Genomic DNA, 50,501 nt, shown 5'->3' on the forward strand with positions numbered 1-50,501 from the left:
AAATTTTTGATCAATGATGCTTTATATTCACCACAATCGAAAAGAAATTTGTTGAGTTTTAATGATATATATTCCCATGGGTATGATACTCAAACAATGAATGAAGGGAATGAGAAATATATGTGTCTTACCACATATAAATCAGGAAAGAAATATGTGATTGAAAAACTACCAATGCTCCCTACTGGATTGCATTATACACATATACGTCCCATTGAATCAAACATGGTAATTGATAATTCTTCAATATTAACCAATTGGCATGATCGATTAGGACATCCTGGTTCAACAATGATGCGAAGAATTATAGAAAATACACATGGTCATCCATTGAAAGACCAGAAGATCTTTCAGAATAATAAGTTTCAATGTAAAGCATGTTCTCTTGGAAAACTTATTATAAGACCATCACCAGCCAAAATCCAAACTGAATCACCAATGTTTCTTGAACGTATTCAGGGTGATATTTGTGGACCAATCCATCCACCATGTGGACCATTCAGATACTTTATGGTATTGATTGATGCCTCCAGCAGATGGTCACATGTATGTTTATTGTCAACTCGAAATGTTGCATTTGCAAGATTACTTGCTCAAATAATAAAATTGAGGAATCAATTTCCCGATTATACAATCAAGAAAATTAGACTTGATAATGCTGGTGAATTTACTTCCCAGACTTTCAATGATTATTGTATGTCTATGGGAATCATTGTTGAGCATCCTGTTGCTCATGTACATACACAGAATGGATTGGCTGAATCATTGATTAAACGTCTGCAAATGATTGCTAGACCAATGATTATGAAAACAAAGCTCCCTATTTCTATATGGGGACATGCAATTTTACATGCCGCTGCATTAATTCGCATCAGACCAAGTGCATATCATAAATACTCCCCATTGCAGCTTGCATTTGGTAAAGAACCAGACATTTCTCATCTGAGAATTTTTGGATGTATGGTGTATGTGCCTATTGCACCACCTCAACGAAAGAAAATGGGACCTCAAAGAAAGATTGGTATTTATATCGGTTATGATAGTCCATCAATCATTCGATATCTTGAACCTCAGACAGGCGACGTGTTCACAGCACGTTTTGCTGATTGTCATTTTAATGAGGAAATCTTCCCAATGTTAGGGGGAGACAAGAAACATACCGAAAAAGAAATTACATGGTATGTATCATCATTGTTACATCTGGATCCAAGAACACAACAATGTGAAAAAGATGTACAGCAAATTGTGCACTTGCAAAGAATAGCAAATCAAATACCAGATGCATTTACAGATACAAAAGGGGTAACTAAATCATATATACATGCTGTAAATGCTCCTGCTCGAATTGAAATTCCAAAGAAACAAATTGAACAAAGTCATGATGTCGTAAAACGCCTGAAGCGTGGAAGGCCAGTCGGTTTCAAGGATAAAAATCCTCGAAAAAGAAAATTCATAGAGAAACACAATGATCACAAAATAGAGAATGATGTTCCTGAAGAAACACATGATGATCACAAAATAGAGAATTTTGTTCTTGAAGAAACACATGATGATGAAAATGTTCTGTCAGAACCACAAACTGACGAGAATCATGAAATCTCTATCAATTATATTAATACTGGAAAAATATGGAATCGAAAAGATATAGAAGAAATTGATGATATATTTTCTTATAATGTGGCAATCGACATCATAAATGATAATAAAGATCATGAACCAAAATCTTTTGGTGAATGTAAAAATCGGCAGGATTGGATAAAATGGAAAGATGTCATCCAGGTTGAATTGGATTCGTTAAATAAACGTAATGTTTTTGGACCTATAGTCCTTACACCTGAAGGTAGACATGTCAAAACGGGCTGGCGGAGCGGGCCAGCCCGCCACCCGCTGCAACCCACCATTAGGCGGGGCGGGGCGGGCCAGCCCGCCATTTTCGCGGGCCTCTAAATGGCCAACCCACTTATTTTTAACCCGTTTATTTTTTTTAAGAAAAAAATACNGATGTTTTTAAGTATTTTATGAAACTATTTGACTAAAATATATTTTTCTTCTATATTTACTGCTATATTGTTTAGTATTTTTTTCTTAAAAAAAATAAACGGGTTAAAAATNTTTCTTAAACTAAACATGAAGATTGAGACATGGAAGAGAACAGAAAGTCGAGAAAAGAGAAGGTTGTAAATTTTAGAAAATATTATGTGTTCAACAATACACATAATTATCAAACCTCCGCCGGATCCACAAAATTTCACTACAACTCGTCGGACTTCAAACAAAATCGCTCTTGAGTTCGCAAACAACTGTTATGTTTAAAAATTATTTTAAGATTCATGAATAAAATTTACAGAAATTTCTTCCCTTTAAGATTCATTAATAAAATTTACAGAGATTTAGATTTTACCAAAGTGAGTGATGGAGGCGAGGCCAAGGAGAAAAATAAGAAAAAAATAAGATAAGAGAGTGATGGAGGCGCATGAGACTTATTCCAATTTGTATATAAAATTAAAACTTAAAAATATAAAAAAAAAATATAAAATTATACCCTAATTTGGCGGGCCAATCCGCCCCGTTTGAGCCCGATCCATCTAGGCCCGCAACCCAAACGGGCTCAGCCCATTTGGCCCGCATCCAAACGGGCTGCTATTTTATCAACCCAACTCGCTCAATTTTTATAGCGGGGCGGGGCGGGCCGGCCCGACGGGCCTGACCCAATTTGACAAGTCTACCTGAAGGTGTAAAACCTGTTGGATACAAATAGGTTTTTATTCGAAAGCGAAATGAGAAAAATGAAATAGTAAGATATAAAGCTCGACTTGTTGCACAAGGTTTTTCTCAAAGGCCTGGAATTGATTATGAAGAAACGTATTCTCCCGTGATGGATGCAATTACGTTTCGGTATTTGATTAGCTTGGCAGTATCTGAAAATTTAGAAATGCGTCTTATGGATGTTGTTACAGATTACTTATATGGATCACTTGATAGTAATATATATATATGAAAATCCCTGAAGGATTTAAGATGTTTGAAGCACAAAGTTCAAAATCCAGAGAATGTTATTCTGTGAAATTACAAAGATCATTATATGGGTTAAAGCAATCCGACCGAATGTGGTATAATCGGCTAAGTGATCACTTGATGAAAAAGGGATATGTAAATAATTCAATATACCCTTGTGTTTTCATTAAGAAAACAACATCCGGATGCGTAATTATTGTTGTATATGTTGATGATTTAAACATCATTGGAACGAATAATGAAATTCATGAAGTTGTGTCATACTTGAAGGAAGAATTTGAAATGAAGGATCTTGGAAAAATCAAGTATTGTCTGGGTTTACAAATTGAACAAAAAGAATGTGAAATATTTGTTCACCAGAAAAATTATACAGAAAAGATCCTTAAACGTTTTAATATGGATAAATCAAATCCTTTAAGTACTCCAATGGTTGTTAAATCATTAAACATAGAAAAAGATTCATTCCGTCCATGTGAAGATGATGAAAATATTCTTGGTCCAGAAGTACAATATTTAAGTGCTATCGGTGTTTTTATGTATCTTACAAATTGTACAAGGCCTGATATATCTTTCGCCGTAACTTTATTGGCAAGATTTAGCACATATCCAACAAAGAAACACTGGAACGGAATTAAACATATATTCCGTTATCTATGAGGAACGACAGACTTGGGACTTTTGTATTCAAAATATGCTAATCCAAGTATAATTGGTTATGCCGATGCTGGATACTTATCTGATTCACACAAGGCACGTTCCAAAACTTGATATGTATTTACTCGTGGAGGCACTGCAATTTCTTGGCGTTCACAGAAACAAACGCTCGTAACAACTTCATCAAATCATGCCGAGATTATCGCACTACATGAAGCAAGCCGTGAATATGTGTGGTTAAAATCAATGACCCAACATATCCAAATCTCATGCGGATTATCATTCGACGAGAAGCCTGTGATACTATATGAAGATAATGCTGCATGTGTTGCTCAAATGAAAGAAGGATACATAAAAGCGACAGAACTAAACATATTCCTCCTAAATTCTTCACATTCACCAAGGAGCTTGAGAAGAATAAATGTATTGATGTTCGTCACATTCAATCAAGTGAAAACTCATCAGATCTCTTCACAAAGGCACTTCCTACGACAATATTCAGAAAGCATATATATATAATATTGGGATGCGCAATCTACGAAATCTTTGAAGAATTGTTTGTGTCAACATGAGGGGGAGTTTACGTGACTGCACTCTTTTTCCCTTACTATGATTTTTATCCCAATGAGTTTTTCCTAGTAAGGTTTTTAACGAGCCAGTATAAAAACACGTAATGAAGACAATCATTATGATCATCATCACAAGGAGGAGTGTTGAAATTTAATATTTTAATATTGAATATTTCAATATTGAATGTTGAATATTTGAATGTCGAAAATTAGGTAAAATTAGGTGTTGAATATTGAAATTTGTGTGTGATGATGAATGTAATGATGTAATTTATTTTTGGATTATTTGTAAAGATTTTCTATAAATAGATCTCTCATTTGTGAAGAAAATCACAATTGAGTTGAGAGAAAAATATTATAAAGTGTGTAGTGTGATAATTTTGAGAGTTTGAGATTTTTATTTTTTACCGTAAATTTTTACTTTTTCACAACAAATTTATTTATTTACATGTATTTTGAGGGGGGAAAATGAAAAAGAGTATATATAAAAATTATGGTGGGAAGCAAGAATCAAGATGGATGATGTCTGTCGGCATGGATTGCCAATACGTGACTACTTACCAAACTTGACAAGAAAAGCCTTTTCCATTGTACGGTGTTGCTATATGGCTCTCTTTTTTCATATTTTTTTTAAATAATAATAGTAATTTATCATTATTATTAGGGCAACTTTGAAAAAAATACATATGTCCATCTTTGATTTAAAATTCAGTACCTAGATGTTTTTTTTTACAAATTAATACCTGACAACACTACAATCTTAGTTTTAACTACCTACAAAGATAAATTTACATTTTTGCCCTTTTATTATTTAAATAAAGATATAATTCTATCCACCAAATTAATTGTGTTTTTTCCATCTATCAAAGTATTAGTACCTATTATGGTGTTTCAAATACTTGATTTTGTTATTTGAATACTCCAAATGTGTGCAAAAATACTATATTTTCGAACAATCATCATAAATTCAATCATTGTTGGTTTTTCATTAAAAATGCATTATGATGACTTATTCATGTCATTTTATTTTTTAAAAAATATAGTTCATCACTCATCATGAAATAAGATTAAATACTTATTTTGACATATAAAGTATCTATTTTGAAGTTTCATATATTTGATTTGGCTCTTTAAATACTCCAAATGTGTAAGAAATTACTGGATCTTCGAACGATCCCTATAAATTCAGTCATTGTTTGTCTTTTCATGAAAGGTGTATTTTGATAACATATTCATCTCATTTAATTATTTTTTGTAACAAAATCAAATTCCAAACTAAGCATGTAAATTCAAAAGTACTTACTTTTACTTGAGAAATACCTATTTTGAGTTTGCAAATACTTGATTTTGTAAATGAGATACTCACAATATGTATTAAAATACTGGATATTCGAATAGACAACGTAAATTCACTAAATATTGGTATTTCAATGGAAAATGCATTTGGATGACATATTCATCTCATTTAATATTTTTTTTGTAAAAAAAATGAACAAATTCTCAAATAAGAATGAAAATTTTAAAGTAATTAGTTTTACTTGAGAAGTACTTAATTTGAGTTGGCAAACACTTGATTTCGTAAATGAGATACCCACAATATGTATTACAATATTGGATATTCGAATAGGCAACGTTAGTTCTCCAATAGTCCAAGTATTGATCTTTCCATGAAATATGCATTTGGATGAGAAGTACCTAATTTGAGTTTGTAAATACTTGATTTGATATAGGAGATACTCATAATATGTAATAGAATACATGATATTCAAATATGCAACGTAAGTTAACTAAGTGTTGGCTTTTCATGGAAGATACATTTGGATGACATATTCATCTCATTTAATATATTTTTTGTAAAAAAAAAACAAATTCTCGAAAAAGAATGAAAATTTTAAAGTACTTAGTTTTACTTGATAAGTACCTAATTTGAGTTGGAAAATACTTGATTTCGTAAATGAGATCCTCACAATATGTATTCAATATTGGATATTCGAATAGACAACGTAAATTCTCCAAGTGTTGGTATTTCCATGGAATATGCATTTGGATGAAAAGTACCTAATTTGAGTTTGCAAATACTCGATTTGGTACAGGAGATACTCATATTATGTAATAGAATACTGGATATTCGAATGTGAGTTCACCAAGTGTTGGCTTTCCATGGAAGATTCGTTTGGATGACATATTTATCTAATTTAATATATTTTTGTAAAAAAAATATTATCAAATTAGCATGAAAATTTTAAAGTACTTAGTTTTACTTGATAAGTATTCATATTGCAAAGACTTGATTCGGTACATGATATACTCATAATATGTAATAGAATACTGGATATTCGAATATGCAACGTAAGTTCACCAAGTGTTTGTCTTTCTATGGAAGATGCATTTGGATGACATATTCATCTCATTTAATATTTTTTTGTAAAAGAAAACAAATTCTCAAATAAACATGAATATTTAAAAGTACTTGATTTTACTTAAAAAAATACCTAATTTCATATTGCAAATACTTGATTTGGTACACGAGATACTCATAATATGTAATAGACTACTGGATATTCGAATATGCAACGTAAATTCACCAAGTATTGGTCTTTCCATGAAAGATGCATTTGGATTACATATTCATCTTATTTAATATTTTTTTGGTAAAAAAATTCTCAAATAGGCATGAAAATTTTAAAATACTTCGTTTTACTTGAGAAGTACCTAATCCGAGTTTGCAAATACTTGATTTCGTAAATGAGATACTCACAATATGCATTAAAATACTGGATATTTCGAATAGGCAATATTTCCATGGAAAATTCATTAGGATACTAATTCATGTCATTTAAATAAATAAACATAGTTCATTATTAATCATGGACTAATTGGTAGATACATTATGAACATAGTTCGTAAATGAGCTTGAAATTTGCACTTTAAGCATATCTATCGATTCTTGGATTAATGATTTAAAATATTCATCAATATTAATTGACAATACTTTTTGATATTCATTGAATGACTTATTTGACAATTATACTTATTTGACATAATACTTATTGGTAATTATTCATTATACTTATTAGTGTTTTTTTCTTTATACTTATGAGTATTAATTTATAATATCATTAATATTCATTCACAATACTTGTTGGTATTCATTAAATGACAAGGCAATACTTTATTTGATATTATCCTCATCAGTATTCTTTCATAATATTTATTGGTAATCTTTCATTATATGTATCAATATTATTTCATTATACTTATTATCAAATTTGAGTTTTTAAAGGGTAAAATCAATTATCAGTTGAATCTAATTATGTAATACTTGTAACAATTTATGTATCACATTTTTATTTCACGGATCTCATCATCAAAGGCCACTCAATATTGACTTCAAATTATACATTTTGACATCATCAAATAATCGAATTTGAGTACTTAAATGGTAAAATCAAGTATTTGTGAACTCGTATTATGTATTATTTGTATTAATTTAGGTATCGCATTTTTACTTCACGAATGTCATCATCAAAGACCACTCAATATTAACTTCAAATTATATAATTTAACATCCCCAAATACTTGGATATAAATATTTTGGGAGTAAAATCAAATATTTGCGAACTCGCATTAGATACTCTTTCTATCAGTTTAGCTATAATATTTTAACTTCACCAATTTAGATACTTTTCATATCAATGCATCTTCCATGAAAAAATCAATACTTTATGAACTTACGTTGCCTATTCGAATATCCAGTATTTTAATACATATTGTGAGTATCTCATTCAAGATATCAAGTATTTGCAAACTCAAATTAGATACTCCTCAAGTAAAACTAAGTATTTTAAAATTTCAATACTTAGTTAGGAATTTTTTTTTGGGTTTTTTTTTTGTTTTTACAAAAAAATATTAAATGGGATGAATATGTCATCCGAATGCATCTTCCAAGAAAAGATAAACATTTGGTGAGCTTACATTGCATATTCGAATGTCCAGTATTCAATTACATATTATAAGTATCTCATGTACCAAATCAAATATTTGCAATATCAAATTAGGTATTTCTCAAATAAAAATAAGTACTTTAAAATTTCTTTGCTTAGTTAGGAATTTGTTTTTTCTTTTACATAAAAAATATTAAATGAGATGAATATGTCATCTAAATGCTTATTCCATGGAAATATCAATAGTTGGTGAACTTAAGTTGCCTATTCGAATATCTAGTATTTTAATACATATTGTGAGTATCTAATTTACAAAATCAAGTATTTGCAAACTCGGATTAGGTACTTCTCAAGTAAAACTAATTACTTTAAAATTTTCATACTTAGTTAAGAATTTGTTTTTTTTTTTAAAAAATATTAAATGAGATGAATATGTTATCCAAATATATCTTCTATAAAAATACCAACACTTGGTGAACTTACGTTGCTTATTCGAATATCCAGTATTTTAGTACATATTGTGAGTATCTCATTCAAGATATCAAGTATTTGCAAACTCAAATTAAAGTACTTCTCATTTAAGGAGTAAAATTAAGTATTGGTAGACTCGAATTAGATATTTTTTTTACTAATTGAGGTATCAGATTTTAACCCCAAAAATGACACATCAAAAGCCACTCAATATTACTTGAAACTATTTTTTTTTGTATCCCAAAATAATCAAAATTGAGTCTTAAAAGGGTACAATCAAGTATATGTCAAATCAAATTAGGTACTATTTGTACCAATTTAAGTAACACGTTTTTTATTCACAAATCTCATCATCAAAGAACATTCAATATTATTTTCAAACTATATATTTTGACATACTCAATAGAATTTGAGTATTTAAAAGGTAAAATCAAGTGTTTGTGAACTCGAATTATGTATTATTTGTATTAATTTAGGTATCACATTTTTACTTCACGAATATTATCATTGGTGTCTCTTAATATTAACTTCAAATTATATTTTGGCATCCTCAAATAATTGGATATGAGTATTTACGGAGTAAAATCATGTATTTATAGACTCTAGCTAATTAGATATTTTTTGTACCAATTTAAGTATCATATTTTAATTTCACAAATGACACCATCAAAAGTCACTTAATATTACTTCAAACTTAAGTATTTTCTTACACATTTGAAGTATTCAAATAGCGAAATCAAATATTTGGAACCCCAAAATAGGTATCTTATCGATCAAAATAAGTATTTTTTCTAATTCAACAATGAGTGAGAAACTGTGTTTTTTCAAAAATTAGATGACATAAATAAGTCATCTTAATGCATTTTCAATGAAAAAACCAATAATTATTGAATTTATTGTGATAGCTCGAAGATTCAATATTTTCTTACACACTTGAACTATTCAAATAGTCAAATCAAGCATTTGGAACTCCAAAACAGGTATTTTGTAGGTCAAAATAAATATTTAATCTTATTTCATGATGAGTGATGACCTATGTTTTTTTTTAAAAAATAAAATGACATGAATAAGTCATCATAATACATTTTTCATGAAAAGACCAACAATGACTGAATTTATGACGAATGCTCGAAAATATAGTATTTTCTTATATATTTGGAGTATTTAAATAGCGAAATCAAGTATCTGAAACCCCATAATAGGTACTTTGTATGTCAAAATAAGTATTTACTTTTATTCCATGATAATTGACAAAAAATAATTTTTTTAAAATTATATTTTAAATGGAGAAGAGAGATATAATTTTTGTGGATAAAATAATATATTTATTTAAATAATAAAGGGTAAAAATATAAATTTTGTTTTATGAGGATTCAAAACTAAAAGTATGGATATGTCAGGTACTGAATCCTAAAAAATTATGGCTAGGTACTGAATCTTAATTGAAACATTGAATTAGGTATTTTTCTCAAATTTGCCGTTATTATTATACTAAAACAAAATACTCCTTTCTTTGAGAATCTCGACCTTTCGGTGCTCCTTCATAATTATTCTCACCACCTCCTGTAAAGAATTTGTGATTTAGGGTTAAAAAAATATATAGTTAGATTAAGGCTAAAATTCTTGCTAAGGAAAGCAATCCATCTTCCAAATTGTTTTTTAGAAAATTAAAAATATATTTTTTTAAAAAATAAATTAATTTCATCATCTCGAACTCTTTTGCTTAACAATGTCAAAACGGATTATGATTTTTGAATCGACTCATCTCATTCATAAAATAAGTGGATTGGATTGATAAAATTTCGGTCCACCCAAATGCTTTTGCTCCCCTTGCTACGGATTTTTGATCCGATCTTGTTATTGATATTTATTAATTTAAAGTCTTTTAAAGATACATGTATATTTATTTTTCAGTGCATGCCAAGTTTAATTATATTGACAAATTGCACTTATAGTTCACATGAAATATTTAAAAAAATAAAAAAAATTCCCTATTGTACGGATATTTAAAACTCGTGTATTTTTAAAAATCGGGCAAAGTTCTAAGTTTAAAAGATCACTAATTATACACGTGAGGTTATGTATATATATATATATTTTGGATTTTCTTAAAGTTTTTTAATATTGTCATTTGCCCGTAATTATATTTATATGTGATCGATAGTTTGCTGGTATAATATTATACCAAAATTTATAGTTTGTTGTTACAATATAACTTAAATATTTTAAATTATACTGCAGTCAAGAAAATGAACAATAACCAAATATGGTGTTTCAATGATCATCCCCCAACATTATCTTTAGTAATGAGTATAATATTTGCATATGTTGTTTTTGTACCTTCTACTCAAAAAGTGAGTAGGTCTCATGTGAGACCGTCTCACAAATCTTAATCTGTGAGACGGGTCAACCTTACCCATATTCACAATAAAAAGTAATACTCTTAGCATTAAAAGTAATACTTTTTCATGGATGACCCAAATAAAAGATCCGTCTCACAAATACGACCCGTGAGACCGTCTCACACAAGTTTTTGCCTCACAAAGTAGTGGCATTTATTTTGGATCGGTTTCTTATAGAAAATATTTGGGAAAGTACTCTTTCAAGACAGTTTCGATAATCCAAACATTAATTTATTTTTTTTATATAAAAAATATGATTATTATTTTATTTAGTGTCATAATTAAAACAAAATATGAGACCGGGCTTGTAGTCCAGTGGTCTCACCCGCCAGATTAACTGGCTTCCCTCTCTGGGTTTGATCCTCTCTCCGCGTTGTGTTGTAATAAAAAAAAATTTAAAACAATATATAATTTTTTAAAAGTAATTTCCCAAATACAACGATTATTGTTAAAATTTTGATACAAAATCAAATTTGATGCCACGAATATTATATAATCACAGTTATTGAAGAGGATGTAAAGATTCGATCATTAATAAACATACATACAATGTGCATATGCCTCTACTATATTTTTTCACTTTTGATAAAGGAGAAAATTATATATTTATCAAGTAATTTATATGTTTTTCATTTTTTGTTATGATATCAATCAATTCATAGTTTTAGTCTATTTTTATCGGAGTGTTGAAAAACGATGACATGACACTGAATATTGATGTGTCCACGGATGGAAAAATCACTAAAATCGAAAAAAATTTAATGTTTAGGTTAAATAAATCAATTTTATTAACAGTGTAAATTCGGATTTCATCGCCATCAAACGATAATAAACGTGCAAAAATGACCATAGAATTTTTATATCCAAAAAAATCAACAAGTTTTTGTTTAATCTGAAAAACCATTCTGTAAGTCATCATGACAAAACTTCGAATTGTCAAATTTTATGTTTGTTTGTTGTTGGAAAACTTTCTTCATGACTTTGTTTTTAAAATAATTAATTTTTTTAATTCATTGGCATGTTTTGAAATAATAACTAGATAAATAATCACATTTATATATATAATTTTGAAATTTATGTATATTCAATTAAATTAAAAATTTGTAAACCCAGAACCATTATATCATAATACAGAACGTGTTATAGAAGGATTTAATTTCGATAGAATATAACTTACCAAAACAAATTTATCTAATTTTATTAATTTCATGTAATTATTTTAAATTAACTCGAAATTAAATATAGGTTGTAAATTTAAAGCAAAGTTGTACGAATGAGTGTTTGTCGTTTTAACAAAAGTTATAGATTGTTAGTTCTACCTAACTATCAGTTTAAACGTCATAATTTAATCGTTCTATCTAACAAAAACAATTATTTTAGTTTAACATAACCTAATTTTATATTTGGTAGATATTTATAATCAAAGTGGCCTGTAAAACTCAATAACAAAAACGAATATAAACCATTTGATTGAAATTTTGCTAAGCACACCGCTAAATGACGCGACCGTAATCAATTCGATCCCCCGATTCAATCGGGGGCAAACGCCTACGAAAAGATCGCTTGGAAATTAATCCCACATCGAGCAATCATAAAGCAGATAAGCTTTTTATATATCTGGACGCCACGACGAATGTTCACGACCTTACTTGAACAGGATCTGTTCTATAGGTTCGTACCTTTGTGTCCTTGAGTTCTAAGGAGGCAGGAAACCGAGTCTGGTGGATGAGTTACGACCGCACGATCAGAGCGTGATTAACAATTCCAGTGGTTCCAGCCACTGGATCAGTAGAGGATCGTTCTCGACTCGACTCAGGGTCGAGGTGGTCTTGCGGTTGTCTGACAGACTATTTTTTCCCCCTTTTTTAATTTTCTGGTTTATGGGGTGTTCTATGCTGGGAAAAGTGGGTGTTTGGACGAGATTCAAGTATGCATACATGGTGTTCGATATTATGCCTTTGTCGAAGGAACTTAATTTCTTTGGAAACCCCTGTTTTTTATTCATGCATGTGAATCATAAATGATTCGAACATACTTATTTTTTTAAAAAAAAAAATTTGTATGGTGATTTAGGAATTAGGATCGTAAAATCTAATCAAACATCAATATTCAAAAGATGAATGAGAAATTTTTTTAAAAATAACAATATTTCTAGTGAACACGCAATTTGTTTGGTTAATGAACCTAATAAAAATAAATAAATTGTATACAAAATCATCCTATTTAACTTTAATATCGAAATACACGCATTCAAAACAAAACAAACCTCCAAAAGAAATTTTTATGACTGTCGTATCACATGTAAATTTTGTGATAAAAATAAATATTACTATTCAAACCATCAGATAGCGAGGTCAGAACCGAAACCGTATGCAAGAGGTTTAATTCCGAATTATCGATTTTAGGATCGATTATATTTGGAGCAGGCCTTTTTGGTGGCCCATTTTGTAATAGAAAAATTAGATTGTGTAAGTCCAGATAATATTGGGCCGCATAAGGCGATCTCGTTTCGCCTCATAATAAAACCCTAAAGCATTTGCGATTGTGGCGTTCTGTGTGTTCCAGAGGCAACTGAACTTTATTTAGTGAACGCATTGCAGCGTCGCCGTCGTCTCCTCCGCCACAATGGGTCGTATGCACAGTCGCGGGTATTCCTCTACCCGTATTCTCTCTTTTAATCTCGATCCACAAATACTAATCTGCTATTTTTGCATTTTTATCGGATTTCAGCAAGGGTATCTCCGCGTCAGCTCTTCCATATAAGAGAACTCCTCCAAGCTGGCTCAAAATCTCCTCTCAAGATGTGAGTTTGTCAAAAAAAGTTTAATTGTAATTTTGCATTCGTGCGCTATACAAGAGAGTTTATTTTGTGAATTAACTGGATGTGTTTGTTTTATCGGTTTAAAAGGTTGAAGATAACATCTGTAAGTTTGCAAAGAAAGGAATGACGCCTTCTCAGATCGGTGTGATTCTTCGTGATTCTAATGGTATTGCTCAGGTGAAGAGCGTCACTGGTAGCAAGATCCTTCGTATTCTCAAGGCCCACGGTATTATTTCGTTTCTGAATGTTTTCCTTCAGAATTTATCATCTTCTGAATAAAACTGTGGTTGATTTGCTGATGGGGTTGGTTAATGGATAATGTTTAGGTCTTGCTCCGGAGATTCCAGAGGATCTGTACCACTTGATAAAGAAGGCGGTGGCGATCAGGAAGCATTTGGAGAGGAACAGGAAAGATAAGGACTCCAAATTCAGGTTGATTTTGGTGGAGAGCAGGATTCATCGCCTTGCTCGATACTACAAGAAGACCAAGAAGCTACCGCCCGTCTGGAAATAGTAATATGCGCATACCCTTATCCATGTTTTGCTTTTCAATGCAGTTTACTAGAAATAATTGTGTATTTTACGCTTAACTCTGAAGTAATTGGAGGTTATTATTATGTTAAAATAATAATCTTTGAATCTATCATTTCTTTGCTCTTCCATATTATTGGAGTTTGTTGGTTAATTTCAAGATTATTGTGAAATTTTGAGCAGAATGTGTTATATATTTTAATGTGTTTTCGACTTGGTGTCACGGCTGTCCCTCATTCGAGGAATTTATTTTGTAGTTGACATTTTGTTTTCTGCATATTGTCGGCTGATTTGAATGCTATGAGCGATGTGGCAGCACCTTATATTAATTTTTTATGCAAGGCTTGTGTTGTGACTGTGGCTTACAAGCATTATTAAGCTGTTTTTTCAGATACAGGAAGGTGTTTTGCGTGGAGAGCTAGTTAATCTAAGCGAGTGTTAATGCTGTTAAAACGTTAGAGAAGTGAATTTGAAAGTATTCATTAATTCATTATGTAATAGAGAGAATATATTTGGTTGTTGTAAATATTAGCAAGCTGTGTCACCACTGTTGCATGTTGAAAACAAACTAGTGATGGACTAGAGATTTGTTCTGTTCTATTTGTGTGCAAGTATGTTTACCAACTTTGCCATTGCTATGTTGAAGGAGTATTAGTTCCAGAGTTTCCCGGTGTAGCCGTGCCTAAGATGATTGTTGAGTACTCGTGTTTTCTCGTTCTTCTCAACAATCTGCATTTACTACTTTGTCTTTTCACTGTGTAGTGTTTTATAATTTGATGCAAATTATTAATGAAACTCTATGATGCAGCGAGTCAACCACAGCGAGCACACTTGTCGCATAAATCAGTTCATCGCCTGGGGTAGCTTGGATGAAAATTCAAGATGGTTACAACTGCAGCCAGGCGATATACTAGGGCAATTGGCAGAATGTGTTCTTATAGGTCGAGTCATTTTGTTTGACAATGGTATTATGTTTACTTCAAAATGAATGTCAAATTTGAGTCTTTCCGTTTTTCTTGTTGTGTTGAAGTTTGGTACAATTCGGTGCGAAATCTTAGCCGTTGGATATGTACGAGTCAGTGCGCCGCCGAGTATTTACTATTTAACTTAAAAAACTTATTAAGTAGATCTTTAAAATGTTTTTTTTTTCCTAAATGAAAGATTTAAAGTGATATTTCTTTAAAAGATATAGTAACAAAATATATTGGTTTTTATAATAGATAATATTGCCTTTCAAACTTATTGCCATTAAACTGAGTTTTGGCTTTTGGGTCGTAACTCTACAAAGTCCTAATACACAACTTAGTTTTCGGTGCCAAACCATCTCCCAACCGGTGGTGTGCGATCAGCGGCCTATTTACAATCCTTACAGATTGGGACCAATTGCTGTTTCAAAAATATACCAATTGAATTGATTTGGACAAAAACTAAAATAATAAAAAAAATCTTAAAAAACATGTTAATCGAAACTAATGTTAGATAAATTTGCCGTTAAATTATTTCATTCATCACACATGTTTTGATTGTAAAACCAATTAGGTGTCCGTTCTTCTCAAAAGTGTGATTTATTTGACCAAAAATAACGAGTTCTGCCTGATAAAAAGAAATAAATATATTTCGTCATCGGCAAAACCCCCGAATAAACCCTAATTACTCGCAACCACTCCAAAACCAGCTAAGAGAAGCAGGCACCGGAAATTAGATGGCTGCCGGGCTCCGTTTTGTGACTGAAAGAGCCGGCGGAGACGCCGGTCAACCATTTTTTGACGAAGACAATGGTGAGGAACTGATGCACATGCAGCCGGGAGTCTCTATCGTTCTCGGCAACCGACCTCCTGAATTCCCCGGCACTCTCTACATCTCCACTAAGTATGTTTTATTTGTGTGTTTAATTCCCTTTTTATGTGTGATTCGGCAATTTTTGTTGCTGTTTGTGTGATTGTTTTTCGTTGCTTGGGCGAAGGCGAGTTGTTTGGTTGAGTGACACAGACAGGGCTAAAGGTTACGCTGTGGATATCGTGTCGGTGTCTCTTCATGCGGTATCGAGAGACCCTGAGACTTACCCTTCTCCTTGTATTTATGCTCAGGTGAACATGCTTTCACCAATCCAGCTCGCCATTTGTTGATTTTTTATTCATATGTTTCTGATCAAGAATTTATTGTCTCTATTACGTTTCTGTTTTTAGGAGTAGTGAATGTTTATGGATTAAACTTGCTTACCAGTGCATATATTTTTGAAAGAGAGGGACTTCTATCTGCACTCGCGACCTTGTGTCATTGGTTTAGTAGGTCAATGACGGTCTAAATTAACATTTTTGTCTTCAGTTCCCCCCCTCCCTCTCACTCTTGTTCTCGGATATTTGTACTTTAACTTTGCAAATTGAATTGGCCGTATGATATCAGCATAGAAGATACATTGCTATCCATTAGAGCTGTAAGTATCATAAAACCTTTATAGTTCAAATTCCAATTATTTTTTCCTCGTTTCCAAGAGCATGATTTTTTTTCAGTTATAAAGAGAAGCATCGAAGTCGGTAAGTGAGAGTTTGTGCATACAAGTTGGATTGTATTAAGTCTTCAGTTCGGGGTGTGGGCAAGTTTTGGTTTCGGGTGTCACTAAGTGATTCTATACTCGTGAACTTGAAATGAAGGAATTGAGTGTTTGAACAGCCTAACTTGGGTTGAGAGAATGCTATGATACAGCACATGGATATTGAATTGGGTGCTTATCATGTTTGAAAACTGACTAATTTAATAGTCATCTAGAATAAAAGTAATTTTATTTTTAGTATGCAAAATTCAAATAAACTGGTTGAATCAAGAGTGATGGTAAACACTATAGCAGATGTTATTTCTGTAACATTAGACCAAACATAAGTAATTTTAAGGCATCCTACTTTAGTATAATGTACAGATATACTATTTGTATAATTCTTGTTGGTAATTTTCTGTATGAATGCATCCTTGAAAGTAGGTCTTAAGCTTGTAATCTCCTGTGGATTACACATGGATATTTTTCCATGATAAAATTGTACCAGTTTGTGTTTTATGGACAAAATCATCACCAGTTAAAGCTATGTATGTTTCTTTTAATCAATAGGCTACGGTCTTGTACTGCATATTATTCCGAATCATATTCCATGTTTTCTCACCTTAATAAAATCACCAGCGTCGAACTGGAATTTAAGCCATGTTTTTGTTCCTCTGCATGCTTATACATTTAAGCTCTAATACTCGATTCACTCATTATGATGCATTATAATTTGCTATGACTTGTGAAGATTGAGAATGGAGTGGAGGATGATGAAATGGATGATTCAGATTCCGATAGCAACGATAATTTAGATTTATCAAAGATTGCTGAGATGAGACTCGTGCCTTCGGATCCTAACCAAGGTATGTTTGGCCAATTATTTTTCTTTTTTTAAGGACAAGTATGCAATCCTTTTTGATGTTGTGCACACATTTTTCTATCGGGTGGATAATAATCTTCTGTCAACATATTAAACAGTGAATACACTGTTCGCAATATTTTGTGAATGTGCTGAGCTTAATCCTGACCCCATTGAAGGTGATTTATCGTCTCTTGAACGAAGTTAAGAAAATATTATCTTTTGAAATTTTTCTAATTTTTTTTGTGCTTTCAGATGACGACGGCGAAGGACACAACTGGAATTTCGGTGCTGATCAGTTGGAAAATGAGGGTTCAGGTACCCATATATTTAAATGCCCATGCCCTTGTTCAATCAATCTTTTTGTGCTTTTAACCCTTTCTTGCTTAATGACTGCAGACGATGAGGATTCTGAATTCACTATCTCCCAAAATTCAACGCACACAATCGGAGCTAATGGAAATAACGACTTTTCCCATTCTGTCGTTCAGGTATATATATGTGTTGAGTTGATGCAGCAGCATCGAAAATAGTTTTAAATTTGGCATTACTAATTTACTACTTTCATAGTTATCACTATAAAAAGTAAAATGATATAGGGATAGCATGTAACTTTTTTTTGTTATTTGGCGTAATTACACCGCCAAATTAAATTACTGTCTGCTCACCTCATAGAAACTAAATGTGGATGATTTCTTTCGTAATCTCACACAATTGTCGAGAACTTGTGCAATTCATACTCATCTTGTAGGTGTGTGTTCTTCGAGAACCGTTGCCTGTGTGGTACATTGATGTATAATTCAATGTAACCTATTTCGTGCAGCTTCAGATAGATGATCAGCGGTTTGAGGATGCAGAGGAGTCAGAACGAAGTGATAAAAATGGCCATCATTGATCTCCTACCTTTCATCTTAGATCTTTTTTTCAGTGTCTTAACATTGTAAACAGAAACAATGGTGTATTACTATTTTTATAATTTAGATTATGAGAAAACCATTTGCGTTATTTCAGTTTTTCGAAGCTAATCCAACTTTAAAGTTGTCGATAACTTGGACAGATATTTCTATAAACCACTTTCTGCTAACGATTATGCCCTTCACAAGATGTGGTTTAATGCTTAGATGAACTTGGCTTGCTAGGGGCTTCAAATGCTATGCATATTATCTCGTTTCAATTCTTTTCCCACACTTGGCAACAAAAACTTCAAAAATGCAACTTTAAAATTTAAAACACACACACACGATTTAGCAATATTCAATTTATAATTTCTTTTGTTTTTACAGCGCTTATATATTATATTGTCTAGTAAAACATATATTTTTTTAAGTATATTTTCAAATTTAATCTTCTTAATGAAAAACCTCTACTAATCTTACTCTGATCTTTGTAACCCTCTATAACTTGCTTCCATTGATACCCCAACTTATTAAATTTTAATACAATTAAATATATTAATTACACTTAACCTGTAGCAGTATGCTTAAATTGCTGTTATCAATTTTCAAAAAAAAATATTTGCAGGAATCATTAAAATAAGAAAAATAATATGTCCAAATAATTGGAATGCAACGTGTCGGTTTCAATATGACAGTGAAATTGGGCTTGGCCCAACCCTCTACAATTAACACACGACTACTCCAAGGGGAATGGACTAGGCCCATTACCGCTCGGTCCATTTAAAATTCGGCTAAACCCTAGCTTTTATAAATGAACTAAAATTCTACCTGCTAAAACTCCACGGATTTCTCAGCTTCGCCGCCGTCTCGATCTTCGGTTTTCCTCATCAGGTGATGTCCGAGTTGTAATCGTTGCGGTACATTTGATTTATTCGATCATTGAGTTAATTTGTGATTTCGTTTTGTGATAATGTAAATTGATACGTCTTTTTCTCGTCTCTGTATCTGCACAGGTATTAACCGGCGAAAACATGGCGTACGCAGCTATGAAACCGACGAAGCCTGGGCTGGAAGAGCCTCTGGAGCAGATTCACAGGATCCGTATCACCCTGTCTTCCAAAAACGTGAAGAATCTGGAGAAAGGTATGCTGTGGATTCTCAAACGTTTTGTACTTAGTGTGTTGTAGTAATGACTTTTTTCCTTTGAACGGATTTGTTTTAATTGGTTATTCTTTTTTTTATAACGTGTGTAGTGGTTAAACTTCATTTGGCTTTTTATTAGTACCGGTAAAGAATTTTGGTAGTGTTTGGCAGTGTGTGTGTAGGTGTTTTTGGAGAATGTGTTGGAGAAAGCTATCTTTGGTTGCATTCTCTGAATGATATATTTTTAACTTTAGATTGGATATCTTATTTCGTGTTGTAAGGATTTGTTTGATCGATGATGTACCATGGTATTTACTAAGCTTTTGTTATGCCTATGATATTGTCGAAATGTAACGTAATCATAATTATTAAAAGCTAAAGTTTTTTTTAAAAGATAATATGATATGATCTAATAATTTTAAAAACTTTCACGCTTATAACTAAATAGTAAATATATACCTTTCAAAGTAGTAAATGATAGTAATAAAATACATACGTTTCATGGTGAAAATGAAGTACTCCAATGTTGCATTTCACCTTGGATTTATTATCTCTACAGTCTACATCTAAGGACAAGAAATGCACTCGAACTTTTAATGATAGAGGTACTGTGATGTATGTTCTATTTTGGGATAATGAAATTGTTCTTGATATATGCAGTTGATCCTATTAATGTTAGATGCTGTACTATCCTCTTGTTATTAGAATGATGATGGTTTATTATGTTTGTCTTATTGTGTTATTGTGTATGCTTCTTGTTAATCAAGAAAAAGATTCAGTTTTACACCAGCTGAGCAACCTGCATACGTAATCATTGTTTACAGAATGCTTTTGCCAGTAATTACCTGGTACTGTCACCGAAGTGCAAAACATTTTGTTTTCTCGCTGGGAATTTTATCATGTGATGATATGGAGTATTACTGATTTTAACCGGTTCTAGGAGGAAACAATTATACCCTCACAATTTCGTGTCTTTTGGTGTTAGTTTCAGTGTTGTTGACTTGAGTCTTGTTAACAGTTTGTGCTGATTTGGTGCGTGGTGCCAAGGACAAAAAGCTCCGGGTGAAGGGACCTGTTAGAATGCCGACCAAGGTTCTTAATATCACCACTAGGAAGTCTCCATGTGGTGAAGGTATTAAATTTTTCACAAGAGTTTAATGTTTTCAAATTTTTTTATGTGGGTATTTCCCTTTTGTATTCATGATAATTTGTTACGAAAATATTGCTAAGCTTAGTTCCAAGATTTTATTTCTAGAATACTTGGTGGGAAGGTTTTATTGTGGCAGTTTTTAGAGAGGAACGGAAGTTGATTTATTCATTTTTTGTGTATTCATGTAATGTAATGTCATCACTGGGACTATGCAGCCAAGAAATATTGAAGCATTTGTATGCTGTAGACCACTCGTTTGATATTTTACTCTTTGAATGCATTGCCATTTCAACATTTATTCCGGAAACTGATGCACTGTTTTGATATCTTTGCATATTCGTATATTTTTGCTTAGGTACTAATACATGGGATAGATTTGAGCTCCGGGTTCACAAGCGAGTAATCGATCTTTTCAGCTCCCCAGATGTTGTTAAGCAGATCACCTCAATAACCATCGAACCTGGTGTAGAGGTTGAGGTTACCATTGCTGATTCTTAAACCTTCCAATCGTTGTATTTTCCCAGTTTCTGTTTTTAATATATGCAATCAGAGGAGATTCAGGAGTGGTTTAAGATATCTAGCATTGTTTCTTTTTTGTTATTTAAATTTTGGATGTCGAACTATTAATGACATGGAATGTGGTTATTTTCCGATTTGTCTTGAATAGTTTCCAATTTTTGAGTGATGGACGTTGCATAAATTGTCGGGATGTCACATTACTCGCTTTGCAAGTTTGCTAAACTTGGGCGAAATATGCAAACTTTAGATCTAATATGGAAGATACGGTTGTATTGTTCTCTTTGAACACGTCTTAGGAACTTAGGAGTCATTCGTATGATTCAATATTTGATTCATGCTCCCTCGCATGTTACATCTATACTATTATATTAAGTATGAGACCCTAATAATAACCGCTCTATGAGGACACCAACTTTCTTTCCTGTTTTACTTTTTTTAATTTTTTATATTTACTATTTACTATTTTATTATAGTTGAGTCCCTAATAATAACCGCTCTATGAGAACATCAACTTTCTTTCTTATTTTACCCTTTCTTATTTTTTATATTATATTTTTTCTTAACAAATAATATCATATTCACCGTCATAAGGAAACTGTTCACGTGAAAAATAATATTATTTCTTCTCCAAATTAGCCACTGTGAAAAATAAACTCTCTTCTTTATGTTGTGACGTCATTATGTTGTAATATCATGAATATTTAATATATCAGCCATATGTATTCAGGAAACACGCAACGCGTGTGCCACAGTTACTAGTTGTAAGAATTGTGGATGTGAATACCATTCGCTAAAAACTTGTGGCGACTGTTTCGTCAGATTTGCGTCAAAATGAAATGAATTTTAAAGTATTTCGTCACGTTCTATTATCAACTTGTTTATTAAAACTGATGTTCATATAGGTTTTAGTTAAATAATTATATAATTCTATAAATCTTTCGTTCATGTGTCTTGCATGTAATATTATGGCCTTGGCCCATTTTCTCAGTGTGGCCCTAATATCGGCCCACAATTGAATTGGGCACCATGTTTTTTTGTACAGTAAAATCCCACTTCTTGCATATTTTGATGTCCACATTCAGCGAAAAATTCACGTGGCGGCGCCTGTAACCACGCGCAACTACTTTATGGTGATTTCAAACTTTCGTTAAGTGAATAATTTCATCAAGTTCCCGGCCCTTACATGAATGAGTCCATGGCAATAAGCTCGAATTAACTTTTTCTGTTTGTTTTTGGCACAATATGTTTATTGAGTGATAATTAATAAATAAAAACTTATTATATAATCCCTTACTTTGTTTTATTTCTCAAATATGAGAATCGTATATAATGAGTAAAATGTTTTAAAATAATTAATCTAACTACATTAAAATTAAATGTTGAAATCATAATTAATTAATATAATAAAGAAAATGGGCCCGTATACTCATTAAATAGTTTTAAGAGAGTTCGTTAAATAGATGACTCAACTCTGTTTATAAGATATATTATCATTTTTAATAGTAAAAAACTCAATTTTTTTATTATATTTTTATGTGAACACTGACTTGAACGTCGGGGGTTTTAATAAGATATCCTCAAAGCCTCTAACGTCGTTCGTGACTTAAAATATGCTTACAAACATGAAATGTATCAGTTCATGTGTAGCCTTTATTTTTTAAATTTATTTCCGATTTTATATCCTTAATGAGTTGTGAATTATATCATACCAATCCAAATATATAGATACTTGAAAGACCGTGGAATATAGTGATTATAAAAATTTCGAATATGATATAATCCGCATCAAGAATTTAATCAAACAAACTTTGTGAAATTTGATCCTATAAAAGCGATCAAATAGTTTCATGCAATATAATGTATTATAAGAACTGCGATTTACCTTTCTTAATAAGTGTTGGATCTCGGTTTTCTACACGCCCAAACGCAGAGGAAGTTTTAAAATTTTTATTTTATTTTGACAATCAAAATATATTTGTTTTAGGCACTCGTATGGTTTTATAATTAAACATTCATAGGACGTTGGAATTTTATACCTTTGGTGAATTAAATCACTTGACTCCAACTAATCCGGTTTAGGCGGATATAGCTCTTGATGAATCTCTACGAATTTTCTTCGAAAACTCCTTTCTTTATTCTTCTAATCAGGTCCACGACTAGATGATTTGTTCCTCTTCTAATTTGCACTAGAAAAATTAGAAGAAGTTTTTACGTTGGAGATTGAAAACGAGAGACGGCTCAAACTTTTCCTTCAAAAGGAAGTGGCCAAAATTTTGTGGAGAGAAGGAGGAGGATTTTCGAAAAATTGTGAATGAATTGTGTTTAACCTTAAGCCTAATACACATATATATAATCTTAGGGCCCATTAATAAAATTAAATACTTAATGGACTTAATCAATTAATTATTCTAGTCCAACTAGTTTAATTAATTAATTAATCTTTTAAAGTTCAATTAAGAACCTTAATATGTATGTTGGTCTTGTACTCCTACAAGTCCATTATACATATACCAATTACTTTTAATTTAAATCCCTTGTAAATTCAACATTTGAATTTAATATTTAAATTATAAATTCAACTATTTGAATTTATTACCTCCAAAATTTAATATTTAATAAACTCAATTTTTGAGCTTAATAAATTAAATCCATCATAAATTCAACATTTGAATTTAACATTTAAATTATAAATTCAACTCCTTGAATTTATTACCTCCAAAATTTAATATTTAATAAACTCAANATGATTAACGTACAATACGGTCCTTTCATCTCATATATCCCGATCGAATCTGCAACCATTGGTTCATCGAGGGTTGCATATTAATTCGATAACTATGTGATAACTATAATAGTGGCATCGCGTGTACTATTGGAGAACTCTTTCTCTAACGTACATCTCATACTCTGGCCAGAGATTCCATGCACTATTATTACATCAGACCACATAGGATATCCACACTCGTAGGTGAGCGGTGAATCCCCGACTACAATGCACTGGCTCCTATATGTGTCGCAACTATACCCAACCTCGCCACCTGATGACTCTCCTGGAGCCGGTAAACGAGTCAAAGCACAACCCTAACATATAGAGCCTCAGTGTTGTCCCGGATCGTAAGGACTAATGGTGTACAATCATAACCACGGACTTATCCTCTCGATTAATGATAACCACTTGGAAAGCCCGAGGGAGGGTTGTTCGGTATAATCATCATATGACTACCCATCTGTATGTTTGGACATCTATAAGCCCTTACCAAGAAACGCGGTACATAACATCACAGATCCTAGTCTCGAGCTCAAGCGACCTTTATCCCTGTTTTAGGCGGCTGAATCGACTAGGAAAGAATTTAGAATATGTAGTGTTTACAAATGAGTTTCAACATCGAATTACGATTCATTTGTATTAAAGCATAATCAAGGACTTTATCTATGGTGCTTGCATGTGTATAAAGATAAAGTATAACGAAACCATTAAAAAATAAATTATATTAAAATAAAGATTGTTTATTACACTTGAGTCAATAAATTTCTCAGCCAACAGTTGGCTTACAGGACAGCTACTCTAACAATAAGTTCTTCAAATCACATCTTCACTTTTCCGTTTCTAATTTCCAATTATTTAAAATGCCCGGCCATATTCTCCATTCCATCCTTCTTCTTTGAAATAGCCATTGACTTGATATATCCATTTTTTTATATTTTATTTATTATTTTAAAGTATTTGTTATATCAATCTCATATACATATTCATGTTCAAAGCTTATGTAAATATTTTCGAAATAGATGTACATTATAGTTCATGACTCGATAATAAAAAAACAAAAAACAAACAAACATCACATTGGTACCAACATCTATCTCATTATTGTAAATTTAAAAACATAGATAAGATAATTCGAGATAAATCGATCATAGCATAAGGGAAACGCAAGATCTATATACTCCGATTTATTTCGAGATATTAGGTCAATATATTCAGACACGAATCTCACATACATCAAGTACAATTAGATCTAGCACAAGTGCATTCATTGCTCTCGTGCTAAGTTGGAATTTTCACATGTTTCCCAAAACAATTAAACTTGTTGGCTTTGCTAAACAAAAAAACTTTAAACTCGTTGGCAGCGCGTGTCAAACATGAAAAAACCAGCAGGTGCCGTTGCGCGCGTGGTCCACTTCCACAATTGTCCAGCTAAAGATACAAACCACAGCTCACATAAAGTGACCACAAAATGCGTGAGAAGACATGTGGGCCATTAAAGAGCCCAATAAGAGGAGGCTTGTGGCTTTTAGATTGGGTTTATTAGTCAGCCTACAATTGGGCCCAAAAATCACAATCCCACTGATCTGTGTAAGTGGGCCCAAAAATACCTTATTTATTTCCAAAAATACTTTATTCATTTATTTTAAAGCAACTTCTCATGTCCACACATTTTCAATATTCTTCAAATTGAAAAATAGAATATACATTCTTATTAGGGAGAGAATTATGTTTTAAGTAATTAATGAAAGTTTTCGTTTGTTCCAAAATTTTATTATTAAATTAGATAAAATTTTCATAAAGCTTAGTACTGTTACTGTATAATATGCTGATAGAATATTTTTATGTGTGTGTCGATGACTAGTATATATCATGTGTACAAAATAATGATTCGAGGGGATTTGTTTTCAAATTGATCGTTTACAATAAATATTTTATGACCGAATTTATATTAATTATCAATTGCTTATATATTTGATTAGTTCATATATTATCAAATAATTTTTATTGAATGAAATTAATAATTAATTTCACAAAACTCCTATGAAACTGTCTCACGAATTAATTACACGACACATCAAAAAGAATTAATTTTTTATCTCGAAAATATCACTTTTTATTCTATATATAGATCAAATTGACTCGCATCATGGATACAAATTCTTGACATTGTCACTAACATATTTTCAATTATTCAACATTAAATATCTTTAAGTTTATCGTTCACACTCCACGCCTACCGGCTATTCAGATTTGAATAATAGTTTCGATATATACAATTTAAATATACAAAGGTTATCATCAAAATATATAACATAAAAGATTAATAAATTTCTGATATTTATCTATTTTTTTTACAATTTTATAATAATATACATTTCACGGGACATTAACCAACCTTTTTTTTAAACCAATTGGCTTTAGCACCATGAAATAATCACGAGACTTGTGGTATTATTTTCTCAAAAGATGTTTTTCGTAATCATGTGACTTTTAATGCTTTTGTAATTTATTTTCTGAGAAAAATTACCGCAACATTTCATATCATAATAATATTTTATTGTCACGCATAAATTTTTTATGGATATGACAAATTTATAATTATTATACAATTTAAAAAATACTAATACGCGACAATCCGTTGTTAATGTAAAAAAGAAAGACGAATCTCTTTGGTTAGTCATTTACGAACTTTTGGTAAATTTATTAGACAAAAACTTGTGTGAGACGATACCATGTGTCGTATTTTGTGAGACAGATCTCTTATTTGGATCATCTATTAAAAAGTATTACTTTTTATGTTAAGAGTATTACTTTTTATTGTGAATATCGGTAAGATTGACCCATCTCAAATATAAAGATTCGTGAGAGCGTGTCACAAGAGACCTATTCAATTTATTATATGGATATTGTGTAGTGAAAGTTAACCAACCAGTAGTCAAATCAAACAAAATGACAAGTGAAGTGCGAGATCTTCGAAAACTTTAGATATGACAAGTAGGGCAAGAAAACAATCAGGTAAAAGAAGTGTAGTTAGATAGCTAAGTATTTCTCACCATTAATGGCGGATAGCTAAGTAAAAAAAAAACTAAGGGGAAAATTCAACATAGCTGTGAAATATTTTTTAAAAAGAGAATATCATATACAAAATAAATAGTCTTTTAAAATCGTATATTTTCAAAAGATTATATATAGGGATGTCAAAAAAGACTGATTGAGGCGGCCAACCTGCAACCCCCGCTATTAGGCGGGACGGGCCGATAACAAGTCACTAAATTATCAATCCAGCTCAACCTGTCTTGTGCCATCGGTTAGGCGTGTCGATAAAAAAATTGGGAAATTAATAATAAAGTTATTTTGATATGAAAAATCTAAAAACACTTAAAATTATAAGAAAATGAAAATTAAATCTTAATCAAATAATTTAACCAATATTTGGAACCATTAGTTTAAGAAATTGATAGTGTATAAAATTAATTTGTTAAGTAAAATATGGAAATAAATTAAAGAAGTTCTATTAAGTTAATTATCGTTAAAATTCATTTCAAATAAGTCAAATAAAACGTAAAAATACAATTTTATATATATATATAAAAATCATATTCCGACGGCCGGGCCGGTTGTCTTAACCTGTAACCTGCGAGCTAAACTTGTTTAGCCCGCCTCCAGATGAGTTGAGATTTTCCCAATCTAATTATGACGAGACGAGTGGACCGACCGACCCAACTCAACAACTCTACTCATATGTAAAATCATGCCAAAAGAGAACAAATATGTTTGATTTTTAGGATCAACCGGTTCTAAAAAATCATAAAATTTATATAAGTTGTTATGTACGTTTTTTAGACTTACACAAGGGTGCCAAATGTGTTTGACAATAATTAATATCCTTATAACCACAAAAAGTTAAAACAAAACAAAGTTTAATAGAAATAAAAGAAAAACGTATAAATTTAAATAAATAAAACATAAAAAATATTTAGTCTCAAATTATTCGTGAACAGTTAATCAAAAACTCGAGTTTAATTTTATTTTATCGGGCTCGAGTGTTAGTTATTTTCTTAACTCGACTCGTTTGCACCTCGAATTATTGGATTCTAAATCCAATTTTAATTTTTTTTTCCACACGTTATCGTACGCCAAATATTACAAAAAAAAAAATTGTAACTTCCAAACGTTTAGTATATTCAATTTTAAAAATAGTGACATACGAGAGCTCGTAATATATTCACACTATCCCACCCCACCACTCCCTCACTAGCATTGCTCACATACTGTAATGACGCCGGCACCACCACTCACGGCAGCGGCGCTGTCTCTTAGACCCCTCATTCTCTTCTACTTCCTCACCAGGACCGCCACCTGTTGGCGCCCATGGCCTAGCACTCGCCCTAACAGCACAGATTCTCTCTTCGGTGGGTCAAAAAAGTATGAGGGCTCATCGGAATTATGGGCCCCGTCCTCACCACAAATATCACCGTCTACCCCATCTGGTACGTCGCCTGGAAGAGCTCTCATGTGAACCGATTTTTTTGTTACTTTTAATTAGATATGTGTAAAGAAATTTAAAAAGCTTAGGATATTGGATTCTTGGAATAAAAGGTAATTATATTGTAAATCCTTGTGTTGGAAATATTTTATGGGAAAAATCCTTATTGTCAAGAGAATTTTTCATGGACTTGTACAAGAATATTTTCGAAATTTTGGGTAAGAAATATAGCAAGATTTGGATATTATCATGCAAGATTTAAAAGAATGAGTATATGGATCATGCAAGAGATTCTAAATTGTCCTAGATTATTGCCTTAATTATGGTGGTGCTTAAGTGTTGGAATATATACAAAATAAGATAAAATAATGAGGCAAATCTTCATCCCCCTTGCACCTCATTTTCGAGCCATTAGATTAGGATTTTGGGGAGCTTGATTTGGCAGAGAAATCAACAGCTATGGAAGGAGTTTTGGAGCCAAAATTGTGAGATTTATGCCAATCTTGATCATGATTGAGTGCCATAAATAACTCCTTTCCTTCCACCTATAAATAAGCCACCACCTTGATTATTCTCCACTCCACAAATTCGAAATTCTCCTTGCTGAAATCTCGAAATTCAGCAGCCTCTCCCTAGCCAAATTTTGCTCCAAATCCGTCCCGAAGCTTGCCTAAAAGGTCGAACCGAAGCGCTGCCGAACGAGGAGCGAGGAGCGATCTAAAATTCGAAGCCAAGAATCCACTTTTTTTAACATTCAAACACAATAAGTGGGCTGTTTTAAATTCGGTTTTATGCATATGAAATTTCGTTTTTTTTTTTGGTTTTAAAGTTCGGTCGAGCTCTGTCTCCCGTTTATACGTTTTTGAAATTTTGGTACGTTTTTGTTGACACTGTGAGAATTCCCTGAAAATGGGTGGAATTCCAACATATGGCCCTTCACGGTGGGATAGAACCGTTTTATGGCCTCGCCCTCTTAGAGGATCAAAACTTAGGGACTGACGTCAGTAAACCGTTAAAGATGAAAAATCGCAGTGTTGTTATGTTACGAATACGATGTTACGGTTATGAAAAGCACGTTGTATTTATATGTTATGTTTTCGAAAATGTTATAAAATTTTATGTGGTGTTCGAAATTCCCCCATTTACTGAGTATTTCCCAAAAAACTCATCCCCTTACTCTCCCCTCCCAGATAAGTCCGAAGAACAGGTTGAGGACGAAGAGTCTGAGCAGTTTTGGGGCTGGTGATCCACGAGATTAGTAATAGATGTTATTTCGAATTTTTTTTTATTTAATGAATTGTAAGACGCTTCCGCATTGATCGTTTTTTTCGTTTGGATTTCGTTTTGGAAAGACAATTGTTGTTACGTTTAAATTGTGATATATAAACTGGTTTGGCTTATACTGTGCTACAAAAGACTTGTTGTTTCGATCGTGTGACTGTTAAACAACGCCGGTGTCAATCTCGAGTTTCGGGGCGTGACGTTTAAGTGGTATCAGAGCCGCCATGTTCATAATCCAGTTGAGAAAAATCGATTTAAAAAAAAAAAACCTTAAAAATTTTCGGACGAATTTTTACTCGAGGCCGACGCTATTCCCTTCGAAACGGCCCAACGAACGATAGTCATCACCCTAAATTCATGAAGTAGGGGCTGAAATCGCGAAATTCCTTTGTTTAGGCCTCCGAAACGTCGTTTTTGCCGTTTTAGGAAATATTCGTAAACCCTATAACTTTTCATAGAAAATTCCGAATTCGATTCCGTCGATTGTCCCGGAATCCTCTCGACATATGCTTCGAACCCATGTGTCAAAATCCCAACTTTCCATTTTTGGAAAAAAAAATATTTGTCTATTTCCGAAAATTTCATATATATTGCATATTGCCCCTTGTTAGATATTGCCTATTGTCGATTTTGAGCATTTTCATTTTTTTTATTTCAGAAAATGGCTCCGTCTACTCCTATGCGACCCCGCACCCGTGCCCAAGCTGCCATCCGTATGAAGGAGCTTGCCCTTCACTTTCAGTCCCGTCAGATTCAGCGACTTAGAGCTAGACTGAGTGAGAGAAAGAGGGAGGTCGAGCTTCTAACCGCGGAGAAAGATGAGATCCATGTCCGCCTTACCCAGTCGATCTATCAGGGTGAGCTAGTTAGGAGTGATAACATGGACCTCAAAAATGTCATAGAACAGTGCATGTATCAACATGGAAAGTTACGAGAGGATGTGGAGCGTTATCGCAAGGAATTGGAGGAAGAGAAACAACAGAATGCCAAAGGTAAGAGGAGACTGAAAATTCAGGTGATGCCATGAATAGCCTTGCCTATGTGAATCAACGTCTGGTCCAGCAAGTTGAAGCTCTAAAGGAGCAAATCAAGCAGAAGAAACAGTACCATCTACAGTATCAGCAGCATTGGAATGATGAGATGGACGTGGCTGATGCGGAGAGACAGGAACTTAAGGCGCAGGTGGCCCAGCTCACGGAAGAGAACGCCCAGCTTATGCATATGGTGGAGGTACTTCAAGAGGAAGAGCCAGAGGAGGAACCGGAAGAGGATGAGCCTATTGAGATAGATGAGCCGATAGCTGCCATAGGAGATGGAGAGATAGAGGACTAGATTAGCTTGATGATCTTTCCTTAGTACTAAGAGTTTATATTTCCATTGTTGCTATTTTATTTTATTCCGTACGATTTGTTTCCATTCAGTACTATTTGTTACATTAAGTTGTTTATCTATATTCAAAAATTAATAAAAGTTATGTTTATTTACTTCAGTTGTTCCAGCATAACTTATTTATTCAATCATGTCGCTATGCACAACAAATTCTTAGAAACGTTTAATTGTAGGAAATGGTCGGTAGACCTTCAAGACAGAATCGTAACCTTCGTTATGCAAATAACAACAATGACAACGAAGAGGACAATGGATCACCACCTGGGTTCAGTCTTAACCAGGCCGACCTGATGGCCATAGCCACGATCGTGGCAACGACACTGCAAGGGTTAGTGAACCCGAAAGCCAATCAACCACCACCTCCACCACAGCACGGAGTCAAGTTCCATTATGAGTCACTGCGCAAGAACAGGTGTCCAACTTTCAGTGGCGCTGCCGACCCTGAAGTTAGCCAGAGTTGGCTAAAAAGTGTGGAGACTCAACTGCGACTGTTGGAAGTCCCCGAGGCACTGAAAGTGGACGTGGTTGTACCTTTCCTGGAGGATAAAGCAGGCAAGTGGTGGGAAGCAATCTCACCAGCCATGATAGCTGCAGGACCGATCACTTGGCAGCATATTAGAGAAGCTTTTCTGAAACAGTATTATCCAGCCGAGGTTAGACTGCAGAAACTGAGTGAGTTTGAGAACTTCACCCAGACTCCGGACATGTCAGTCGTGGAATACACCCCCCAGTTCAATGCCCTAGGATCTTATGCCCCGGAAATCATGGCGGACGAAGTTTTGAAATTGCACCGCTTTAAGAAGGGGTTAAACAGCAGGATCCAATCAGCCCTAGCAGTCTACCAACCTGCCAAATTTTCAGACTTGATGGGCGCAGCTATCCGAGCTGAAACTGATGTACAGCGCAGGGAGAAGGAATTTAAAAACAAAAGGCCCTTGAACAGTCAGTCCTCGCATAACAGTCAGACTTTCAAGAAGCTTAACCAGTCCAGTGGACCATCTAAAGGGCCTTCGCCTGCCACTAACTACCAAGCTATTAAGCCTTGCCCAACTTGCCACTTACGACACCTGGGAGAATGTCGTAGGGCCAGCGGTGTATGCTTTCGATGTGGGAAAACGGGGCACAGAATTGCAGAGTGTCCTACCGCCGCCAATCGACCAGCAAGGCCGAATAGAGGAACTGGGCCAAATGCGGGAACATGACCTAGTAAACCAAAGGAGGACAAACCTAATGCCAGGGTCTTTGCCATGACTCAGGAAGAGGCCGACGACGCAACTGAAGTCGTGTCAGGTACCATTCTAATTCAATCAGTGCCTGCTTATGTGTTATTTGACTGTGGTGCCACACATTCCTTTATGTCTAAGAGGTTTGCTAAGAAGTTAGTACGTAAGCCCGATAAGCTAACTGAACCTTTCCGAATAGCCACACCTACCAATAGGGCCATTGAAACTGACGAAATCTACAGGGATTGTATAGTCAGGATTGGTGAGCAGACTTTTAGTGCCGACCTGATACAGTTGATCATGGTCGATTTTGACATCATCTTAGGGATGGATTGGTTAGCAAGAAACAATGCGATAGTAGATTGTAAAGGAAAGAGAGTCGAACTCCGGACCCCAGATCAGGAGGAGGTCGTCTTTCATGGTAAATCCAAGGAAAGAAAGTCATTACTTTCCGCATCTCAAGCTTGGAGAGCCATGAAATCCGGAGAAGACATCTACCTAGCAATGATCAATGAAATAAAAGAGGAAGTCGAGCTGAAACTGGAGGACATCCCAGTAGTACGAGAGTTTCCAGATGTTTTTTCAAAAGAACTCTCGGGGACGGTCCCGAACCGCGAAATGGAATTCGAGATCAATCTGGTTCCCAGTGCTGCTCCAATCTCTAAAGCACCTTACAGAATGGCACCAACCGAACTCAAGGAGCTGAAAGAACAACTCCAAGAATTGCTAGATAAAAGGCGAATTCGATCGAGTGTGTCCCCGTGGGGAGCTCTAGTACTCTTCGTAAAGAAGAAAGATGGTAGTATGAGATTGTGCATAGACTACAGAGAGTTGAACAAGATCACAATCAAGAACATGTACCCTCTGCCTCGGATAGACGACCTGTTTGATCAGCTTAAAGGAGCCGCTGTCTTTTCTAAATTGGATTTGAGGACAGGATACCACCAGTTGAAGGTCAGGGCTGAAGCTATTCCCAAAACAGCCTTTCGAACCAGATACGGGCATTATGCATTCACAGTGATGCCTTTTGGTCTGACAAACGCACCGGCAGCATTCATGGATCTGATGAACAGAGTATTCAAGCCGTTCCTGGATCAGTTCATAGTGATATTCATCGACGATATCCTCGTCTATTCTCCTGACGAGACGAGCCACGAAGAGCACCTTCACCTTGCTCTGCAAACCTTAAGAGAAAGTAAGCTCTATGCTAAGTTTAGCAAGTGTGAATTCTGGCTAAGGAGTGTGTCATTTTTAGGACACGTGATCTCGAGAGCAGGAGTGTCTGTGGATCCAAGGAAAGTAGAGACAATTACCGAGTGGCCGAAGCCTAAGAACGCCACCGACATCAGAAGCTTTCTGGGATTGGCAGGTTACTATCGGAAGTTTGTCGAAGGATTCTCCTCGATAGCCATACCACTGACAAAGCTCACACAGAAGAATTCTAAGTTCATTTGGGACTAAAATTGTGAGAATAGTTTCCAGACATTAAAAGAGAAACTCGCATCCACACCAGTATTGATATTGCCCGCAGAAAATAAGGATTTCACCATCTACAGTTACGCCTCTAAGGATGGTTTAGGATGCGTACTCATGCCGGAAGGAAGAGTGATCGCCTACGCCCCCAGGCAGTTGAAACCGCACGAGCAGAACTACCCCACTCATGATCTGGAACTAGCAGCGGTTGTCTTCGCCTTAAAGATTTGGAGGCACTACCTCTACGGTGCTAAATGTGAAATCTTTACAGACCATCAGAGCCTCAAATACTTGTTCACCCAAAAGGAGCTGAATATGAGGCAAAGACGATGGATCGAATTTTTGAAGGACTATGACTTGACCATAAGCTACCATCCGGGTAAAGCAAACAAAGTGGCTGATGCGCTAAGTCAGAAAGGCCCAGGAAAAGTAACTCTAGCTTCCCTCTCGGCCCAGCCATGTCTGCAGGAGACCGTCAAGTTAAACCAAGATAGAGACCCGATACTGCTTAAACTTAAGGATCAAGTCAGAGAAGGGAAATCGCAAGATCATCAGATGGATGACAAGGGAATCCTGTGGATGAAAGGAAGACTGTGTGTGCGAGACAGTGGTAACCTTCGCCAAGAGATAATGGCAGAGGCGCACAAGTCGAAATTCTCAGTCCATCCAGGCAGTACAAAAATGTACAGAGACCTCAAGAATAGTTTCTGGTGGAATGGCATGAAGAGATATGTAGCCGAATTCGTCTCCAGATGTCAGGTATGCCAGCAGGTCAAGGCAGAACACCAGCGACCTGGAGGATTGCTGCAACCTCTGGAAATTCCCGAGTGGAAATGGGAGCATATTTCTATGGACTTTGTGGTAGGATTGTCAAAGTCTAGGCAGAGCCACGACGGTATTTGGGTAATCGTGGACAGACTCACGAAGACTGCACACTTCTTACCCGTCCGCATGAATTACAATCTCGACAAGTTGGCTTCGCTGTACATGGAAAATATTGTGAGATTGCATGGAGTACCAGTGAGCATCCTATCTGACAGAGACCCGAGGTTCGTCTCACGCTTTTGGAAGAGCTTTCAGGAGGCTATGGGAACGAAAGTGACCCTAAGTACGGCCTATCATTCTCAAACCAATGGGCAAACTGAGAGAACCATCCAAACCCTAGAAGATATGCTGAGAGCATGCGCCCTTGAATTCAGTAGCAACTGGAGCACTCACCTACCCTTAATTGAGTTTGCTTACAACAACAGTTACCACAGCAGCATCGGAATGGCCCCATACGAAGCTCTCTATGGAAGGAAATGTCGATCACCACTTTATTAGGACGAAGTGGGAGAGAAAGCCTTAGTGGGACCCGAGCTAGTACAGATGACAGTGGACAAGGTCAAAATTGTCCGAGAAAAGCTCAAGGCAGCTCAAGACCGACAGAAGAGTTGGGCAGATATTAAAAGAAGGCCTGTAGAGTTCAACATGGGCGAGAAGGCTTATGTGAAAGTCTCGCCTATGAGAGGAGTTGTCCGATTCAGTAAGACCGGGAAACTGAACCCTCGAAATGTTGGACCATTCGAAATCTTAGAAAAAGTGGGCACGCTAGCATGCAGGCTGGCACTGCCACCAAACATGTCAAGTATCCACAACGTGTTCCACGTGTCCCAACTAAGGAGGTACATTCCAGACCCAAGTCACGTGTTGGAAGTGGAACCACTCATAATTGAAGGGAACTTGGGAGAAGAACTGAAATACGAAGAAGTTCCTATCAGAATTGTGGACACCAAGGAACAAGTTCTTAGACGACGTATTATTCCCTACGTCAAGGTACAGTGGTCCAACCACACAGAGCGAGAAGCAACTTGGGAAGTTGAAGAGAAGATGCGAAAGGAATATCCCTACCTATTTGGAGACCAAACCAACTCAAGTTTCGAGGACGAAACTTCTCATAAGGAGATAGGGATGTGAGAACCGATTTTTTTGTTACTTTTAATTAGATATGTGTAAGGAAATTTAAAAAGCTTAGGATATTGGATTCTTGGAATAAAAGAGATTATATTGTAAATCTTTGTGTTGGAAATATTTTATGGGAAAAATCCTTATTGTCAAGAGAATTTTTCATGGACTTGTACAAGTATATTTTTGAAATTTTGGGTAAGAAATATAGCAAGATTTGGATATTATCATGCAAGATTTAGAAGAATGAGTATATGGATCATGCAAGAGATTCGAAATTGTCCTAGATTATTGCCTTAATTATGGTGGTGCTTAAGTGTTGGAATATATACAAAATAAGATAAAATAATGAGGCAAATCTTCATCCCCCTTGCACCTCATTTTCGAGCCATTAGATTAGGATTTTGGGGAGCTTGATTTGGTAGAGAAATCAACAGCTATGGAAGGAGTTTTGGAGCCAAAATTGTGAGATTTATGCCAATCTTGATCATGATTGAGTGCCATAAATAACTCCCTTCCTTCCACCTATAAATAAGCCACCACCTTGATCATTCTCCACTCCACAAATTCGAAATTCTCCTTGCTGAAATCTCGAAATTCAGCAGCCTTTCCCTAGCCAAATTTTGCTCCAAATCCGTCCCGAAGCTTGCCTAAAAGGTCGAACCGAAGCGCTGGCGAACGAGGAGCGAGGAGCGATCTAAAATTCGAAGCCAAGAATCCACGTTTTCTTAACATTCAAACACAGTAAGTGGGCTGTTTTAAATTCGGTTTTATGCATATGAAATTTCGTTTTTTTTTTTGTTTTAAAGTTCGGTCGAGCTCTGTCTCCCGTTTATACGTTTTTGAAATTTTGGTACTTTTTTGTTGACACTGTGAGAATTCCCTGAAAATGGGTGGAATTCCAACATATGGCCCTTCACGGTGGGATAGAACCGTTTTATGGTCTCGCCCCCTTAGAGGATCAAAACTTAGTGACTGACGTCAGTAAACCGTTAAAGGTGAAAAATCGCAGTGTTGTTATGTTACGAATACGATGTTACGATTATGAAAAGCATGTTGTATTTATATGTTATGTTTTCGAAAATGTTATAAAATTTTATGTGGTGTTCGAAATTCTCCCATTTACTGAGTATTTCTCAAAATACTCATCCCCTTACTCTCCCTCTCAGATAAGTCCGAAGAACAGGTTGAGGACGAAGAGTCTGAGCAGTTTTGGGGCTGGTGATCCACGAGATTAGTAATAGATGTTATTTCGAATTTTTTTTTGATTTAATGAATTGTAAGACGCTTCCGCATTGATCGTTTTTTTCGTTTGGATTTCGTTTTGGAAAGACAATTGTTGTTACGTTTAAATTATGATATATAAACTGGTTTGGCTTATACTGTGCTACAAAAGGCTTGTTGTTTCGATCGTGTGATTGTTAAACAACGCCGGTGTCAATCTCGAGTTTCGGGGCGTGACATCTCAGAAGCGAATCATCCGTGAATTCATTTCCTCCATCTCCGCCGCGGACTCCTCCCCACCCTCCGTCTACGGCTGGTGGAAAACCGTCCGCCTGTACACAGACCAGACCGGAGCCAACATCTCGCGGAACGTCCGCCTCGGAGATGAAAAGAACGACGGGTTCTACTCCCACGGCAAATCCCTCACACGCCTCTCCGTGCAATCGGTGATAAAATCCGCTGTCACCGCCTCCACACGCCCGCTCCCGATCAACCCAAAGAGCAGGGTATACCTCCTGCTGACTTCGGGTGACGTGTACGTCCAGGATTTCTGCCACAACGTTTGCGGCTTCCATTACTTCACCTTCCCCTCGATCAACACGCTGTCGTACGCCTGGGTGGGAAACTCAATCAAGCGCAGGTCTAAAGATATTCGGCTCGAGAGCTTTCAAACATGTTCGTTAATATGCTCGCGAGCTCGAGCTCGGCTTGTTTGGGTGACTCGTAAGCTCGAGCTTGACTCATTTGTTGAGTTGACAAATAAAAATATTAGTGCTAATAAAATTTACACTTTTACGTGTGATTTAAAATTAGTTCATAGATATATTTAATCTTTACCAAGTTCGAATCAAGCTCAATTGTATGTTTTAAGAGCTAAAAAACGAGCCAAACTCAAGTCAGACTTGTTAAACATGATAAACGAGCTATTAATGAATCAAGCTCGAGCCCGACTTGATTAACATGATAAACGAGTTTTTAACGAGCCGAACTCAAGCTTTTCACGAACTTAGAAATTTCAAGACAATTCGAGCTCGAGTCTGATGATAATAGCTTGAATCGAGTTCGAGTCTACCGATCTTAAACGAATCAAGCTCAAGTCCGATACTGTTTGACTTAATTTGGATTGTTTACCTCCCTAAACATAATTAAGTAACGTGTTTTTATGTATATTTATTCAAATAAATAAAATTTAGAATACATATTAAAATATAATAATTGAATTTATGTTAAGAAATGTTAAACCAATTACGTTTGTAAAATATAATTACTCGAATAGATATCTATAAAATATATAAAGAAACCATGATTAATAAATCACATCCACATAAAATAAAAATATATAAAATAATTAAGAATAATAATTGATGTAGCATGAATGAATTAAGTAGGATTAAACAAAATATATCATTTTGGTGAAAGTAATATTTTAGCAAAAAAATTAAAAGATAACTGTTGTCTATAATTATATATAGACAATAACGGGAGAGTCTTAAATTTAAAAAAAATGATATTATAGAGATATTATTTGGGAATCTGTAGTCACTGTCATTCAATATGCACTAGATAAAATATGAGCCATACAATATCTTATAGACCATACTAACAAAGTAAATCGCACATGAAAAACTTTGTTCGACAAGCTCGTTCGAAAAATTATTGATAAGAAGAATCGAACTCAATCCTAAATATTAGTCAAACATTTACCAACTCGAACACTTATCAAAGCACATTGTAAATAACATATTGGACTGAAGATTTTGATTTGTTTTTAAAATTTTATTTTTGAATCTAGAAATTCTATTAATTATTGTGTTTATTGTATATGAATTGTTATATGAATAGTTTTAAGCTATATATAATTCGGATATAAATGAAAAGGTGTGGATGTCGTTGCTTACACTTTCTGAACCGAATAAATTTTAAATATGTCTCAATTTTCGTTAGAACTTTTTTTTTTATTTTAATATCCGTTATATAGATCTTATGTATTATTGATTTTCATCATATCGTGATTAAATCGTAAAAAGAAACTCATTCTAGACAAAATGATGGAAAATGAAGGAGATTTAGCGAATTTTTTAGTTTGACAAACATTCTTAAAACGGTTGCGTATATTTATGCAATAAAAAAAATTGAAGAACACAAAAAAATGAGTATATATCAAACACTGCATTTCATATAAAAAAAATTATCGTATTAATTTATATATCACATTTTATTTTTTACTCACATGTATCGCGTGTGCTCTGCTGCTATTATGATATGAAAAATGAAAAAATTAAGGGTGACCCATCATATAATCCTTTAGAACATATTCTTAAAGATATATACATATGGTCAATTGATTAGATGAATATTTGTTCATCTGATTGTTAAAATATGATTATGTTTCGAACCAGATATATCATACCGAAAATTGGACATTGTCGATAAAAAAATTACAACTTATCGATACAAATTATTTTATTTTAATTCAGTTTGGAAGAAAGAGTTATATATAAAGATCAAATAATATGTGTTTATTTTTCTAATATCATAACATACTCCACTAAAAGCAAAAAAAAAAAAAAAATTGTCGATGTGTAGTAATTATCTTAATTGAGAAAGCAATCGGTAAGTGATGTCTAAGTCATTATACAATTTAAAATATTAAATTTATATTGTTACAATATAAACTCGAATTTTTTATAAAACGAAAAACGTTTGATTACATATGTCAATACAAAGAAACCATAACACTATCATATTTTAAATTTATATTTTAAAATTATATTAAATTCGATTACTTGGATATTTAATATTGTAATAAGAATCAATTATTATAAAAACTGTTCATATGGCAGCGTTTGGTTTGGAGGATAAAATAAACTAATAATTAATATGTAAATGATAAAGAAAATGATTGTAGTAGAAATGTAACATATGGTGTAAAATAGTATGTTGTTTGGTAAGATTTTTATGTGTAGGATAATTTTGAATTTTTTGATGAAATGACAAAATTGCCCTTTCATCTTTTTTTCCTTCCACTCCGGCGGCGACGGCGGTGGTCGGCGGCTGGCGGTGGACGGCCGGAAGCGACGGCGGTGGACGGCAGGCGGTGGCGGCGGAGGTTGTCGACGACGGCCGGCGGTGGCCGGCCTTTGGCGGGGGTTGCCGCTGGGCGGTTGGTGGAAGGAAGTGGTGGTGAGTTTGAATTTAGGAGAAGGGTAAAATTAGAAAAATATGATGGATTAAGAGTGAGATAAATAATCCTAGGAGGTGAGGAGATATTTTTTTAACCTACCTAATATAACCTAATCATTCATAAGATGAATTGACTTGGTTAAATAAAAAACGTACCAAACGAGTGATTATGTGGGTTTAAAAAAAATAAACCCACCTAATCAAGCAAACCAAACGTTACCTTGAATTGTTATATCTATTGGATCCTTGTTTGTAGGGATGATAAAATAAAATCCGGTGGGGTCAAAATAGGTTGAAAAACACTATCTTTGAATAAAAAATAATGCTGTTTGAATAGAAGGCAAAACACATCTCCATGTCTGCATATTAAAGGAACATTTATCTGAGAAAATCATTGTGCTTTTGTCTGTGATTAGAAGGAATCATGTTTTCGTGAATAGAATATATAATAGTAATTAATTTTTTGTTGTGAGGTTAGTTAATACTCAATCATTAATTAACAAATTTCCCAAAGAAAAAAATCCGGAATAAGCTGTGGGCTCAAGAGTTAATATATCGTTCGACCAAGTAATTCTCTTCATATCTTAATAAAGAATACGATTTTTAGCATTTTAATGAAAACTAATATCTTGTATTGATAATTCAATGGTTAAAATTTCATCATATTACAAGAGTAAAGAAACATTCCAAGTACAACATAAAAAAAATCCATGATTTGATTGCATTCAAATTATTCTCGTATTTTGTTTTATTGTTCTCGCTAATGCACACATATTTTTCGTATACCTAGATTATAAATCAAGGTCGATCATAAAAAAATTTGGGTATGAGTTTAACTTTTTATTAAAAAAAAATCCTAAATTAATATGTGTTCGATCATATTGTTTTAAGTTTATAACAACTTTTCCGAATTAAATCAATAAATTAAAGACAATATAAAATATTAAACAATTCACAATAATCAAAATATTTATATTATAATTAACTAACAAGATCAAACATGTCCAAAACGGCCATTAAAATACAATACCCTTTATAGTATTAGAGCTAAAAATATTAATTCAGTATGTATAATCAAATTGTTCAATGAAGAACAAACATGTCCAAAACGGTCATTAAAAAAATACAATCCGCTTTATAGTATTAGAGCTAAAAATATTAATTCAGTATGTATAATCAAGTTGTTCAGTGTTTTTTTTTTTTTTCAATTGTAACATAGTAAATCAATTCAATACTACTTATGACATGGTTGATCGAAGAAAAGTTCGATGAACTTAATTTGACAAATTTTTGTTATTCACTTATTATTATAATCGGGATAACCAATATGATTATTCAGTTACACATTTGATGCGATATGATGAAGCTGTGAGATGTTAGTAGTATCTTCAATTAACTTCAGGACTTTTCAGATGAAATGTTAGAAATTTTGCTCTTAATTTGCTTTGGAGTATTTGAGGAAATTGCTGAAGGAGCAGGTCGAATCTGGTGATTAGGACTGGAAATGCAGAGAATGTCATAAGATAACTTGTCGAAGAGGTGGTTAACGCATTTATGAAGAAAACATTGTCTTCTGTGTCTTTTGATGAATGGAGCCCTGAACTTATACGTGGAACACTCCATTTTAAGAATACCAAGGTTTTTGGATTCTCTCGTTTGGCCTGCCGAACTTTTTTGCATGCATGCAGCTACTTCTATGCTTGAAATTATTTTTTGGCATATGTTGAGACCTGAAATTTCTAATAATATTCTTCTCCTCTAGGTGCTCTGTCAACGCTAGACGTGGTGAAAAAAATTGTGGATGATGAAAGTGATGCTGGGAGATTGAGAAAAGAATGGACTGCAGTTAATAAGTTTTCTGCTGAAGATATGTCGGAAAGAGAGAAGATAAGAGGGAAATTTTTTGAGCTAGGGCAAGCAAAAATACTAAAAAAACAAACAGCAGATGTTGAGAAACCAGACTACCGAAAGAAAAAGACCAGAAAAATCAGCATTATAACACAGCAAGGCAACTTAGTGGGAGGTGGGGTAAGTCTTGTGTCGAATGCTTTGGCTGCATATTTGCGATACCAGGAGGGAATTTCTCGGGATGACTTTCAGGAGTACGTCTCTTTCTTGCTGTGGACTTGGTTTGTTTTATCCCTATCTTGAACAGATAGTGGGTACCAAGGTTCTAAAAAGCCTAGGCGCCTATGTGGTTTTTAAAAAAATATATCAATTAATTTTAAAAATATCTAGGTAGTGCCTAGACAGTCTAGGCGGCGATTTTCCCAGCACCAACTAGAGCCACTGATTTTCTAAAAATCGAGACGGTGGATGACCGTCTGCTGCCTAGGCTGTCCTAGTCGTTGTCTTTTAGAATTGTGGTAGGGTACATAATGCAACAAAAAATTTGAATCGAACACCTTTTTTTTTTTTGTTTCTGCTAAAACTATCTGATGTTATTCACTTAGTTCAAGTGTTCAACATCATGTTCTGGCTTCAGAAATTACCTATATCTCATACCAAAATCTTATGTTGCAGGGTACATGAAAAGCTACGCCAAGCTGAAAACGTGAAGGAGCTTCATTTCAAGTGCTATTTGGTTCTGTCCTTATTGGTATAATTTCCAGAAGGAAAGTGTACTATGAAGCTGTCTAATATGAGAAAGAACGAAATGGTGGATTCTTATCTCCGTTTGGATATTCAGTAGCTGGTACTGCTGCAGTTGATGCTGTTTCTTTGATGGAGGTATCTATCATTCCAGATATTGATGGAGAAGATTGATTTACTTCTGCATTGACCATGGGCTCTGGTACATTAATGGTTGTGTGGCAAATCACTGACCAACATATTCTGACTTGAACCTGGTTCTTTTGGTAGTGGTATTGGCTTTTGAATTTGCATGGCCGAAGAAGCGGAGCAGGCAAATATGGCATAAGGATATGGCGGTGAAATAATCATCTAATCCAAGTTTGCATCTACAAGTTTATTGTGTGTCATACTTTTCAGCCAACAAGCTTACATCTTGGTTGTTAAGAGAGTATAACTAGTGGCTATTGATTTTATGTTCTCACTATACTGTTGCTCGTAATGACCCAACACTAGAATCCATAAAGCATAATTGGTCGAACAATGATCTTATAACATTTTCTTTTCCATCTCGCACACATCCTTCTATCACATAAAACTCCTGATGTCATCTTCCATTTCATTCATCATGCTTTAATTCTATGGTCTATATCCTTTCTATTATCCCCGGTCTTTTGAATTTAGATTCTAAATAGCGAAAAGTTTCACACTCGGCACTTCTCGACCGTCAAACTCAATTGGACTACCAATTCTTCAAGATTTAGGACCAAAGTTACAAGCTAAATATTCTGTTTTTGAACGATTAATCCTAAAACATTTACTCTCAAGACCTCCACGTCATCTATCTAATTTTTTTATTTACATATTCTTTAGTTTCGTCTACCAAGATAATATCATTTGCAAATAACATACACCAAGGTATCTCTTCCTGATCATATCCCATCAGCTCATCGACAACCAAAACAAAGAGGCAAGAGCTTAAAGTCGATCCTTGATGAAGTCCTATTGCCACAGGAAATTCACATGACATCTCTCCAACAGACCTAACACTAGTTACGACACCTTCATAGATATCTTTAATGATCTTGATGTAACATTGAGACACATGCTTCTTTCTAAGTATCCACCAGAATAATTCTCTAGGCACTATACAATGGGCTTTCTCTAAGTCGATAAATATCATATATATGCTCTTCTGTTGTTCTCTATATTTCTCTACCATTTTTCTAACCAAGAAAATATCTTCTATTGTATACCTACCCAGTTTAAAACCAAATTGGTTGACTGATATTTTAGTTATACTCCTAAGTTTCTCCTCTATCACTCGGTCCCATAACTTCAACGTATGTCTCATAAGCTTAATCCTTCTATAGTTTGAGCAGTCTTGTATATCACCTTTATTCTTATAAATTTGAACTACAATACTATATTTCTAAGATTTTGATATTTTTCTAGTATCTAGAATCCTATTAAATAGTCTAGTCAACCATTAGATCACCTCAATTGGTATCTCATCTGATCCAACTGTCTTGCACGATTTCATCCTCTTCAATTGCTTTGTTACTTCCTTAACACTAGCTATACGATAGAACACTAGATTACTTCTTGCATCTTATGTCTACCCACGCTTAACTATTCTGTACTTGTCTCATTGAGTAAGTTTTTAAAATAATCCCTCCACCTATCTAGAATAACTTATCTTGCATTAAAACTCTACCGTCTTCATGCTTGTTACACCTGACATGCTCAAGTCTTTAGTATTTCGATCTATGGCTTTCACTATCTTAAAAATATTTTTCTCTTTCTTTTTTAACTAGCCTATTGTACAATCATTATAAGCTCTTTTTTTAGCATCTTTTATTGTTCTACTACTGAGTTTTTTGACTTGTTTATACAACTCATACGATCTTTGGTCTCTAACTTCTTGTTAGTCCTCTCATAAAATTGCTGTAAAATATCTCATAAAAGTTTTGGAATTTTTGCTTTAGTATATACGCCAATCAACTGGATTGGATTGATGGTCCCCTGTTCCAATTCTTGAATGGTAGATTAGAACTTTCCAATTAATAAAAAAAGTTTATACAAAAAAAGACAAAAAAGTGCATGCTCCAAAATAAGAACCACGAATACACACTTCTCGTCACATAATCTTTTCCGAAATCGACAAATAGTAAATTATCTCTGTTACATTTAGATGTGTTTATCTCAAACTAATATTAATGGCAATTAGAAGTCACTATTCTTTTGCCACCATCTTCAGCAGTGCAATGACTTAATCTTGCCGTAGGTTCAAACCTACGTAAAAATAAGAACAATTTGAATATAATAACAAAAAAATGATCGAAGATTATAGTCAATCTAACATCAAAATTCAAATGTTGATGAGATTTTTGATATCATAATAATTTACCATACTCGCTCAAAAGAAACAAAAGTTGATATTTTTTATATATAAAAATTCATGTGAGAAGGTTTCATATATAATTTTTATAAGATAAATATTTTATTTGAGACTATCGTGTAAAAAAAATGCTATTTTTTATATGTAAATATAAAGTTTAAATAATTGGCTAATGCATATATATAAGCTGGAGCTTCGAAAGAGGAAAGGGTAAGCAAGCCATATTGCATTTTCCACCATACGGACCGAGTACACATGGTCACCTACATGTGCGTCTTCTCCATTGGAACTTGAAAACCCATTTCTTTAATCAATCTCATTTCTTTCTCGCCGCAAATTTGTGCATTGCCGAAGAATCTGGTGGATATGTGGAGGCGCGCGATTTCTCTGTCGCCGCTGCTTTCTTCATCAAAATCACGCCTACTCAATCAGGTAGCTATCGTTTTCCATTTTGCGTGAACTGCCACTACCGATTGTTTTTTGGGGGTAAAAATCTTGATTTGATGATTTTTTTTTTTCTATTCTTAGAGTCAGGTGGCCCATGGATTTAATGCTTGGCAGGCGTTCGGTATGCAAATACTTTACACGGTATCTTGCCTGTTTCTTTCTTCTTGTTATTGTTTCGATCAGTGGGATTTAATCGAGTGTTTTTTATTTTGTCTAACAGTTAGCTCTATACCTTTTGGAATGGTTTAGGTGAAATTGAGATTCTGTAATTTCAAATGGCTTTTCGAATTTCATTGTTGACGAGTTACAGCTTTGAAGAAATTAAATTCATTGCCAAATGGGGACAATAGAATGTTGACTTCATGTTTCTTATACGTTGTTCTTCTACAATCTTATTTTTTATTCCATTCTTTTGTAAAGTCTTGAGGCAACGATGTTTGTTAATTGATGATTGTGATTTACCTTAAATTTGAATGGGAATATTTTACCTGCAAGGACCATGATTTTACCGTTTATTTTGTCAGCTCTTATTGTGAATGGTAATATTACCTGCTAGGACATTGATGTCGATGTTCATTTTGTTAGCTTTTATTGCTCATCTCTTGAATTAGTATTTGCCATGCCTCACTGGGATAGTTGGCAATACCCTTTTGGGTGTAACAATGAAATTTACTTCATGAAACATGAATTGTTTGGTTTCTTCTAGCTCTCTTTCGTGTACCATCTCGCAAGGTTTTCAATGTTTACCATAATAAAATGCCAGCACCTGTTTCGTTTATGTTTCCATATGGAAGATTAAGTCTGCAGTCAGTTTTTCTTTCCAGCAAGATGCTGATTGAGATATTGTTGTGCATTTTCTTTGATGGACACAGGCAGAAGCTGGAACTTCTGATAGAGGAAGAAACCCCATTATAACGTTTGTCTTGGGTAATTTATTTTGAAATAAGCTGTTTGTTTGAATTATCACTATTTTAGTTGCTGGCTCAGGAATCATTTTACTGCTTCTAATTGTTGAGGTTGTGTCTAGATTTAATTCTGAACTTTTGGTCGTAAGATATGAATTATGTTGATCTTTTTTATGAAAACTCATACAGTGTGTGATTAACTTTTTTACCTGATGATGATAATGCAAAATAAGATATGTTCATGGATGTTATATACTTTTTAAACTAGGCAGTGTTATGAGGTCTATAATTGTTAAAGGTTGGTAGTGAACTTTGTAAAATTCTCGTTGGGCATAGTTGTTGCTCTTCCCTTCATCTCGCATGAGCGAATCATTTAAGATTGTAAGGCTTTACCGATGCAGTTCACCGCTAACACAACTTTACAACTTTTAATGTTGGAATCATTTAGGATTATAGGCGATATTAATAGCTATAGATACTGGGAAGGTTGGGGGGAGGGGGAGTTTGTATTCAGAATGGTGCACACATTCGAGAGAAGTATCTAAAACCACTGGGTTTTACAATGAAATGAGTCTGATAGGGTAGTTGGGCTTTCAGGAGGTCCTGGGAGCGGAAAAGGGACTCAATGTATGAAGATCGTCGAAACGTTTGGGTTCACCCACTTGAGTGCTGGAGATCTATTGAGAAAGGAAATTTCTTCCAACAGTGAAAATGGGTAAGGCCATCAGATATATTCTGACCTGGATATATCCTTATAAGATCGTGATTTTGAAAATCTCTATATCCTGTTGCAGTTCCATGATCCTCGATACAATCAGGGAAGGAAAAATTGTTCCCTCAGAAATGACTGTAAAGCTGCTACAAAAGGCCATTGAAGAAAGCAAAAATGATAGATTTCTTATTGATGGATTTCCCAGAAGTGAAGAGAACCGCATCACGTATGAACGAGTTGTGAGTTTATTTTCTTCTAATAAGATTTACTGATTTTTTTTCCTGCAAGCTGGAGTTCTGTTAGCAATATGCCAATACACCCCATCTCGTACATATGCTGGTTTTCCAGGATTTACATGATACAACTGGTGTATGTACCCTACTGAAAATGTTACTCATGTAGTCACGTTTCTAATGGATGATCAGTTATGTTCTTGAAATTGTATTGAATTCAGTTGATATTAATTTTATAACATTTCTGATATCTTTTATCATCCTCGGTTATGAATGATAGGATTGATATTTGCATGAAATAATAAGTGTCAAACAATGATTGCAGATTGGCACTGAGCCAGATATTGTACTTTTCTTTCATTGTCCTGAAGAAGAAATGATGAAACGAGTGCTAAACCGTAACCAAGTACCTCCTGTGTACTCACATTTTTTTTATTCTCATTCAGTCATTGCCCGTGCCACGAAATGGAGGCTAAATGTCCTGTTTTTCTGTAGGGACGAGTTGATGATAACATAGACACTGTCAAGGAACGGCTGAAGGTCTTTACTGCTCTAAGCCTTCCTGTTATCAACTACTACTCTGAGAAAGGAAAACTTTACAAGGTTTCAAAAATTACATTGGTAGCTAGTAAATGTATTATAAAATTATTGTGAGTGTTCATTTTGCGTGTTAAGGAAACTGACCTCTTACCTGAAGTGATTTTCTCGTTATAGTTAAGCAAAGAAATTCTAGAATAGCTTATATAGCAGAAATGATCTGACACATATANCCATGAATTTGATCTCTGTTTCATTTACTCTACAAACTATGAATCTAATCATACAACATAACAATGATTAAATTCTTGCAGATTGATGCCATCGGATCAGAGGATGAAATATTTGAAAGAGTTAGCCCAATTTTTGCTGCCTTGAGGTTTGCGTCTCGATACGTTGTTTTATCATTGTACTTCGATAGATAGTATCTGTTGCTCTTGCTAATAAGAAAATGTGTGGTATCTTGGACACGACTTTATTCATGCAACAAATAAATCATAAATCATTTTCAGGATCTTTTATTCTCTTGTTTAATCTAAAATGTTGAGGGACCAACTACATAGACAAGAAATCCAGTTGATTTGAAAGCATCAATTTACCCGCCTTTTAGTCCATGTCAAATATGTCAATTCAAAAGCACTTATTTTCATGATCAAGTCCCATTTATCTTAAAATTTTACTGATTGGAGAACTGTGCTGGCAGGTGACCTTGATGATGCACAATGTTACCAAATATTCCCTGGTTTTTTGCTGATCGAGTGGACCAACAAATGGACATTCGTGGGAACTCAAAATAAGTACTGATTAGCTGCCAGCACAGTTCTCCAATCAGTAACAGACATCTGTCTCTTAGTGAAAATGAGCTTCGGCTTTCACATTAGTTTATTCCCAAAGGCAACTTTGGAAAAAGCAAAGGTTTTGAGGCCACCTTTAACCACGATTCGCTTTCACATTGTGTATTTGTGTCCACGCGTGCAGGAACAAAGAGAATTCAAAAGCAAACACCTATATCAATTAAAAAATTTAATGCATATCAAGTTCACATATAATTCCCTACAAAATTGAAATTACCTGCTCTATATTTTTTTAATGATGAAACCACAATTGACATAGACACTTGCTAAACACTCACACTAACACAATAGTCTGCAAATTATTTAAACCATGACCGTTAATGGTTAGCGAAATCGAACACTCACAAAATTCGCATTTCAATTTTAAGTTCATATCGCTCTCCTTTTGTTCAGGGAAGAGTTTACCGACACCTCCTATTAGTCATCGTCTATGTTGCACCGGTTGTCTCGTACGTGAAGACAGACATCTCCGACTATTGTCGATCATCTTCGTTTCGGATTCAACATTTTCACGGTACCTATGTGCAACCCGACAACAGGTGGATGGCTAATTTATTTAGCAATAAAAGTAGAAAAAATCATTTGTTGGGTGAATCATATCATATAGAAAAAATCACAGGAACTTGGTTGGTACGAGTCAATGTCGGTATCGAAAAACGCCAGATATATTTGTCAGTATGAATAGCTAAAAAAAGGTTTAAATATTAAATAATTGTACGCATTTCTATGTATCTAAATATTAAAATAAAAACAAATCTTAAACGTGATCGATGTAATGAAAAATATTTCAAATTTGACAAGGAGATGTTGGATGAATTTTGAAATAAACTTTTAATTTTATGTTACGAGGACAAATATGATTTTATCCCTTAATTCTTTTTTAATATAACTTTGGCCCGACCATTACCGTTTATAATATCAGGTTGGTTGGTTTGTTTTTTGTACGTATGATTTACCCAAAAAAATAGTTGTGTATAATTCCAAGACTTGAGTCCGTGTGGTTGTAAAAAAGACTTTTAAAAGTGTTTTTTTAAAATGAAAGTTGTGTTAATTTTAAGTTTGGATAAATAATAATATATAAATTATTAAATGTGTTTGGGTTAAAGCTAGAAAAAAATTGAAAATCCCGACCCGTATTTTTTCCGAGCCAAATTGTCGATATTTTTCTCGTCCCGATTGATGTCGTGAGAGGGATCTGAAAACTGATATCCACTCCACGGGATTCTCGACCTGACCCTATTATTTTAATATTTTTAAAAAATATATTATAATATTATTAATACATTAGATGGTAAGATTGTAATTTTAAATAAGATAATATTAGGTCGAAGTCCATGTAGAAATTGGCTAACACATTTAAAAGA

At 34.0% G+C, this 50,501-nt stretch overlaps 4 protein-coding genes, 1 non-coding gene and 1 pseudogene across 8 annotated transcripts; all 6 read left to right on the forward strand.

Moving 5' to 3' along the window:
• Positions 1-12,694: 12,694 nt before the first annotated feature.
• Positions 12,695-12,904, forward strand: LOC140974684 (small nucleolar RNA U3). Its single transcript, XR_012174841.1, has one exon. It is a non-coding gene; the product is annotated as a small nucleolar RNA U3 (small nucleolar RNA).
• Positions 12,905-13,534: 630 nt separating this feature from the next.
• LOC140973823 (small ribosomal subunit protein uS15) lies at positions 13,535-15,550 on the forward strand. The gene is made up of 5 exons (XM_073436903.1): positions 13,535-13,703; positions 13,786-13,858; positions 13,964-14,102; positions 14,203-14,389; positions 15,216-15,550. Exons 1-5 carry the CDS (start codon positions 13,681-13,683, stop codon positions 15,247-15,249), a joined length of 456 nt encoding a protein of 151 aa, XP_073293004.1. The 5' UTR covers positions 13,535-13,680; the 3' UTR covers positions 15,250-15,550.
• Positions 15,551-15,839: 289 nt separating this feature from the next.
• Positions 15,840-18,883, forward strand: LOC140973822 (chloride conductance regulatory protein ICln-like). 3 transcript variants are annotated; one of them, XM_073436901.1, is made up of 7 exons: positions 15,852-16,276; positions 16,371-16,494; positions 17,689-17,803; positions 17,919-17,978; positions 18,055-18,117; positions 18,199-18,290; positions 18,551-18,883. In XM_073436901.1, the coding sequence occupies exons 1-7, from the start codon at positions 16,110-16,112 to the stop codon at positions 18,596-18,598; spliced, it is 669 nt and encodes a 222-aa protein (XP_073293002.1). In that variant the 5' UTR covers positions 15,852-16,109; the 3' UTR covers positions 18,599-18,883. The 3 variants fall into 3 exon arrangements, with proteins under 3 accessions (XP_073293003.1, XP_073293002.1, XP_073293001.1); XM_073436900.1 differs by having other exon boundaries at positions 15,862-16,276; positions 18,623-18,883; XM_073436902.1 differs by lacking the exon at positions 17,919-17,978 and having other exon boundaries at positions 15,840-16,276; positions 18,623-18,883.
• A 576-nt stretch (positions 18,884-19,459) lies between these two features.
• On the forward strand, positions 19,460-21,639 carry LOC140973824 (small ribosomal subunit protein uS10y). Its single transcript, XM_073436904.1, has 4 exons — positions 19,460-19,586; positions 19,709-19,838; positions 20,857-20,970; positions 21,344-21,639. The coding sequence occupies exons 2-4, from the start codon at positions 19,727-19,729 to the stop codon at positions 21,484-21,486; spliced, it is 369 nt and encodes a 122-aa protein (XP_073293005.1). The 5' UTR covers positions 19,460-19,586; positions 19,709-19,726; the 3' UTR covers positions 21,487-21,639.
• Positions 21,640-28,550: 6,911 nt separating this feature from the next.
• LOC140972581 (uncharacterized) lies at positions 28,551-43,411 on the forward strand (annotated as a pseudogene).
• A 2,222-nt stretch (positions 43,412-45,633) lies between these two features.
• LOC140973825 (UMP-CMP kinase-like) lies at positions 45,634-49,261 on the forward strand. 2 transcript variants are annotated; one of them, XM_073436907.1, is made up of 9 exons: positions 45,634-45,881; positions 45,978-46,037; positions 46,769-46,823; positions 47,399-47,516; positions 47,596-47,752; positions 48,072-48,152; positions 48,242-48,286; positions 48,598-48,662; positions 48,987-49,261. In XM_073436907.1, the coding sequence occupies exons 1-9, from the start codon at positions 45,816-45,818 to the stop codon at positions 48,988-48,990; spliced, it is 651 nt and encodes a 216-aa protein (XP_073293008.1). In that variant the 5' UTR covers positions 45,634-45,815; the 3' UTR covers positions 48,991-49,261. The 2 variants fall into 2 exon arrangements, with proteins under 2 accessions (XP_073293008.1, XP_073293007.1); XM_073436906.1 differs by having other exon boundaries at positions 48,242-48,349; positions 48,987-49,252.
• Positions 49,262-50,501: the final 1,240 nt, after the last annotated feature.

This window comes from Primulina huaijiensis, chromosome 3 (assembly GCF_012295235.1).
Source record: "Primulina huaijiensis isolate GDHJ02 chromosome 3, ASM1229523v2, whole genome shotgun sequence".
Classification (NCBI taxonomy): Eukaryota; Viridiplantae; Streptophyta; class Magnoliopsida; order Lamiales; family Gesneriaceae; genus Primulina; species Primulina huaijiensis.

Excerpts from the sequence above, each read along its gene's own strand:
- LOC140973824 (XM_073436904.1), top strand. The coding sequence starts at position 19,727 with ATGGCGTACGCAGCTATGAAACCGACGAAGCCTGGGCTGGAAGAGCCT. Across the intron at positions 19,839-20,856 it reads CGTGAAGAATCTGGAGAAAG|TTTGTGCTGATTTGGTGCGT; the intron begins GTATGCTGTGGA and ends TCTTGTTAACAG. Across the intron at positions 20,971-21,343 it reads GAAGTCTCCATGTGGTGAAG|GTACTAATACATGGGATAGA; the intron begins GTATTAAATTTT and ends ATTTTTGCTTAG.
- LOC140973825 (XM_073436906.1), top strand. The coding sequence starts at position 45,816 with ATGTGGAGGCGCGCGATTTCTCTGTCGCCGCTGCTTTCTTCATCAAAA. Across the intron at positions 45,882-45,977 it reads AATCACGCCTACTCAATCAG|AGTCAGGTGGCCCATGGATT; the intron begins GTAGCTATCGTT and ends TTCTATTCTTAG. Across the intron at positions 46,038-46,768 it reads GTATGCAAATACTTTACACG|GCAGAAGCTGGAACTTCTGA; the intron begins GTATCTTGCCTG and ends TGATGGACACAG.
- LOC140973822 (XM_073436900.1), top strand. The coding sequence starts at position 16,110 with ATGGCTGCCGGGCTCCGTTTTGTGACTGAAAGAGCCGGCGGAGACGCC. Across the intron at positions 16,495-17,688 it reads CTCCTTGTATTTATGCTCAG|ATTGAGAATGGAGTGGAGGA; the intron begins GTGAACATGCTT and ends TGACTTGTGAAG. Across the intron at positions 18,291-18,622 it reads TTTCCCATTCTGTCGTTCAG|CTTCAGATAGATGATCAGCG; the intron begins GTATATATATGT and ends TATTTCGTGCAG.
- LOC140973823 (XM_073436903.1), top strand. The coding sequence starts at position 13,681 with ATGGGTCGTATGCACAGTCGCGG. Across the intron at positions 13,704-13,785 it reads GGTCGTATGCACAGTCGCGG|CAAGGGTATCTCCGCGTCAG; the intron begins GTATTCCTCTAC and ends ATCGGATTTCAG. Across the intron at positions 14,103-14,202 it reads TCGTATTCTCAAGGCCCACG|GTCTTGCTCCGGAGATTCCA; the intron begins GTATTATTTCGT and ends GATAATGTTTAG.